Here is a 72,089-nt window from a genome sequence, read left to right as displayed (position 1 = left end):
GAATTTCAAACCAGTATGCTGTCGAAACTACTGATCAGTGAACAGCACGGCGCTAGTTTCTAGTTTCAATCCATTGCCGCTAGATCGCTCTTGCAGCGCTGTTTGTCTTGACGATCACACTACTTCAGTCATTTCATTTTCTTAATGAAACTCTTTCTAACCGTTGGATTGGTCGTCAAACAGCTAAAGACTTGGCACTCTTCAGCTGGCCTCCACGGTCACCGGATTTATTTCCCTGTGACATTTTCTTGTGGGGGTACTATAAGGAAACCGTTTATGTGCCACCACTACCAAATGACCTGGAAGAGCTGAAAAATCGGATCACTACTACTGTAGCGTCAGTGACGATGGAAATGCTTGCCCGAGTGTGGAATGAATTTGAGTACCGCTGTGATGTTGTTCGTTCGTGACGTTGGTGGAGGGCATATTGAACATCTTTAGTGTCAAAACTTTCAGAGTTGTACTACTACTACTTCTAATTTTTCTAAAATATACCTGTTTGAAATACGTATATTATTTTTGAATCACCCTGTATTTTCATTTTTTCCTTGCTACTTACTAAAAATTATCAGAATATTTACTTTGGTTATATTGTGGTTCTTGTAATCCCTTGAACATCAGTACCTGACATTGTTGATCTACGTTGAGTGTGTTGGTTGAGTTAATGTTTTAAGTCCACTTAATGCACAGCAAGGCTAATCGGGACTGGACCTACAGTTTAAAACGGGATCGGAACCACTATGTGCCGCCACCGGGAACACGGGACGCCTTGATTACAAGGCGACGACGCTACCACGTTGGGTTTGTATTTACTTATTTAACACCATAACCAATATTCATCTTCACGATTAACCAGAAATATATAGATGAAAGCACCAACATGGCACAACACCTATGCATTGTCTGTAAATCGAACCAAGAACGATTTATGGTCGTGAGTCTAGCCCCAAATGAACTCGTCCACTGAGATCGTCAGAGCCTGAATTGGTTATCGGCTGGTCTAGTGCAACGAACAACCAAGGAAGAGGTATACTTGTCACAAACAACGTCATGAGCCAGAGTAAATTGTGCACATCCCCATTTCAAAAAATTACTATTCAATAAACATAACGCCTTGCAGATAAGCGAATATTCCAGGATCTATCTAATGTCCCATCTTTATTGCTGGTGACTGTACATGTGCATGTATTACGTTCTTCGTACGATAAAAAAGGAAATATACTGATATCTTTAAATCATTACAATTAAGTAGCAAACTTATTCTGTACGAGGGCTGTTCGGAAAGTGTTAAGGACCGGATATAAATAAACACAATATCAGAGTGATTGAGATTTTATTTTTCAATATAATCTTCTCGAAGGTTAATGCACTTCTGCCAATGGCCTTCCAATGCCTTGACACCAGCAGAATATGTGGATTCGTCCAGGTCTGCAAAATAGCCTGTCACTGTGGAGATGACTTCTTCATTTGACTGAAATTTCTTCAGGTTTGGACTGCTCTTTTGTCTCAGGCGTGTAGTGATGAACCTAAGTTTCGTCCATAGTGACGTAACGCCACAGAAACTCATGAGGATTCCTCTGGAAAAGCGCCAAGCATTCAATGGAAGTCACTGCGCGAAAGCGTTTTTTGCTCCGGCGTAAGCAGGCGCAGCACCCATCCCGTCGAAAGTTTCCTCATGCCCAACTCTTCAGTGAGAATGTGTAATTTGTCCACTGAGATGCCCACTTCATGAGCTATCTCCAGCACTTTCAATCTTCGGTCAGCCAGCACCATATCATGGACTTTATCGATTGTTTCTGGTGCGATGGCGGTTGGCGGAAGTCCATTGCAGGGGTCATCTTCAACGCTGCCCCGTCCAAGCTTGAACAGCGTCGTCCACTTGCTAACAGTGGTAAATGATTGGGCAGAGTCTCCCAACACTGTGTCCAATTCGGCTTTGATGGCTGTCGCATTTAATCCCTTCTTCACCAGAAACTTGATGACCACACGAACTTCCTTTTCTTCCATGTTGTCACGTCACTTGCACTTTTGATCCTTCACGTGCCTATGGAAACCAGACTGTTGGAAGAGTGGCGATGACATTTTCCCTGCACGTTCAGAACAGATGTGGCCTTCTAATGCACATGCTATTGTTCCGATTGCAACGCCATCTCTGACCGATTCTTAGAACTTTCCGAAAAACCCTCGTACGGTAATATGTATGTATGTGTGGGCCTCTCCGATGGCGTAATGGTCATGTCATCACCTTGTAATCAAGTGGTCTGGGGTTCGATATTCGGTGGACGCACATAGAGGTTCGGATTGCACGTTAAACTGTAGGTCGAGTCCCGATTAGCCTTATGTGTATAAAGTAAACTTAAATCAAATGCATCTGTGCGTGTGTTTGTGTGTGTGTGTGTGTGTGTGTGTGTACGGAGTGAAAGAGCGAGAGTGGGGGCTATATGTTTACATAGATGTTATAAATGTACAATATGATTGTTTTACCTTCTGTAACTGGAAATGTATCTCTCTTGAAAGCACAAATGCAGGATTTTTCCTTAGGCGCTAAAATTGTAAATGCTGATATTACATAGCTGCGTTCCAGGATAGGAGAAGACGGGGGCAGGACCCAAATAAAATATTTCATAATTGCCTTTTGTAACTTTCGTTTTAAAAGTTGCTCAAAGAATATAAAATATGAAATCGGAATATGTAAAACGGATATGTATTTACCACTTTGTTGCACTTGAAAACTTGATATTCTCAAAACTTCTGAGGGGACTGTAGGCCCAACAACCTCCCCTCCTGCGTACGCCAGTGCTTGGTCAGAAAATATATAAGCATCCTAAGAAAGTTGCATGGGGAGTATGCAGTCTTGCTAATATACACAAAATTTAATCCCTCTCGAAAAAAAGAATGTAATTGCTCTTGTTACAACTTCTTGCATCGCATCTCACATTTATCCCAGGAGATTGGATGATGTTTCCAAACTTACACAGATTCCTGAATGTATCGTTCTCCACATGCCCTACTGAACCGTCAAGCTCAATTCAGACCAAAGACGTAAAAGATCTAGGAGGAAATAGACAAACAGCCATTACTAGAAGGGGAAACACGTGGCGTATCTCTTAGAGCACCCACCACCGGAAGTAAGGTGCTGCCACTGGCCAGCAAGCGGCTTTCGTGATTTGGAAAGGAAATGCGTAAGAGGTCCTGGAGCGGAGAAAATCTTTTTCTCATCCACCCTCGCCGGCTGCTCTGACGTAACGGATGACGTCACTGGCGGGCGATGTTCCGCGATTCTCTCTTTTTCTCTCTCTCTCATCTCAACGGTCTCCTTGGTGATGAGGGGAGCTTGGCAGTGTTGCCATATGAAGGTGCCTTTCAGTTTTGAATGGAAGTTCGGACCCAATTTTAAGCGAAAGGGGAAATTGGGTGTAAAAAATACCAAAATTTCAGAGAAATTTGAAAACATCAGAGTCAATAATAGCATATATAGAGATAAAATTAGGTTTCAGTTTCATATCCATATTTTTTGCTCTCAGTTCTTATTTCCATCTGTTTGAATATAAACATACATGCCTTTTTATAGTTCTGATTTGTTTATTTTTATCTCACTTTTCTACATCTTCAGCTTATAGCGCCGATGATGATGAAATGATGATTTATGAAATGGGTGATGGAATAAACACAATTTCATGCCTAACCAGGGTTTGAACCTGGGGCATATGGTCCTGTAGCGAGGAGACTGATTAGCATGTATGCGATAGATTTGTTTTACATTCTTCATATATACGAACGTGAATGCACGAAAATACTACTATCACCATCACTACTGCTATGGACGACAAAACTCGATAAGTAGAAAAAAATAACAATAACAATTATTATTACCATGGCTATAATTTTTAACAATAATAACTATTATAAATTAATCAACACTTTTATTACGAATTTTCATTATTATTATTATATCTTATGTAAAAAAGTTGAAATTTAATGTTACTATCATGTATTGTTCTACATCTTACATATTTTATCGCTGTAATTCTATAATTTTTCACTAGACTTGTGCTGTATTGGATTGTACTCAGAGCTTAAAATAAACTATTATTAGTATTATTATCTTGGGAGGAGACTTTTGAATTAATATCCAGCACAACTGTTTTTCCGGTATCTTTCTACATTTCATCCGGTTAGCGTACTGAAATCCATAGTAATTATATATTGATATTAACTTTATAACTTTTTCTTGAATTAGGAATGTAAAAGTCAGGGGGATATTTAATTAGTAAAGTTTATGTTATTTGTTCTCTCACACAAAACTCTAATTTTTGGGTTGAGTTGAGTTGGTGTTTTAAGTCCACTTTATGCACAGTAAGGCTAATCGGGACTGGACCTACAGCTTAAAGTGGGATCCGAACCACTTGTGCCTCCACCGAGTATCGAACCCGGGACCCCTTGATTACAAGGCGATGACGCTACCACTGCGCCATGGGGGAGGCCTCTAATTTTTGGAACAGTGGAACCATTTATTCTTCAGACTGAATGGTAAAATATCCTGAGTTCGATACCCACTGGAGTTTCGGTTTCGGATTCTACTTTAAACTGTAGGTCCAGTCCCGATTAGCCTATCAATGCATAAAGTGGACTTAGAACAAATATTTAAAGAAACAATAAACGACCAAACCTAGTTTCTGTACACTCCATATTTTTCAATGTAACGTATTTTTACTATTGTTACTTGAACATAATATCTGTTAGTAACTACAAATACAACAAACATCCTGCTTTTTTGGAACTTGAAATGAACTATGGCAATTTCCTGGGTGGCGGAGGGATCGCCTGACCTGTTCGAATACCCTTTAGGTTTTATAAGTCCTTACCAATACATTGATGGAAATGAAGTAGATGATTGTGGGCTGAAATTGCCAGGACGGAGATTCTAGATATATCCGTCAGGATGTATGGAATGTTTACGGACGAGGTACGAATTCCCCTAGAATATATGAGATAAGGGGTGCTGGTTAAAGATTCTCTCATCCGATTGGCTCCCCCTCTATCATACAGATCCTCACAGAACATGTCCGATATTTTCTGACACGGTGCGAACCGCATGGTAAAAGGGCTCGGTTTAAAACCTTAGGAATGATCTCTCCATGATTGATGTAGCTTTCTGTGGGATCTTTTCGGAGGGCATCAGCATGCATTTTGCTTTAGCTCCCCTCCACCACCCTATTTTTCCTCTTATTTATCTCTTGCGCGGTTGCATAGCCACGTCTCACTTCCATGCGACTACGGCCAGCCAGTGTTGCCACATCTGAGAGCACATTTTCCCTTTGCAAGAGGCAAAATTTTCCCTTCATCTAAATAAATCACACAATAATAATAATGTCTAGTCGTAGTAGTCAAGAGCGTCGGGAGGGGGTTCGAACAGGTCCGGCGTATATATCTAAAATCTCCGTCCTGGCAATTTCAGCCCACAATCATCTACTATATTTCCATCACTGTATTGGTAAGACACACTAAAGTACATTTTGACGTGAAGATTTCGTACTACTTTACTATAGGGGTGACACTTACAAATCATTTATTTCGCACTTTTTTTAAATTGCTAACGTACTATTCTGGAATGCGAACATTTCTTTAGGTGAAATAATGAATTTCTAACGAAAATAATATATATTTCTTACATTTACGAGTACTTACTGTTACTCGTTATTTCGATTCTGTAACACACATTATGGTGATAGCGTACTGGTTCATCGCGCGTTGTGAGTGTGTTTTGTCGATGTATGCAGTGTTGCAACCTTGTTCACCGGAAAATACCTACTTTCGTGCCCAGAATTGAAATTATGCTAATACCACGCAAACCATTAACGTTAGTCTCACAAGCCATTGACGTTAGCCCCACAAACCATTCACGTTAGCCCCACAAACCATTCACGTTAGCCTCACAAACCATTCACGTTAGCCCCACAAACCATTCACGTTAGCCCCACAAACAATTTTCCGTAAGGTTAGGTTAGGTTAGGTTAGGCAAGCATAGTTAAAAAAAATTAAAAATAAATTAAAAATACTCGACACGTCATGTTCTAGTGAAAACACGGCGAGTTAGAAACACTGACTAAGGGGTTTACGTCATCTAACACACGGAACATTGTGCTCTCGTGCAGAAAGCAAATGGCGGCAGCAGAAACAGCGTGTCGGACAGAGATTTTCGCAGAAAACAACATGCATTCGCATTAAAATTGATCAAAACTACATTCACGAACTTCCACAACGCTACAAAAATTATTTGCGAAAGTACTTTCTCCTGTAAAAAGTAAGAAATCCGTCACCCCTATATGAAGTGTTACCGAAGATTTTGACTATGTTTACTTAGGTTTCAATTTCACTGTGCGTCTTTTACACTTCACGATCCATATTTGAGGGCCCACTACCAGAGACAAATGACAGTTATACGTTTACTACTAAGCTTCGAGTGTATACCGCTCGTTTTGCCTGCTCGAGCGTTGTTCGCTCGAGCGGAGATAATCTAGATTCCGTACCCTATCTAGCGTCGCCCGTGCGAACTATTTGCAGCTCGAACGAAATCCTCTCCATGCAGCACTCTAGTAGACATACTTGTATGGCAGAGCTGGTCAATCAGCCGCATTAGTGACAGAGCGTTCTCGTATAATCATGTGGCGATCAGCGGTACTGTAGCGATGTAAGAGTAGCTGAAAGTAGGTGGTTCCATGAAAGTATACAGGCAGGAGGTTCGCACAGCACGAAGCCGCAAGTCCGCCTGTCGACTGGTCTTTCCAATCATTTTAAGTACGTACAACCAATATGCGCGTTGGTGTTGAAAAATTTCACTTGATTTACTTGACATTACGTTTTAATACAGTGAGAATAAATTTGGTTTTGTATGCTATAGAAGGTAATATCAGAATTGTACTCGATATATTAATTGATTGATTAACTTGGTTTATTTTACTTCGCATTTCTGCCACTTTTTGCTACAACCTGCCCCATTATCCAAAATCGGGGTGTCATTTACATCACCTGGATCTGGGAAATCCATCAAAAGTTCATCGTCATAAAATCTTGGAAACGTTGATCCAAGTTCCAGGAAACACAATTTGGTTCTTCGTATTGTACATTAGACAAAATACTTTCACAAACAGATTTACTCACATATGATCCAGTGTCAATTTCAAAATTTACCATGATATTATTCATACTTAAATTGAGTACATACTCAGATGAAGGTGCTAATTTGGTTACAAATCCATTACAATATGAAATGTTTGTCTCAGATAATAAATTGTTTAAATGCTTCCGTCCTTGATCATTAGATGTATTGGAAGAAGTATCATTTCCAAATTCTTTACTTGAAGTAACATCATCTACTGGATGTGTTTTCCTTGGAATTACTTCAATTATACCAACTGCCAAGTCGGTTAGGTCTTCATCCAACTGCACAACTGGATCTTCTGGCATTGTAACATTATTTGATTTGTATGTATAATAAGGTTTCTTCAAATTGACATCATTTCTATCTCTCTGATTCAACAATTTATAGCAAGCTTTTATTTCGTGTCCATATTTTTTTACAATATTTGCATTGTGTTCTAGGTTGATATTCTTTATGAAAAGTTGTAAATTGTTTTTCATAATTGCTAACATTACGTGAATGACCTTGTCCTGGTGTGTTCGAGCTCGTATTTTGAAACCTAGCAGAATTCTAACTTGTAAAGTGCCTTTTGTTGGTATCATGCATCCTAACAGCTGAAACGTTGATTTGCCCTTGCACTTAATTCGTTCTGTGGTCTGTCATCTTCCTTATTGTAAGAACTACTTGGCCTATGATGATAAATGTGATTTACATTAGCCTAATTGTAATATTCCTTCATGTCATGCTCTAATTTTCCCATCTGTTTAGCAATTTTGAAAGCCTTTTAAAATTCCATAATATTTTTAGAAATTATGTGCTTTCTAATTGCTTCTAATTTAATACCACTAATTAGAGAATCAAATAGCAACTGGCAAAAAGTTATCATAACCGCACTGCTCACCTATTTTCCTTAACCGTCTTACAAAATCTTCAATCTGTTCGTCATCTTCTTGTTTACAATTCCGTAGTTTCAGCCTTTGCACAATGTAATTACTAGCAGGACTACAGTTAAGAAATTAATCTTTGTGAAATATCTTCATATGTTTTAACTTCCGGCAGTGCTGGAGCAAACAATTCTCGAAGAACTTCATACGGTTGCGATCCAATTACAGCAATCAATGTAGGAACTTTATGCTCTGGTCCAACGTGCTGAATACGACAATAATTAGCAAATCTTTCCAAATATGCAGAAACAGATCCATTTAGAGGATCGTATTTATCGAAAGGTACTACATAAGCCATTTTACTAGACTTGTAACAAATTTGTAATTAATCAAATTTACCTTCTCGTCCCCACATTGTAAGCTGTCGTGTATGCACACAGGCTAATACGCACGTGTTTTATACATACTTAAACTTGAGATATAAACAGACTACTAATTAACATTTAACAATAGATTTACTGACAGACAGCTTAACAACAATGGACACCTCCATATTTCAACAAAACATAAACAGAAGTCTAACGATATTTCACACCTAACAAACATTTAGCCTAATAATTTCACCTACCCCATCAGTATCAGTTAGTGCAATTATTTGTCTAAGTTAACAAACAAACAGAAACCACCATGATGTGTAATCAAGTTCATATATAGATATATGGACTCGAAACTAGATTAGTACTAGGAAGAATGCAATATATCATTTTGACAGGCCTGTTAGTATGATTAACAATAGGGTTACTATTTCCAATTACGGACACTGTGGTTTAACCAATTCTTGGAAAGCGATTCTAATAAGTAACTCGATTATAGTTGCAGTTGTGTTTCTCTAAAAGTAACTCTGTTAGAGTTACTCTTTGTGAAATGCAAGATAGAACTCATGTAATGTGGTTCATGCAGGAAACGCAAGAGCGCTGTTCTTTTCTCTACTGATTCCTATTTAAAATTAATATTAATTTGGTGCTTGTCCCCACGATGAACGCGGAAATGAAGATAATTTTGCTTCTTGTCTCTGGGTGTGGTACTGTTCTTTGAATGATGTGGTCTGCGAATGCCTAGTGATAAATACATTAACACTACCTTCAAAAAGTACTGTATTGCGCTGAAATATAATTATATACAAGTTCCATCTCTGCATCGAAACGGTAAACGAACTATGCACTGCGCTTGAATTCACCAGCTCATATTTTCCTGTGGTACGCTAACTGGGTTGGAAGATTGGCTTTCTAACGGGTGGAAATGTTCAATACAGTAGGCTCCTGCCATCTATGGGTAAAAAATTTAATCTTGTTCACCGATCGTAATCGATTTTCATTCAATTATAATAAACCACATATATGTTTAAATTCGAAAACATAGAGGCGAGTAAATTCAAAATAAATCCGAAATTATTAGTCGTAACAAATGTCCTAGAAGAAAAAAAAAATATGTTTTTAGTTTAAGAGTAACTGTTATTTTTCATAGCACTCATTACCTGAAATAGTAACTTACTAACTAAAGTCTTACATGAAAAATGTTTATTTATAGTTACTTATTTGAAAACGTAACTAGTTACAGTTACTTATTTCAAAGAGTAAGCAGTTAAAGTTATTTACATGGAAAGTAACTAGTTATAATTACTTACTTGAAAACGTAACTAGGTACAGTTACTTATTTGAAAAAGTAACTAAGTTACAGTTACTTATTTTAAAGAGTAAGTAGTTAAAGTAACTTACATCAAAAAGTATCTAGTTACAGTTACTTATTTGAAAACGTAACTAGTTACAGTTACTTATTTGAAAAAGTAACTAAATTAGAGTTACTGATTTCAAAGAGTAAGCAGTTAAAGTTATTCATGTGAAAAGTATCTTGTTATAGTTGGTTACTTGAAAACGTAACTAGTTACAGTTTCTTCATTCAGAAAATAACTTGTTACAGTTACATCTTTGAAAAAGTAACATATTTAGTTAACTTATATTAAAATGAAACTAGTTACAGTTACTTCTTTGAAAAGTAATATATTTATGTTACTTATTTAAAAGAGTAACTAGTTATGGTTACTTATTTGAAAAGTAAAGAGTTAGCCACTTATTTTGAAAGCAAATATTTACAGTTACTTATTCTAATAATATCTAATAACTGTAATTGACGTTTATAGTTTCCTGTGTGAATATACAATTACTTTAATTCTCAGATTCCAGTTTCATTTTACCTTATCATCAGAGGGTTCTGGGTTCGATTTCTATCGGAGACTCATATATGATTCGGAATCAAATTTAACCCAGTTTAGACTATTAATGTATATCATGCGTTTAGAACAAAATGTTAAGACGTGCTAGTATTATTTGATATTAATTTGCATTTGGGGGAAGTTATTTCATTCAGTTTTTCTACTTCATCATGGGAATAATGACGATAATGAAGAATAATGAATAGGTAAAGTGGATGAGGGAAGACACAATTCTTGAAACATAATTGTAATATGAGTTGGCAACAATGTCTGTCTGCAACACCCGGACCTCAGCCTCTCAAGATCTCCGACGCGTGACCGTTTCTACAGAGAAAAGAAGAACCTCTGAAAGATGATACTTTCTCACCTCTCCCGTCACCTGTTGGAGAGTTAGGATAACATTTTCAGAAATAGATTTTTGTTGGATCTCAAGAGGGTGAAATTGCGCCAAGAAACTCTGAAAACTTGGGAGACAGCTCTTGGTAATGAAAGAATTAAGACTACAACTTTTCCCCTTCCAAGGATGCTGCATGCTAACTTAATAAGGGACCATCTCGCCAGATGCCACTTCATCATATGGCGCAGTCGAAATTTCAATCGCAGAGAGTAGCGTTGAGTTGATCCAGTGTCATAAACGCGTCTCTCTCTCTCTCTCTGTTTTCCCATTTTGAATTTTCAGTGCCTTTCTATATTTTTATCTCTCTTGCTCTTAGTCTTTAAGTTCTGTATGTCCCACTCTTCTCTGTCATCCTCTTTATATCTATGTTTTCCTCTATCGTTTTTCTCTTCTTATCTATCCATCCTTCTGTCTCACATTTTCTCTCCTTCCTCCTTATCAGTCCAGCTCCCTTCTCTGTCTCTTTTTCTCTCTCTCTCTCTTTAACTTCTAATGCTTATTAATCTTTGCTTTTTCCTTATTTTCAAATATATTTTCCTGTTTTCTTGAATTTTCAACTGTTTCTACTTCTCGCTCTCTCACTCTTTTTCACTCTCTTGCGCTTTCTCTTTAAGATTCTGTCTCACTCCTTTCTCTGTCACTCTCTTTAATTATTTCCTTTTTCAATCTCTTTCATTTTTCTGTGCCACACTTCCTATCCTTTCTTCATTATTTGTCTTGCTCTCTACTCTGTCTCTTCACTTTGAGTTGCTTCTCTCTCATGATCTTTTTTCATTGTATTTCCTTTCCTTCTCTTACCTTTCTCTCTTCCTATTCTCTTGAATTCTTAGTCTCTTTCTATCTCACGCTCTCTGTTTCTCTCTTTCACTTTCTTTTTCTAATAGTAGTATTTTGATATTTTAAACCAACCAGGCACACCTTCCAGTACGTTTCTATTTTTTATTCTTTTTTCTGTCATTCTCTTTGTATCTACAGTATGTCTTTCCCTTATCCCAAATCAGTTTTTCTCTCTATCTATCTTGCACTCTTACTATCTTACATTTCCTACACTTTTATCTTAATCTGTCTCGCTCTCTTTGTCTCTTTCATTTGCTTCTCTTTCTCTTTCCTTCTCCTTTCGTATTTTTCTATCTCTCTTCCTTTTTCTTGAATTTTCAGCCTCTTTCTCTTCTTCATTCTCTTACTCTTTCAGTTTCTTCCTTTCTCTGTCACTCTCTTATATCTATCTTGCTTAACTTTCAATCTGTTTTTTCACTATATCTTTTAATCTTACTGTCTCACGTTTTTTTATCATTTCCTCTTAATGTGTCTAGATCTCTTCTCTATCCATTTCATTTGCTTTTTAGTCTATAGTTTTCTATCACTTTGCCTTTTATCACTAATTTTAAGTTGTTTCTACTTCTCACTCGCATCTCTCTTTTTCACTCTCTTCGTCTTACACTTTGAGTTTCTACGGCTCATTCTCTTCTCTGTCACTTTTTTATATCTATTCATTCCCTTTATCTTTAATGTGCCATTCTCTCAATCTATATGTCACGATTACTGTCTCACATTTTATTCTTCTCTTATTCTGCCTTGCTCTCTTCTCTGCTCCTTCCCTTCCGTTTGTTCCTCCCTCTCACTGTATATTATAATCTCTTTCTCTCCGTGTGTGCCACAGGTAGGGTGCACGATCTGAATGCAAAGGATTTTCCGCGCTGCTCTTACTTGCGTCTCTTCGCTAGCGGGTAAGAGATAAGAGAACGTATGTAAATGTTATTGACCCATAAAAGAAGATGAGGCGGGTGTTATCTGATGCACTGCGACAACATACATACTGTTACCGCATCCAGGACTGGTAGATTCAGTCAGTACCTTCAAACAAATCCTAAACTTGGACAAACAATTACCAAGATATTCTCAAATCCTACTGGTTTTGTTTGCATACGTTACACTGTGTTGCTCCTAAAACCAATTCCTTGCGCCCTAAATTTCCTCTGAGAACAAAACTACATCTCCTTCACCACCTTTCTAGGGTTCAGATAAAGCTGAAAAAAGCCGCCCATTCTTTCGTGTAAACTACTTATATCTCTGCAACTTCCAGGGCTACAAAGATGAAATTTTGTGAGTCGATAGACCTATCAAGTCTAAAACTATAAGTTATATGAGTGGCTCTGTCTGTTTGACAGCATGTCTGCAGAGCTAACATTTTGTTAACTGCAAGACCTCGTAAATATGAGTTTGACAAGACATAATTATTTCTATTGGTCCTATGGGGAGAACAGGGATTTCTTCCACCTGCTCAAGCGACGCCGACCAAGCGCCGTACAAAGTGGTATCTGGAGGACACTCTGGAGGGTAAAGGCTCCCAGGGGCGTGTTGTTGATCACATCACCCCAACCTTCGGTCGTGATCAAGAAAGTGTGGCGCCCTAACTACGCACACCTCTACACACCTTCATGGAGTGGTGCAAAGCACAGGGGAACACTTTACCTTTTTAATTTCTCTTATCTGTTTAAGAGTATAAAATAACTCTTCAAGATACAAACATGAAATTTAGTGGATTGATCGTTATCAATCGATACGTCTTGATTACTCAGAAACTGCCATGGGCAGAAATGTGAAATTTGGTAAACCGATAGACCAGACTACCGCAGCAATCTCGACCATTTGTGGTGGTGATGTGATAAGCAGCATGCTCCGGCTGCCTTTATCCTCTCCACACAGAAAACTAAATGCATCGTATCGATTGATGCAACAAAGTGTGTTTTATGGCATCTGCGAAGAATCAGATCCACATTTGATGCATTTTTGTACATCGTAAAAAAGAAACATCAAAGTGCATCATATGATGCAAGTGAGGATTTCTTTCAGTGCACTTTAATGCATCAGTTGATGCGTTTTGATGAACATTCCTGCATATTTTTCGATGTTGCACTTAAATGCTTTGTCTGAGCTACAGACTTAAGCATTTGTTTGTTTCAAATGATGCATGTACTTTTCTGTGTACAGAGTGGAGACTGAGTGAGCCCCAGACTTAAGCAGGGGCATGCATGCATGGGGAGAATCCGCCTGAAATCACCGGACTTAATCCGGACAGGCAAAAGGGAAAAAAAAGCCGAATGCAAGGTTTTAAATGTGGCTGTACGCATATGTACGTATTGCTTTACATTTTTCTGTACTGTATAGTGTATTTAAACCTATTCCCCTTAAATACACCATAATATACGTGTTTTGTTGCTATAAACGGAGATTTAATGTATTTTCTACTGTTCTTTTAGGTTATTTCAGGACTTCCGTTAAACAGGTCAACTTATCCCCCCATTAGTTCGGATTAACGAGGTTTTACTGTATATATCAAATATATTTTACTGTCAGACCCAAAGATAAATCGCTATCTCAAGATGTATTCTGTTCCTTTATGTACAAAAGGACTTTTACGCCTGAATCTTTTTTGCCAAATAAAATAAGAAAAATTAAAGTGCTTCCCTGTGCTTTACACCACGCCATGACGGCGTATAGGAGATGTAGAGTTAGGGCACCACACTTTCTTGATCATGGCCGAAGATGATGATATGACGCCCCTCGCCGCCTTTAGCCCCCAGAGCTTTCAGGTACCCACTTTATACAACGCTGGGTGGGTGCCGGAGCCGCTTGAACAGGTGGGAAATAATCCCGGTTCTCCCAGGCCAGCGATCGAACCCGGGTCTCTCACATGGTAGTCAAAGGCCATATAATTATATTCATTTCTTTTCCGAAGCCATTATTTAGTGGAATAATATCACACAGACTTTTTATCCAAACTACACTCACTCTCAACTCTATGTATACTACATGCAAAACTATTTACATGTAAAGAGTGACTAAAAAAAAACACAGCAAGAAACTACAACGCATTTCTTTTGGGAGGGGGGGGGGCAGCTGCAAAATTATCTACAAAGATTTTGCAAACTTTCTTGCAATGGAGAGAATAGTTAGATCACTCAACCTCTCGTTACCAATTCTGTTACGAAGGTAACACTTGATTTGCCGCAAACAAGAAAAATGATCTTTCATATCCAGCTGTTGCAAGGGTATTCACATTGCAATGAGACAAAGCTTGTGAAGTTCGTGAAATGCAATTTTGAATGTTTCTCACGGTATTCAAAACAAAGAAAGGATAAACTGAAACAGGGTTGAAAGTTTAAAAAATTATATAAATAACTGAACATTTTCTGCATTCACCATGACCCCAGGGAATTTAACAATACACAACAGCAGTAAATATCCTGGCACAAAGAAAGTTAACATCCGGTCAATATCGACCAATGAACGGTGATTGTAAACAACCTGGAGGAGATATTTGGATGGTAAATAGTAAACCCCCCCAAAAAAGACCATGGCAACTGCATTCTCTAATTCAGAGATCGTGTTTATCGATTATCTGAAAATTTTGAATAATACTACCAATTGGATATTCCTAAAGGCGGCGGATTTACTGCATGACAAAGTTTCCAGTAGGGATGGACGATAACGGAAATTTGATATCGCGATATATCGTCAAGAAAATATCGTCACAGACGATACGATACGATATTATTTTCCGTATCGTGATATCGGCGATATATCGTCTCCACGATATATATCGCCAAATATCGTGACGATATATCACCAACAAGATATATATCGCCAAATATCGTGACGATATATCGCTGACACGATATATATCGCATCGCCAAATATCGTGACGATATATCGCTGACACGATGTATATCGCATCGCTAAATATCGTGACGATATATCGCCGACACGACATATATCGCCACAATATTGTGATGATATATCGTCTAGTTGATATCGCCTGGACAATATATCTCGCAAAACATTAATTTCCAGCTCATGCTGCAAAAATGACACGAGAGAAGAAACAAAGACCGAATATAGGACCAATGATAACATTAAACCTAATTGCAATACACGAATTTTGAATTTATCAACAAAGATATACCTTTATCCAGTGAAACACTGAGTTGATATCTATTCTCATATTACCTGTATATTACGGACCCAACCGAAACTTGGTCAGCGTTGTATTATATTTACATGTTAACCATGTTTGTTAATTCGTTTATATAGATTGCCGCAAAACACAACCACATTGAGATAAGTAATATAAATAAACATAGCACCATCTCTTGAGCATCTTATAACTATTTTTCATATTTGTAGGTACATGGGTTTGTTTGGGCTGTAAATGTATCATAATATAAAAGGGTTTTACACACCTCTTTTGACCCCTTTGGAGGATGAATTTCGGAAAATCTCTTCTTCGTCAATGCTTGCACCATAAAAAGAAGACGCCCGTAAACTTTCAGGTTTATAGGTCCAGAGGCTTGGTCTGTGCATTGAAGTGTCTCTTTCATTAAAATTAGATTGTCGTTTATCAAGTTCCTTAAGAAATGGAATCAGTTAAAATGCTGATTCCTACGTTACTGAAGGAATTCGTTGCAGTTCAAGTTCCTACTGTCAAAAGGAACTTGTTCCATTTTGAGTCCATCCTTTCCAACTAAGTACAAGGGCTGAACAAAAAAAAAATATGGCAACATTGCAGCCACGTGCCTGCGTGTGTCGGATGGTGTTGTGTGCGTTGTACAGTGTCTCTCAAAAGTTTTAGGACAACGACATTTTAAATTAGGCAACCCAATTTACACAAGGTGTTGGTGGGTTGCGTGTAGAGTTAGGCTCAATTTCAGGGTTGCCACATGCACAATAAATATTTATAAAACACGCGAAAGAAATAAAAACAAGTATTAGTGTATAAAAAGTATTAAAAATATCAATATTATATCGCAAGTGACAAAATTCTTTCTGAAAGAAAAATAATAGGTTTTCTAGCATTTCATCGCTGACGAGTCTACAGAAAGGAGAAGAGGTGAGAGAAAACGAGAGGTGACAAATGACAGGAGAAAGAGAAAGCGAGAGGAGAAGAGGAAAAGTAGAGGAGATAAGAAATAGAGGATAGACGAGGAGAGGAGATGTAGTGAGGAGAATGGAAAAATATTCTAGGAGAGATGAGGAAAATGGAGCAAAGGAGAGAAAAGAGAAGGAAAACGAGATGAGAGAAGAGTGGAGAGTGAGTAAAGGAGAGAAAAAGAGAAGAACAAAAAGAAGAGGAGAAAAGTGCGTGGAGTCGGAAATCTAAGACAGGAAAGGAGATACGAGGAGTGGAGATGAGTGGGATGGAGATAAGATGCGAGAAAAGTTGGGAAGGCGATATGAGATAAAAGCAGAGCAGAAGGAGGGGAGAGAAGAAGGAGAAGAGAAGAACAGAAGGGACTGAAGAGAAGAAGTAGTTGCAGAAAATATCGTCTCAGCGTCACGAATTGATGCATTGGTCAAATTATCGACATGAAACATTCAATAACATTTTGAAATGTATTGGAGAATGTATTAAATCGGTGTGAAATGCCTTTTGGCTTAGTTCAGAGCAAGGTAAAATCTTCCATGTAAGATCTTTGATTTTACCTGCGATTATACCACTAAAAACATGAATGTAATTTTAATATTTATAAGAATTATCCAATTTTTGTCCAATTCTCGGTTCGTTGAAATGGAGATTTTGTAATTTAATATTTCCCCTCCCCCCATCGTTAATTCCAAACTGAATCATTCCGTTTCACACGGGCTGAAAAATGAACACAATGGGATAGGTCTAAAACTTACGAAAATTTTCTGCCACCGGAAGGGTTTGAACCTACGACCATCAGATTGACAGTCCTGAACGTTAAACACTACACTACAAGCTCTAGCTCCTGAAAGTAAGTAGAAGGAGCTGACCAATGTGAAATGTAGATGCAACTCTCCTCCTACATGTAATGTGCAAACAATACTTGTTTGTAACAAAGAAAACGAAGATAGTACGACTCGGAGAAAACATTTAATGGAGAATTGCACATGATGAGAACTTTTCATTCGATATTTGCGGAGGTATCCTTGCATTGAACTCGAGTGGGAAAAGGGGTAAAATTAGTATGTCCTGAATTGCCACAAATATAAATAGTTATTTCATTAATATTTGTCAATGTATTTGAAGCAGTACACAATTATCGTTAAAGTATTATAATTCACGATCTTATACATGAAAATATCCCTTTGAACGTGTGTGAATTCATTTATTTGTTTATTTTTTTTATAAATTTCGTTTGCAGAACAATGTAGCTACTATACATTGCTATTACAATGAATGTTACCATGCTCTTGTTTGTAATAAAAGGAGAATTAAAAAAAGAACACCTCCTAAGGAGGTTCGAACCTGGGACCACAATCAATGCTTTCTAGAACTCTAACCAATACACTGCACCCTTTGCTTCCCTTGGAGAAACAGTTCTTAATTATTCTGTCGCGTCAATATTGTAAACGTTATCCTGCAAAAAGAAGTTCAATACTCTGATATAGCTCTGTACTTCTAGAATTACTCTATACACATGCATTTGAAAATTATCTCTGAATTTATTTCTTCGTTGTTAGTATATCTAAGCTTGTGAATATAGTTTATTTGTAATTTTATAACGGTTACATGAACATCTAGGAAATAGTTCCTTATAATAACCTCAGGTTGACCAAGTTGCCAATACAAACAAAAGAAATACAGATTGTGTTCGAGCTTACATTGTTAAAAAGGAGCGGGTACGCGTATTACTATCCCAATACTTATTCAATAAGGTTTCTTGGTTGTCAGAAATTATCACTTAAACTATTGCATGTTGAGCTAGTGCCCACCTAGCCGCCTCTGATGAAATCTATCATTCTTCAGATTCTCTTTAAAATTCGACTCTGGTCACTCGTAACTTGCTGGGTGCATCGACGGACAATGTTTTGCGATAAGAAGCGGCCTTGAATAGCGTGAGTGAGTCACTTTGAACGCGAGCAAGCTACGCTACCAAGGTTGTCTGCCTTTGAAAACCAAGTCATTTTTTTTTCACCGTTTCCGAACGCGATTGCTATTGTAGAAGTATACAGGGTGCTCGGAAATTCACCTTACTAGTGTTGCCCACGGGACGAGACGGGACAGGCTTTTAAAAATTCGAGACGAGACGAGATTGACCATGTGTCATAAGACAAACGAATATTTTCGAGACGAGACAGCATTTCCACGAGACGAGACTGGCCAAAGTCTCGTCTCGTGGGCAACACTACACCTTACAAACTTCTAGGGCTAGTAGAGGGGAATGAGTAGACAATATTTGGAATATAAACCCATGTCCGGAAACGTTCCGTTTCCGTGCTACAACCATGACAATGTGTTGGATGTGCCTGTGCTGGTATGCAACTTCGTAGGCAGTACATGATGACAGAAGATCACCTGATGGCACGTGACGTCTTCCCTGCCGCGGTATCAAACCAGACTAACGGGTGCCGCGTACTTGATCTTCCTACAGGAAGTATTGGCCCTGTTCTTGGATGCTGTGCCATTGAACGTCCGTCAGGAACTGTGGTTTCAGCACGATGGCGCAACGACTCACTTTACACGTGACGTTCGGAGACATCTTAACCGAAGATTCGGGCAAAGATGGATAGGCCGAGGTGATCCAACCGCGTGGCCCCCACGATCGCCGGATTTATCGCCATTGGACTATTTCTTGTGGGGTCGTATAGAGAGTATGGGGTACGAGACTCATGTAGAGACAGAGGAAGAACTGCTGGCAGGGAGTTCTGGTCGCTGCACAAGAAAATAACGGGACATCGGTGTATTGGAGCGAGTGTACCGGAAAATGATTCGTCGGTATAATGTGTGCAACGACGTTGGTGGTCGTCATATCGAGCCACTGTTGTAGTTGAGCAGTGCCGTATGCGAAAAACCAGTGCATAAGACAGAAACAAATTGTTGCGTTCCACTGTCGACACAAGTGTTATTGTGATCAATGAATAGTACGTTTATTTGTTGTTCCCTTGGCATTGTTACCAAATAAATTTGTTTGTATTATGTACTGTCATACATTATTCAATTCTGTTTACGTAACACCTCATTTAACATGTTGTAATAAATGATTAAACTTTAGGTCATCAGGTGATCTTCTGACGTCATGTACTGCCTACCCGGTTGCATACCAACACAGGCACATCCGACACATTGTCATGGTTGTAGCACGGAAACGGTACGTTTCCGGACATGGGTTCCTATTCCAAATATTGTCTACTCAGTCCCCTCTATTAGCCCTAGGAGTTTGTAAGGGGAATTTCCGAGCACCCTGTATATTCTCACAAAAGAGCAAGAAAGAAAATTAGACCAATGTTCTCCCGTCGTTTAAAACCAAATATTATCTATTAAACGAAAAGTTCACGATTGTCAATAAACCTATCTGAGCATAAGGTGGATGTAAATAATAAATTTAATACAAAGATTCTCCAAAATTTCTCTCCCACTGTCTACGTCACTAACGTCAGGCCAGTATCCAGGGGGGGGGATATTTCAGTATCCCTGAAATATTTAAATGTGAACCTATCAATAACTACGAAAATAACACCGTCGATTTTAGAAATGTGTAAACATTTCAATTTTGTTCTTACATAAATGAATCTGTTTCTTGCGCAAAAGTCTTCAGGCTGCATATTGGATGGTTTTAGATTTATAATGCAAGGCTAGCAGACGTCCGATTCACCGATTTAGTCAGGACAGTGCGCTACTTTCAATCCCTGACCCGACATTTTCGAACTGCAATCGTGATGCGAGAATGTCTCTTTGTTATTGTTGTTTTCTTAACTCACAATTAGACATGTTCTTTATTGTAATAATAATTCCTAGTACGCAACATTTAATTTATAAATATATTATTTTCTAAAACATAGAATTATCATGACTTTTGAATCGCGCTCGCACTATTTGAACTATTTTGTAATATCTGTCTCTCTCTCTCTCTCTCTCATATATATATATATACACACACACACACACAAACCCCCCCCCCACACACACACACACATATATATATATATATATATATATATATATATTAGGGTCTGGTCACTCCCTCAAAGAAATCCTGCGTACTGGCCTGGTCTACGTCAAAGATAGAAATGCAAGCAATACTTTTATTTATATTTAACCCAATGAAAGGAATGTAGAAGAATTTAAAAGAAATAAGAAACAGCGGAACTACTGTTGCTCTACTATAAAAATTGTTGTCCTTCGAGGAAGAAAAATAAGAAGGATTTACTCCAGCACCCTAACACAGTGTCCCACGAGTCTCTCTTGACTAATACTGTCAAGTGTGAAGAATAAAATTTTCCGCCTGTTTACGTCTAACGTTGCGCAGATTTGGTAGTTCGCAAACGGTGTAATTATTTCGTGTAACCTTACGCAACAGCAAATACATTTCATAAGACTGTTCTGAACACGAAACTTGCGTCAGTAAACAATCATTTCGTCTATTACAGTTTTACAGAAAAATAATATTGTCTTGCAATGTTAAAGCCTCTAGATATTTTCCATTAATAACGTCTAATCACAATTCGAAAATTATTTCTCGAAGATATCTGCTATACTACAAGAAAGCAATCCAAAATTAAAGTAAAAGTTCAATCACAAGTATACCCAACTTCATTTACAATATTGGAGAGACAGAATACTTAAAAATTGTTTTTCAATCGAAAGTAAGGGCGTGATGTAGTGGTTAGAGTTCTTGAAAGCATTGATTGTGGTCCCAGGTTCGAACCTCCTTAGGAGGTGTTCTTTTTTTAATTCTCCTTTTATTACAAACAAGAGCATGGTAACATTCATTGTAATAGCAATGTATAGTAGCTACATTGTTCTGCAAATGAAATTTATAAAAAAAATAAACAAATAAATGAATTCACACACGTTCAAAGGGATATTTTCATGTATAAGATCGTGAATTATAATACTTTAACGATAATTGTGTACTGCTTCAAATACATTGACAAATATTAATGAAATAACTATTTATATTTGTGGCAATTCAGGACATACTAATTTTACCCCTTTTCCCACTCGAGTTCAATGCAAGGATACCTCCGCAAATATCGAATGAAAAGTTCTCATCATGTGCAATTCTCCATTAAATGTTTTCTCCGAGTCGTACTACCTTCGTTTTCTTTGTTACAAACAAGTATTGTTTGCACATTACATGTAGGAGGAGAGTTGCATCTACATTTCACATTGGTCAGCTCCTTCTACTTACTTTCAGGAGCTAAAGCTTGTAGTGTAGTGTTTAACGTTCAGGACTGTCAATCTGATGGTCGTAGGTTCAAACCCTTCCGGTGGCAGAAAATTTTCGTAAGTTTTAGACCTATCCCATTGTGTTCATTGTTCAGCCCGTGTGAAACGGAATGATTCAGTTTGGAATTAACGATGGGGGGAGGGGAAATATTAAATTACAAAATCTCCATTTCAACGAACCGAGAATTGGACAAAAATTGGATAATTCTTATAAATATTAAAATTACATTCATGTTTTTAGTGGTATAATCGCAGGTAAAATCAAAGATCTTACATGGAAGATTTTACCTTGCTCTGAACTAAGCCAAAAGGCATTTCACACCGATTTAATACATTCTCCAATACATTTCAAAATGTTATTGAATGTTTCATGTCGATAATTTGACCAATGCATCAATTCGTGACGCTGAGACGATATTTTCTGCAACTACTTCTTCTCTTCAGTCCCTTCTGTTCTTCTCTTCTCCTTCTTCTCTCCCCTCCTTCTGCTCTGCTTTTATCTCATATCGCCTTCCCAACTTTTCTCGCATCTTATCTCCATCCCACTCATCTCCACTCCTCGTATCTCCTTTCCTGTCTTAGATTTCCGACTCCACGCACTTTTCTCCTCTTCTTTTTGTTCTTCTCTTTTTCTCTCCTTTACTCACTCTCCACTCTTCTCTCATCTCGTTTTCCTTCTCTTTTCTCTCCTTTGCTCCATTTTCCTCATCTCTCCTAGAATATTTTTCCATTCTCCTCACTACATCTCCTCTCCTCGTCTATCCTCTATTTCTTATCTCCTCTACTTTTCCTCTTCTCCTCTCGCTTTCTCTTTCTCCTGTCATTTGTCACCTCTCGTTTTCTCTCACCTCTTCTCCTTTCTGTAGACTCGTCAGCGATGAAATGCTAGAAAACCTATTATTTTTCTTTCAGAAAGAATTTTGTCACTTGCGATATAATATTGATATTTTTAATACTTTTTATACACTAATACTTGTTTTTATTTCTTTCGCGTGTTTTATAAATATTTATTGTGCATGTGGCAACCCTGAAATTGAGCCTAACTCTACACGCAACCCACCAACACCTTGTGTAAATTGGGTTGCCTAATTTAAAATGTCGTTGTCCTAAAACTTTTGAGAGACACTGTACATGGTAGTGGACTGTGGTGATGTCAGTTATGTCTGTTTATGTAGCAATGGGGCACATTCCCTTGCTCTAAAGCTGGTCAGAAGAAAAGTTGCCTTACTCAGAGCCTTCTGGAGCCCGTTCGAAGCAACGGATTGCGTTGAAACTTAGTATTGAGCCTATGGAGACCATGGGGAAGCGAATGCTGACGAAGAAAGTAGTTCAAACTTTCACCACCTGGTGGAAATGTGGCGCATAAATAACAACAACCAAAAGTCGGACATCAGACCTTTATTTTCAGTTTATGTCTGTACGGAAGTGTTCCATATGCCTGTCGTCAACGTGAACGACCCTTTGGAAGGGTAAATATTAACGCCCCCTGAGACGCGGCAACAGAACGCAACAGACGCGTTTACGGGGTCTCAGTGGGCGATAACCTTTACGATAACCTGTCGACTTCTGTCACGGAAATGTTCGCTTCCGTTCCACGCGTTTCCGATATGCATTGCACGTAATTACGAGATATGTACGAAAACCTGAAAATCCGATGTTTCACACACTCTTCCCAAAACCACCTCGTCCACCAAAGCAAGGGCGTTTCTTATTCTCTCCTTTGGTTGGTATTGCTGCTACAACAATTTTCGTCGTCTTCTTCTTCTAAGAGAACCAAACCCAACTTGCCTAACCTAACCACCACAGATTATTTACTACCAGCCAATGGGAATGCTTGAAACAGTTGTAGCAGCAAGCACAACGCTGTTAGCTGTTGAACATTCTGCGGCATAGGTGTGTGTGTTTATGTGTCATTATTGTGTTTTAGATAATTTTTTTTTTAATAATAAACCTTATAAGTCTTTACTCTATTGTGCACACGATAGATATCAAAAACACTAAATCCTTTTACCAAGGCAGTGTTATCTATGTTAAAAAATCACTATATTCACGTAACGTCCCGACCTACTATCAGCGCCTTCCTCGGGCTAAGAAACAAATTCAAATGAAATGGCTTGCTAACCTTGTTTTTACTTTGGAAATCTGAAAAGGGTTTTAGTCGAAGCGAAACAAGAAGAAACCAGAGGCCATGATGTTGATTGATTTCTTATCCTGCGTGACCTGAGAAGCTCCCACACCATTAGACAACTTTCACCGGAATTTGCAAAACACCAGCGCCACATTGGAGCACTTCAGCGAAGTGCTTTTCTTTCTCAGTCACTTCTCAATTCATCTTCCTAAATCTCGCACATTGAATAGTCTCCGTTAGTTCGAAGAAATGAAATTATTTTTCCTTGTCTTCCAATTCACATAGGAAAACAAATGCAACAAACCTTAATTTATGTAGCAGATACATCAATTGATACAATTCTGCATGTAGTTGTGTGTTTCTTTGTTATTCGTTGATGAAAACTTCTGACAAGATGTATTTCTAATGTACAGTAAAACCTTGTTAATCCGGACTAATGAGGGATAAGATGACCGGTTTAACGAAAGTCCGGATTAACTGAAATAACCTAAAAGAACAGCAGAAAGTGTATAAAACTCTGCTTATAGCAACAAAACACGTTTATTATGGTGTATTTAAAGCATAGGCTTAAATGAACTATACAGTACAGTACAAAGTCTGCGGGAAACAATTTGATCAGTGGTTGACTGCCTTTTCTTTGGGAAGTTCTCTTGTTGACTTCTAGCCACATTTAAAACCTTGCAATCTGCTTTTCTTTCTCTTTTTTGTGGCCTTTTGCCTGTCGGGATTATCGGGGACCGGATTAACAAGGTGAAAAGTAAGCGCATTACGACCTATCAAGAGACACACTGGAATGCTAGCTATCTTGTACTTGAAAGAGGGTGGATAATAATCATGATTTCTAGTAAACAATTCTGTAAAATATTTGAACAGTTTGATTAAAGCAAATAAAAAAAATATGTAAATATACATTTTTCCATTTCTGATTCTACATATATGAGCCTACTATGGAAATGTGTGTCCAGTATGTTAATGAAATTATAATACATAATTTCAGTAACTTTTCTTCCAATGAAAATAAAACATTCTGGATGTACTCTATAATTGTAAGTTGAAATATTTTTTTAAAGTCTTTGTAGCTGAATTTTGGCATTTTTTTTAAATTTTAGTTTGCAAAATATCAGCTACCATATTTATTTACAGTTTAATTATAATGACACTATTTACAGTTTAATATGATTAGTATTATGTGTAATTTTTTACACAAAATGTTTGCTATTTGATGCCTATAAAAATTGCTGAATATTAAATCAAGAGAAATTTAAGTGTGTTTACAGTTTGCATTTCCTTTCGTAAGCTTCATCCCATCAGCACATATATTCTATTTCCTTTCTTTGAGCTTAATAAACACCATTAAATGATTACGAGGTTAATGTACTTTCACCAAAAGTGATTCTGATATCTACAAAATTCTTATGCACATTATTTCAAGCATCTCGTTGAATCATTAATTGATACTACTGTTTTACTATTCATGCATTTTTCTTCTATTCTTCTTAATATCATTCTCGTTAATTTATTGTTAACGATCTGCAAACAAGCTCTCTCACAGAATATTGAAAGCTAATATTGAATAGGCTGTGCAATGCATAACACTATATTCTACATTTCGGCGAAGGAGACATTGTAACTAACAGGATGGACTAATTTTATTTTAAAAATTCATCAGTTTTGTTAGGAAGAAAATATCTAGAATACTTTATGGATTTTTGCAAGTCCACTAATATGATATTAACGATAGTTATGAAAACAGATGCAGTTTAGTGCATATTCAATATCTGATGCGTTTAGCCGATCATAATGACGCCAGGCATCCCAGGTTCGAATCCCGGCCTGGGCATGGGTGTTCTTTGTAAGTGTCTCTTCATCAATTTCAGCATCATCTTCACGATTAGCCAAAAGTAGCAGAAAAGCGAAGTAAAATAAGCCTAGCAAAAAAAACCAAAACAAGTAACATGTGTGAGAAGGCTCTTTCGGATTAACATTCAAGTGAGGTAGGGAGACGATTCAGTCTTTTGGAGAAGCAGCTTCACTCTCATCTTCAAAGAGAACTAACATGAAGTAGACATATCCAGCGTGGTTGATGTTTATTTTACGTGTGAGGAACACGGGACAGCACTACCAGGCGGCGGGGAATGGGGGGGGGGTGGTGATAGCTATATGCCTGTGTCAACAGAGGGAACCACAGACTGAGCCACAACAATGAGTATTATATTACTCCAAACTCTCCAGAATGTTTATCAATTATGACTCATAAAGTATACAATAATAAAATATTAATATTGATATCTGAATAAGGTTTAATTAGTTCACAATGTGTACAATGGTTTTATTAGTCTGATTATTTAAGCAAAAGGTTTTATTAACTGTACATAATATTATACACAATCCGTGCCTTCAATATCCACTCATATTACAGCCATAATACAAATCAACAACAGAACCTAACCTGACAGTGTAATATACACTTACCAATAACAAACCCCTCTAATTCTTTGTTTCGTCTTAAAAGACACAAAGTATATTAAGAAACGTCAAAATTTAAGTATGTGTTAATTTTAAACTTTCCATTTTTTAAAAGTTAGGAATAGTATTTAATTAAACTTATCTTTCTCATACATTCTTTTCTAAACATTTGGCAACCACAAATAATCTCTCCTATGGAAGTAAATAAAGTTGAAACTAAACTGGAGCATACCGTTTGAAATTTGTGATTTAGGTGTCGCAACATTTTTTACTGTACCCGTTCTGAATGTGCAGTCTGTTTCAGAATTTCGCTGTCCCAAATTCAAGCTTTGAATACACTTAGGTTCACATGAATATCGTAAAAAGTCTAGTCATTCTAACAATGAAACCAACAATTTTTGTATTATTCTGTAAAAATGGCTATAGGTGTGTTTCACCTACGTCACAAACTGTTGCATTGTGGTAAAATTGGCCGCAAACATGACGGCTGTGCGTATTCTGACGTCACACAAAACCTATAATGATTATTGAAAGTTCATTTAGATAGGAAATGTATTCCTACATCTCTTGCCGTTTCTGAAGTTTTAATAAATTTGATTTTAGGAACAACAGTAGGAGAACGGCCCTAGAGGCCGAAACACGCCCGCTCTAATAAACACGATTTTATTATTATTATTATATTTCAGCACATAAAATAAATTTTGGTAATTTAGTATATTGGGAACAAAAAATAAAGCACATTTTGTATTTGAATTGTGCATAAGTCTAATGATAGGTGAGCTGCTTGCTTAATTAAACTTACCATTTTTAACAATTGTAAGTCCATATTTAATTCCATATTTTCATTATACACACACACACACACACACACACACACACACACACATACATACATAAATACATACATACAGTCACCAGCAATAAAAATGGGATACATAGATCCTGAAGTACTCGCTTCCCTGCAAGGTGTCTTGTGTGTTGACTGCAGTGGTAGAAATTGCTATTGAAAATTTGCTACTTAAACCAACTTCTCGGACAACACATACAACACACACACACAAAGAAATATCGATTTTACGCTTTTCAGAGACCAAAGTGAAAAAAAACTTAAAATGTAAATTGCAGGAGAATATTATAAAAGTTTGCTGCGCGAGGAACTTAAAGATTGAATGGATAATAGGAGAAAATGTCAAGTCCGAAAACGTAAAATTGGGGTTCTACTGTACATATCTAACTTTTTCGGTACCCAGTACGAATATACCACACGTGACTGTGCCTCCCCCTGGGCATAGTGTCAAAGCCAATCAAGGGGCCCTGAGTTCGTTATCCTGCGGAGACAAATAGAGTTCGGATTCCATTTTAAACTGTAGGCCTAGTCCCGATTAACCTTTTTGTGCATAAAGTTGATTTAAAAACAAACCCTAGCCAAATGTGACTGCCTCCCCCAGAAAACATCTTCCCCATTCCTTTTTGTGGCGCCCCCACGAAGCTCCAGCTGATCATAACTGTGGTTATGAGCCCCATTGTCATATCCAACTGAGCTAAAGATATGAAGAATGCGTCTCACAGAGGCATCATGGTCATTTAACGTTCCGTCGAGATATTTCAGGTCGGTCTTCGCGGCGTCGGTAGTTTCCAGAACTCGTAGTGACGTCACCGCCGTAATGTCGGATCAGTGGCGGTTTCTAGGGTAACCACGCAACTACCGAATGTGAGGCTTAGGGTCTTGGCATCTGGGGACAACAGGAGTGTGCATTCCGCCAGTGTTCATTTGTACAATCATCGTCTCAGATAAGTAGAAATGAAGTAGGACTTGAGATGTTATCAGAGCAGGAAGGAGAATTGTTAACCGAACTAATGAACCGGATATTCATCTTGAAGACTTAAGTTTTTGGTTTTGATTTCTGTTACATAGCGTTAATATCTAGGAAACTACAAGTTAAAATATACAATACAGTAATTTTGTCTGTAGTATCATATGGATGGCACCATACTTTAAAAGAGGAACATAAATTAAGAGTATATGAAAATAAAATCCTTAGGAAAATATTTGTACCTAAAAGGAATGAGGACACAGGTGAGTGGAGACGGTTACATAATGTAGAACTGCGCAATTTCAGATTGGCCACTCTAGGACCATGATAAAAGGCAAGTAAAATTCTCGGTTTTCAAGGCGAACTTTACAAAAATTTCAACCTTACGTATTATCGCCTCTCACCACCCCACCCACACATACACACACAAATATATTAACAATATCAATGATCTGTGTGATTGCAATGTAACCAAAAATTCTCATTCAATTCAATTGAACGGTACATATGTATGTTTAAAATATTTAATTCAAGGTGCGGAGTTTAAATTTGAAATTTCAAATATTCACACTCGAAATACATCTACAAACACAAGTCACACATGTTGATATACTAATCTACGAAAAATTGTTAATTGTATAAGAATTTAAAACTCAAATTTACCTAACAAACTTCAAGATATCTTGCAATAATCTTCAGACTGTCAGATAGATTTTTCTGCAAAGAACACTAACAAAGTAAACGGACTGAGAGAATTCTGTTTCATTTTCCAAGCAGCTATCTTTTCCTTCCTCGATAAAAACACAAGCTAAACTACGAAAAACTTGTCTCGGGGCATTTATACATAGGTATAAATTCAGAGGGATTTGAATTTATAAAAGTTGCAATTTTTCACGTCTACGGAGAGAAATTCACGCAGAATTCCTGGAATTCAAGGAATTACCGATGAGTAGCCACCCTGAATTTGTATTCCTGTCCAGATATTATTACAATAATTAAATCAAAGCTAAAGAAGACTTAGGCGGGCAGGCGATGTGGCATGAATGGGAGAGGAAGTAAGAGTTTACGGGATTCTTGTTGGGAAACCTGATGGTAAGAGACCAGTAGGAAGGTAGAGGGATAACGTTGAGTTGGACCTAAAGGAAATAGGATGGAAAAGATTGGATTGATCTTGCCCGGAACCTTCGGGTTTAGGAAGGCCAGAGAGTTAGTTAATTAGCCACCTCTTGGCTAATCGCTAATCACACACCCACACCCACCTACACACACCTACACACACCTACACCTATATATATATTTACTTCCGGTCCACTTCTGCTTTATTTTCGGTTTAAAATTTAGAGTATTAATATGTTAACCCAAATATTTTAATTACACACCAGATCCAACTTATATATCTAATACTAAGACAATGTAATATGTAGAAGTCTTCTAGAATTGCTCTGTGACTCTCTTTTGCCTCGCATACACACATACGCATACAAGTTTACTTCTGGCATCATGTTGTGCAACAAATTATTATTCAATATTGTGCAGCAAATTATTAGACATGTGATTGGTTGGTTATGACGTAATGGGATGTCTTCTGATTGGCTGATGCGATCCACGCTTGGGCTACTTAAGGTTTTCGCGTTACAGATCGATCAATATTGTGAGAATAGTTGAAGAGTATAGAGGTGTTGTTCTAGTGCTCCTCATATTACAGGGTTTGATATATAGAATTTCTTATTATTTATATTAATCATATTTCTGGTATACTGAACAAAGGCTTATATATATATTTTGTATAAAAGAGTTTGATATTTGATACATCCAGGTTGTATTTGTTGTAATCTATTCATATTTAGAGTCTGGCTTGCATTTGCTCCAGTCTGTCCCAGTTTGCTATACAAAAATCAATACACATTAGGTCATTGTTTTTCTACGCACGTCACGATATGGTGGAGTAGGTCAGTGATTCTCTAGGTCAGTGCTTCTGTAGATCAATACTTATTCTACCTTCGTGCATGCTTTACAATCCGTCATAGTTTTATTAAGTATATTAAGTATAGAATTTTGATTTGAATCCCAAGAAATCTGTTATAATAAACCAGCATCAAAAACCAAAAATATTAACACATTAAATATATACAATAAATATATAAAGTACATTGCTAAACCTAATTAATATTTTATATTAAGTATAGAGTTTTAATTTAAACTCCAAGAAATCTGATATAATAAACCAATAATAAAAAAATATTAACATATTAAGTATACAAGGCATATTATTAAACCCAATTAATATTTTATATTAAGTATAGAGTTTTGATTAAACCCCAAGAAATCTGATAACTAATAACAAAAAATGCCAAATCAAAAATAATGTAATCAATGCAATAAGAATATAGCTAGCCCTAAAGGAATTGTAATCCAGAAAAATGTAGAACACTATAGCCTGTGTAAGATTTGTGTTTCTCTCTCTCAATGAAAGAAGGTATGGTTAAGGTAAAAGCCAATAGATGGCACTAGTCACAGGTTACTTTATTTATTTTTGCCGGTTGGATGTAGTACGATTTTTTACTTGATATGAACGTGTTTACAACTACACAACAATGCAACCAAGGGAAACTTTGATCTGAGTTCTACACGTATAGTATACCGAGGTAAATGGTTTCGAGGATGGAGCTACGGTTACGGCGCCAGAGCCGAGCCAAAAGAGGCTCTTCCGTAAGCTTATCTCTGGAATAGGTAGGGTAGAAAAGTAAAAAATGGCGGCGATCGAAAGTGTATCAATCCCAAAGTTGACCTGGGTGGTACAGTCATGTTCAAAAAATCTGTTGCATGGATTTTTTCTAAGTCCAACGTCTTACGAAATTATGTTGGTAGCTCTAAAACAAGGAAGTGTTGTGAAATATACGATCCTCCAATCAGAGGGAAGTTCGATTCGGAGAAGCAGGAGGCGTGACTCACGGTTTTGTCCACAGGAAGTTCAACCAATGCAGCATTTCCAAATATGAGATAACGTTTCCATTAGTTAAATATTGTTTCAATAATGCGAATCGGCAGAAAGATTGCGCAAAAGTTTACTTTGTCGTTTTAATGCCTTTAATCGTTTCAAATTGTCCCAATTATAGTTCATGAGCTAAATATAATGTATTCATGTATGTGTTTGACAATCATATATCACTCATTAGAACAATTTTCACATTGTTTTTACTACGTGAGATGACATTTTATTTACATTTACGATAAAATAGTGGTTTGGGTGTAATAACAGTTTTTATTAATTAATTTAGAGATGCATTTTTATTTGTTGAGTTATTGATTAGGTTAATTTGTTATTTCTCGCGAAAAAGAGGGAACCACAGCTGAAAGAAAATACACAACTTGTATTATTGAGGTCAAAAGTTCGTTTTAACATCACTTTTTGCACACATAGGCTAATCACGACTCGGGATACGTTTAAATTGGAATCTGAAATATTATGCGACCTGACTGGAACTCGGAATAGGACACACTGATTACAAGACGTCGATACATTACCACTTGGTCTGACGAACGCCAATAATAATGAGGGGTTGTGGGAGTGGGAGAGGGGTGACGGAAAGTAGAAAATAAATAGTATTTTTGGGGGTATTTAATGTTATCTTTATATACATACAAACCTAAGAAAATATTTATTTTGATACATGTGTGTGGGGGGTAGGTAAGGGGGAAAAGAGATTGACAGAAATATAATGGGAGAGATGTGACGAAGAGGTGATTGTGGAAAATGATTTATTTGACGTTCAGTAATAAAAACAATCAAATCAATGATGATTATCTTATAAATACCATATTTAATGTAAATTTGTTTTAAAAATGGGGCGAGGAGTTGTTTGTTTTACGTTCAGTGCAGGATAACAAGTGGAGACACATACTGGTTCGTATCTCACTTTAAACTGTAGGTCCAGGCCCCATTAGCCTATCTGTGTATAACGTGGATTTAGAATTCAGTAGAAAATAACGTCGATCTAGCATTTTGGATTTTAGATGCGTTGAGACCACTACAATTACCAATTCTTATAATAAGAAACCTTTCCCCATATTACCATTTTGAAAGAGAGAATTAATTGTATAATATTTCGTTGTTAGTTTCAAAGAAGACTAATTCAAATAGTAACAACAGGAACGAATAAAGCTTACGAAAAGTTTTTGCCACCGTGGGGATTTGAACCTAGGACCATTAGAGTGACAACCCAGTGCAATAACCACTAGCCCACGAGTTCGTTCCTTCTTACGGCATGATTATGAGTTAAGACCAATTTGTTCAATATGCATTAGAAATATAATCCCCACCCGCCTCTTTATAAACAACACACCCAAACGCTCCTTTGTAGCAAATGAAATAAAGGTGGTATGAATGTCACAAAACATTTAAGCAAAATCTACTATATTTACGTCGCAATCGTTTTACATGGAGAGGCTACAGCTTCGAGAATTGAGGTTGTGGTGTGACTGTAATTGTAGGATACCCCATAGGTATTAATAAGCCAAGGCCAAACTCTTGAGCTCAATAATACAAGTTGTGTATTTTCTTTCATCTGTGGTTCCCTCTTTTTGCGAGAAATAACAAATTAACCTAATCATTAACTCAACAAATAAAATGCATCTCTAAATTAATTAATAAATACTTTTATTACACCCAAACCACTATTTTATCGTAAATGTAAATAAAATGTCATCTCACGTAGTGAAAACAATGTGAAAATTATTCTAATGAATAATATATGATTGTCAAACACATACATGAATACATTATATTAAGCTCATGAACTATAATTGGGACAATTTGAAACGATTAAAGGCATTAAAACGACAAAGTAAACTTTTGCGCAATCTTTCTGCCGATTCGCATTATTGAAACAATATTTAACTAATGGAAACGTTATCTCATATTTGGAAATGCTGCATTGGTTGAACTTCCTGTGGACAAAACCGTGAGTCACGCCTCCTGCTTCTCCGAATCGAACTTCCCTCTGATTGGAGGATCGTATATTTCACAACACTTCCTTGTTTTAGAGCTACCAACATAATTTCGTAAGACGTTGGACTTAGAAAAAATCCATGCAACAGATTTTTTGAACATGACTGTACCACCCAGGTCAACTTTGGGATTGATACACTTTCGATCGCCGCCATTTTTTACTTTTCTACCCTACCTATTCCAGAGATAAGCTTACGGAAGAGCCTCTTTTGGCTCGGCTCTGGCGCCGTAACCGTAGCTCCATCCTCGAAACCATTTACCTCGGTATACTATACGTGTAGAACTCAGATCAAAGTTTCCCTTGGTTGCATTGTTGTGTAGTTGTAAACACGTTCATATCAAGTAAAAAATCGTACTACATCCAACCGGCAAAAATAAATAAAGTAACCTGTGACTAGTGCCATCTATTGGCTTTTACCTTAACCATACCTTCTTTCATTGAGAGAGAGAAACACAAATCTTACACAGGCTATAGTGTTCTACATTTTTCTGGATTACAATTCCTTTAGGGCTAGCTATATTCTTATTGCATTGATTACATTATTTTTGATTTGGCATTTTTTGTTATTAGTTATCAGATTTCTTGGGGTTTAATCAAAACTCTATACTTAATATAAAATATTAATTGGGTTTAATAATATGCCTTGTATACTTAATATGTTAATATTTTTTTATTATTGGTTTATTATATCAGATTTCTTGGAGTTTAAATTAAAACTCTATACTTAATATAAAATATTAATTAGGTTTAGCAATGTACTTTATATATTTATTGTATATATTTAATGTGTTAATATTTTTGGTTTTTGATGCTGGTTTATTATAACAGATTTCTTGGGATTCAAATCAAAATTCTATACTTAATATACTTAATAAAACTATGACGGATTGTAAAGCATGCACGAAGGTAGAATAAGTATTGATCTACAGAAGCACTGACCTAGAGAATCACTGACCTACTCCACCATATCGTGACGTGCGTAGAAAAACAATGACCTAATGTGTATTGATTTTTGTATAGCAAACTGGGACAGACTGGAGCAAATGCAAGCCAGACTCTAAATATGAATAGATTACAACAAATACAACCTGGATGTATCAAATATCAAACTCTTTTATACAAAATATATATATAAGCCTTTGTTCAGTATACCAGAAATATGATTAATATAAATAATAAGAAATTCTATATATCAAACCCTGTAATATGAGGAGCACTAGAACAACACCTCTATACTCTTCAACTATTCTCACAATATTGATCGATCTGTAACGCGAAAACCTTAAGTAGCCCAAGCGTGGATCGCATCAGCCAATCAGAAGACATCCCATTACGTCATAACCAACCAATCACATGTCTAATAATTTGCTGCACAATATTGAATAATAATTTGTTGCACAACATGATGCCAGAAGTAAACTTGTATGCGTATGTGTGTATGCGAGGCAAAAGAGAGTCACAGAGCAATTCTAGAAGACTTCTACATATTACATTGTCTTAGTATTAGATATATAAGTTGGATCTGGTGTGTAATTAAAATATTTGGGTTAACATATTAATACTCTAAATTTTAAACCGAAAATAAAGCAGAAGTGGACCGGAAGTAAATATATATATAGGTGTAGGTGTGTGTAGGTGGGTGTAGGTGTGTGTAGGTGGGTGTGGGTGTGTGTAGGTGGGTGTGGGTGTGTGTAGGTGGGTGTGGGTGGGTGTGGGTGTGTGTAGGTGGGTGGCTTAGGCCAAAAACAGTGTCGAGAAAAACATATTTTTAACAAACTTATGAATAACAATCTGACGGATACAGCTGTAGCCAAATCAATCTAAGAGGGGGGTCGTACTTTCTCAAAAACTTTTCTTGTACAAAAATCTTAAATTTGATAGAGGAGGACACTTAAGCAATAAGCTTTTATAGGCATCTTAGCCTAATTTTAGCACAGGCAAGACCTCGTACTTTCTCGAGCCAGTAATAGTACAAATACCACTACTAACCATATAATTTTCATATTTCACCAACAAAAATTAACATCTGTAGACTACGTATATGCTTAAGAGGCAAGTTAAGTCAAATGTTGTTACATTTTTTCGCCATCATACTAACGTTTTATTTATTTGTTAGCAGACATCACAAAGTACTTCACAATTCTATGAATTCCCTTCATTCTGTATATTTTAATCCAATTTCGTGTCCAGAACCTTGCATTTTGTGTGTGAATTGTCACACACGTAACGCTGTAATGTTCCTATTGCAGCCTTTATCACCATCGTGTGGATTTTCCAAGAAGTAATACAACCAAAAGGGTTTCCATGAAGTAATCGCTCCTAATTAGTTTAACTGGTGTATGTTTAACGCATCATCCAGAGCAGCTGCTGGTTAAAGCACTCTTTGATGCATTTCTCTGTGTAATTTGATGCACCATAAATACATCATTAGCACCTTTTGCACTTTAGTGTCAACTGACACAGTTTGGGCTGTTTGTAGAGGCATATTATTTGAACAGAAAGATTAATATACGCATTACTAAAAATTGTTACTTGTTTAATGTTGCAACTAATCGACACGAAAAAAATAATTTCAAATTGTTTTACAAGAGACAGAGTTGCTTTCGTTCTTTGTTCTCTTCTGCGGAGAAACAATCCACTTGATCTGTGACGTGTTTAGGTTGAGTGGTGTAAATTTGGCAAATTGTATATTTGTGTTTTAGTGTGTTTGTAGTGACAGCAATTTCCTTCGGTTTATCTGTACCGACTGTAGTACTTTCAAAGGCCACAATCGTCTGCAGAAATAACAAGAGACAAACGAGGGATTCTGTTCTTCAGACAAGTTCGTTTCTATAAATCATTGAGACAATCCCATATGGTTGATATCATACATGTTGCGTACCATGTGACCACTTTTAGAAATAAGGATTACTACAAAAATAACCACTCTATATCGCAGAGGATCTATACGTAATCAGAAGTTCTTGTTGTTTCAATTAATATGTATGTTTTAAATTAATAGAATTTATTACACTTATCGTCGTCAAATAATTAACGTTGATCATTTGATCTGTTACAACATAAAGCATAGGCAATAGGGTAGTGCATAGGACCACTTTCGCCTCCTTGTACTTGTTTGAGTTTCCCACTTGAGGGTATGCATTCGAATATCATTTTAATCTGACAATAATCGTAGATACATTTATGTAAAACATCCACCTTGGTAGTTTCAGCCCACAATCATCAATTTCATTTGCATATATCACTGTATTGGTAAGATAGACTAAACTTCATTTTGGCATGTAGATGACTATATTCACATAAGCTTCAATTTTACTGCGTCTTTCACTTCACGATTGATACTTGAAGACCCACTACCACAGACAAATTACGGTTATACGTGTACTACTGAGCTTCGAGCGTATACCGCTTGAACAAAGAATCTCTCAATTCCGTACCCTATCTAGCGTTATCCGTGTAAACTATTTGGCACTCGAGCGAAACCCTCTCTCCCTGCAGCAATCTAATAGGCGGTAATCTTCAACGAATAATCAATATGTAACTACAATGTATTATAATGTAATGTTGGTTCAATTACTCACTACCCAAGACACAGAGCCTTCCCACCACGAGCAGAGGATGTCACGTGAACAATTGAATACAAAGTTGTACCAGTCGATTCTACATTGCCCTGTAACGAACTTCGCACAGCAAGTTGTTATTATTTCTACCATTCAAGTTTCATAAATGGCCGGTGGAACCGTTCACCTTACAAACATTTCTGGTGACGCCAATATGCTTGGGCAAGCCGTCACAACTAAGCGAACAGCTTAAGAGAATGAGGCAAGGGAGCTTGTCTTCCTCCCACCCCCGAGGCAATGCAGGTAAACAACCAAATTGAAGTTACTTAAACCTTAGATAAAATACCTAGTATGGCTGTACTGGTTGTAAGCCAGTGATGTGTCGTACACTACAAGTTTACGTTTACATGCGTTGCATACACGTAATCTACGCGTAGATTACATTTGGTTGTAGTTTACATAGACTACAAAGGCAATGTAAAGTACATTAGAAATAATTTTGAAGGCTTTCATGAAAGGGAAGTGACATTTCCAACTATATTTGTTCCTAACGAACTGACAAGAATCTTGTTTACAGCAAAATTTCTCTCTTCTCTTCTACCAACTTCGAAAGAAAATCATATGCAAAAAAAACAACAGATGGAAGTCGTGAGGAAAAAGTAATCCTTTCCCCACAAAACACTAAAATATTTCCTACGTTAGGCTTTTTTCCTAGATGAGAAATTGTTCAAAATTGAAAGGAAGAGTATGAAAGGTTTTTCTCACACATCAACAACTGATACGCAGTATAATTTTGTTTTACTTCTACAGCGCCCTTAGATAAGTTTTCACCTTAGAATTTACTTCAGTATTTTCCCCCTTTATGTAATCATAATTCATAGCTTGATTTAGTTATCTCATAGCGAAGATATGAAACGTACTTAGCTTGATGTTTGGTAACGAAGCTCATCTGCACTTACCTAGAAAGAAAAAGAAAATTGTGTTACATTATGAAAGATGAACTATCCAATACAGTAATACAAAAAAAAATAGACAAAATCATCAACTTTTCATGTAGGATTTCATCAAGATAGGAATCTTTCAATGCCAGGCACGTTCAAAGCAATGCATAGTGGGGAAGGGCCCTTTCGAAATCCAGCTATGATTCCCATATTGGAGAAAAGTATGCAACATGAATTAAAATATGTACGGACAAACAGTTGTCCTCTGTTTGTCCGTCCGTGTAGTGACTGTTCTTTTACAGCCTAACTTAAAGATGTTAGCTTCGGAGAGAGTTTCGTGTTAGTTCTTCTTAAGTATTGAATTAATGTGTTCGTTTTTTTTTATTTATGATTTGCACTTCTACAGAAGATTGAACCTACAATTACAGAAGGCGTAGACTGCGTTTAGTTAATACAATACAAATTACATGGGAATATACCGTAACATATTGTCATTCAGTGGCCATTTCCATTCTGAGTCCTGAATGACAATATGTTACGATACAAACACATATTCATTCACGCACAACACGTAACACATGACAACATACATACACTTATCTACATACATTTAGGCAAGAAGTAATTCATAAGTATTGCACACTGTAAATGGTGACATTTATATTTAACAATCTATATTCAATCAGAGTCTTGTTTTCTATAGCACTAAATTTATTATTTTTTTGATATCTGTCAAGTGGAAGTGAAAATCTACACATTAGTTAAAGACTAAAATTGGTAAACGCTGTAAGTACCAAAATAATTCAAACACCATTTTCCACGTTAAACTGTGAAATGTGCCATGCTTTATAATGTGGTAAACGTGAAAAGTGGCTGGTAGCCCTCTAAGTAGTTCAAAGGGCGTGTAAAGAGGTCACTAGTGTGAACGTTCTTACGGGCTGATGTGCGGAACGATGCGATTTCCCAACACTTTCGCTTTTGGCACCACTTTTAGTCCTCAGTTGTTTGTAACAAGGATATTGCAACTATGACACATCTTATTTATTGGTGAGTTTTTATATTTCTGGGTCTTTGAAATTTTACAAGTCAAAATATTTCTATTGCGCACATTATTTTTTCTTACTTTGCATTGTATTTGACCGAGAAAGGAGCTGTTGCCTAAGATACCATTAATTGTTCTATACAAGTACACCTGTTCTAGTATTTTTCTCCTACAGTAAAACTTCTCAATAACGGACAGGCCTGGGGGAAAAATAAATGTCCGTTATTAAGAAGTGTATGCTATTCAGAAAAAAGTGTAGGATGTTACACAATAGGATAAGCATATTATAGTACGTATCGTACTTTAAGAACATGATGTTTCTTTCCTACATTGAAGGAGCAAAATATTGTACTACATACGGTGAATTTAAATTTACTACATTACAAATTTTAAAGAAAGAAAATACAGTACCCGTAGTGTAGTCCTTTTCCAACAGCAAACCGCACGGCCATGTCTCGAACACTAAGTTTCTCTTTCTCGTAGACTTTGATGACTTCAACTTTTTCCTTTAAAGTCAGTCCTTTGCGTTTCTGCGACATCGTAGCAGAAGTGACACACACTTCTCAAGATAACCACAAAGAATACTGCCTACTGTCTGCACTTTAAAAAGAAATACGTTCGATGTAACATGAAACAATGCGCGCTAGTTCGAAATACTGGCCATTGTTGTATCGAATTCCTCCGGTAATTGCGACCGTTTTATTTCAGTCTGTCCGTTATTAAGAAGTTTTATGCGTTGGGGAGGTAGTTTTCAGTGTCCCGGTCCGTTATTGAGAAGTAATATTGCCATTAAACCACATGTATTTCTGCCGGGGAATTTTAAAATGTCCACAATTTAGAGGTGTCCGTTAGGAGAAGTTTTAGTGTATTACTAAGACCCTTGAACCCAAATATGTCAATGAGATTATTATAATTGACGTTATTTCGTCGTGGGGACATATCATATTTTTAGTAAAAAAGATACCTTAGAAACCTTAAAGATTGAGTGAGGAAGCTTTCAATAGGCATCTTTTATGTTTTTTGAGGAGCCTGTTTTCAATTTTGTTTTAGCTGATGGGCCCCTATTCTGGGCAAAAACAACCTATGTGCTGATGCGCCCATAACATGAAAACCAATCAATCAACTACGTGTAGGTATGTGGGTAGGTATGTGAATAAATGCTTGTTCATCCTTATACTACCACCGTGACCCAGGGGGTGGATATCAGACGAGCCAGGTCTTTTGGCAACCTCCACCCCCCACCCTTTTCCTAAATGTGGAACAACAGGGTTAGGGTGAGAAGCGCGAAAGGGCGAAATGTCCATTGACGTCAGGCGGCCGCATTAGAATGTGTCTATATGCGTTTGCGGATGCTCCAGTTCACCACGAGAGCCGTTATCTCCGGGGAAAGAGCAAACATCCACCGCGGCTTAGGAATCTTTTCGAATCCATCCGACTGAAGAGAGGAACATTCCTGTTCACGGATTTTCCTCGCCATTAAACAAATATTCCTTTCTGAAGCTATTCTGTGCCTAAATGCTTTACCCCTAATCAAGCTACTAATTCGCCAAGTGATGGCAAATAAATACGGAGTATACTCTATCCCGGGAGGGAGTCTCTGGAGCAAGACTGCGTATAATGATACAAAAGGGGAGAAAGTGGGTGGACGGATCGAAGCAGTACAAGCTGCTGCTAAGGCTGGTAGCTCTGCAGTCGGTTTCCCCCTCCATGCAATCCCATTCCCTCTCACGTGCTCAATGGTCGAACCCTCTCGAGTTACTACTTGCACAGGGGCTTGCTTTCGTTCGCCTGCTCCAGAGATTCCCGGGGCAGAGTATAGTTGGAAAAGAAGAGGGGGGATCGAGTGGACTGAGCGAAGCAGTACACGCTGCTGCGAAGATTGGTAACTGCAGTAGCATTCCCCCTCCACGCAATCCCGTTCCCTCTCAAATGTTCATTGGTTGAGCCGTCTACTTGCGCAGAGACTTTTTTTCGCTCGCTTGTTCCAGAAATATTTGGGACAGAGTATAATAGCTGCAGCCTGTTTACCCTTCCATGGACTCATTTCCCCTCTCACGTGCCCATGGGTAGAATCAATCCGCGTGGAGGGGAGGGGTGCTTCCTTATCGTTTAACGGATGGAGGGGAAGATGCGCGAAGGCACTTGCTCCAGAGATTCCCTGGACAGAGTGTATATAATACTCTTCTTGCCAGGCTTATACAACCTTACACCATCCCTCTTCCTATCGAAACCACAGAGCTTGCCACAGTTAGCCATCGAAACGTTCCCTCTCTCCCTCCTTGACTACCACTCTCTGGGTATTGTCAGTTCAAAGCCTAGCAGCATGTCCATGGGGGAGGACTAAGACACAAAGAGTGCAAGAGTGAACATGAACAACATTGAGCGTTCACCAACTCTCCTCATACTAATGTTCTGTTTAATAAAATTTGAGTTTTAAGTCCACTGTATGCACAGTGAGGCCAATCGGGACTGGACCTACAGTCTCAACTGTGATCCGAACCACTTTGTGCTTTCACCCTTTGATTACAAGGCAGTGACGCTATCACTATGCTAGTAGAGGGTGACAAGAGACTTGATAACTCAGTAGCGGCCTTACATTGTTAATATATACTACACTCCTAGAGTATTATCATTGTATTGCACTGTACTAAATTATTAAATAAAAAGAAAAAGAAAACTGGGAACCGTAAAATTCCATGGTTAGGACGCCATGTTTTATTTTAAAGGCACTAGGGAACTAAGCACATACCTCGGAATGTACGCGGGCGGATATTGGGCTATTTCGGTGGTTCCTCCCTTTCAACGCCAAGAGATATGACTAAGTTAACGTCACATTAACATGGCTGATAACCTGAGAACACATGTGTGAATCACGTCACCAGGAAAGCTACAATTACTATTTCTGTCCTTATGATGTCCTGTCATCAATTTCATGGAATCACAATCCATCCTCATCGTCGCGAATAGTCAAAAGTGGTAGAAAAGAGAAGTAAAAGTAAGGTAAAGTTCCCTGTTCATATAGCACCGTGCCATGAAAGCATATTTAGGGAATGTGGGGCTAGGACCTCACACATTCTCGATCTCGGCTATTTTGGAGGTGATGTGATCAGCACGACGCTCCGGTCTCCTTTGCCCAAAGGGTTGCCTCCAGGTACCTGTTGATTTGAGGCTGGGTGAGAACCGGAAAAGCGTAAATGAAACAAATGAATCTATTGAAAACGGAACTCAAAGCTGGTTAAACAAGCCAGTACTTAAATGTTACAATATATATAACATTTAGACTCTATAGTTCAACTTAAATTTTACTTACGTACATATAATTCTTTAATTCCTTAATTCTTACATAAGTTTACTTACGTAACAGAATTCTCTGCTATCGCATCTTAGCATCGGTTACCACACACTACACTCTATTTACCTACAACAATTGTAGTGCGTTAATAGGCCGGTATATAAAAATGGACGTATGTATATGTGTATGTTTGTACCGGCATAACTCTCGAATGCCTGGAGCGATTTCAACCAAACTTGGATCACGTATCACTTGCATTCTGGAAAGAAACACTGTGGGGGTAAGACACCCCTGGCACCCTTAGGGGTGGGAGGGGGTAACATGTAAAAATAATCGAACACGACCGATATGAGTGTGGAATAAATAGTTTTCGGGGTCGCTAAGATGAATAGTGACACTCCCAATGCCGTTCAACTCCACGTTCATCACCTATCGGGATGGAGGTGAGAGGGGGTGAAAATTATGATGTCAAGAATGACCAAGAATAGAGTCGAATCCACAGCTTTTGGAGTCGCTAAGCTAAATGGTGATATTCACGATGACCAAACTCGGTACACATATGACTCACAATCTGGAAAGAAATACTGGTGGTAAGACACACCTGGTACCCCCAGGGGGTGGGGGTGGGAAGGGGTGACATGTAAAAATAATATAAAACGAACGATATTAGTGTGGAATCCATAGTTTTCGGGGTCGATAAGATGAATAGTGACTCTCCCAATATCGTTCAACTCCAAGACACCCCTGGCACCTCTAGGGGTGGGGTGGGAAGGAGGTGACATGTAAAACTAATCGAAATCGATCGATATTAGTGTGGAATCCATAGTTTTCGGGGTAGATAAGATGAATTGAGACACTCCCAATGTCGTTCAACTCCAAGACACCCCTGGCACCTCTATGGGTGGGGTGGGAAGGAGGTGACATGTAAAACTAATCGAAATCGATCGATATTAGTGTGGAATCCACAGTTTTCGGGGTCGATAAGATGAATAGTGACTCTCCCAATGTCGTTCAACTCCAAGACACTCCTGGCACCTCTAGGGGTGGGGTGGGAAGGAGGTGACATGTAAAACTAATCGAAATCGATCGATATTAGTGTGGAATCCATAGTTTTCGGGGTAGATAAGTTGAATTGAGACACTCCCAATGTCGTTCAACTCCAAGACACCTCTGGCACCCCTAGGGTTCGGGAGGGAAGGGGGTGACATGTAAAACAACCGACATTAGTGTGGAATCCATAGTTTTCGGGGTCGCTAAGATGAATACGGACACTTCCAATGCCGTTCAACTCCAACACACCTCTGGCACCCCTAGGGGTGGGGAGAGAAGGGGGTGACATGTAAAACAACCGATATTAGTGTAGATTCCATAGTTTTCTGTGTCGCTAAGATGAATAGTGACGCTGCCAATGCCGTTCAGCTCCAAGACACCTCTGGAACCTCTAGGGGTGGGGGTTGGAAGGGGGTGACATGTAAAAATAATCGAAAACGATCGACATTAGTGTGGAATCCATAGTTTTCGGGGTCGCTAAGATGAATAGCGAGACTCCCAATGCCGTTCAATTTATGTATTCTTGCTATTGAAGGTGGAACTAAAAATATTGTTCATAAATTGTTGTTAAATTTATATTATAGTGAATATGTAAAAGATATTACTTTATAATTGTATATTGTACTTATACTTTTAAATACCTGTAAATAAAATTAGTTACATTTTACGCTATAGTAAGAATTCATGAAACACCAGGGCAACGGCGGGTAATCAGCTAGTGTACTTATAAGTAGGGATTGCATTTTTGTTACCTAAAAATCACTAAAATATGCAAAATTAGAATTGCTCTTATGACCTAAAATTTAAAAAAAATATGCATTATAATTTGAAAATATGCCCTTACAACTGAACTGTTTGAAACATCAATATTTAACACACACTGAGAAATTTTCACGTACTATTTTAGTTCACTTCATGAGCCCTAAGATTTTCAAATAGAAATTATTGCCTATTGTCAGCCAGCAAAGCTTTGTTCTGAGAAAAGCTTCATTCTACTTTGGTTGACACAAGAGGAGCATATTAATAAGTAAACAATGTAATTCGGCTCAAGTTCTGTAGTATCGAGAGAATACTTGTATTTATTGCAATATGGGAGGAAGGTAGTTCTCATAATTTTGCAGAAAATGAACAGTGCATATACACTTCGAAGAAATTCAACAATGAGCTGAATTGCTCAGAGCTACTCTGGGCCAAAGTCCATTGTCTGATTTCATTCCATGAAAAACGAGAGACTGGTAAAATCGTAAAATAGAAAGGTTTTAAGAGAAGCAGGGTGGGGAAGAGAGAGGAAGGGGTGAAAGATAAAACAGCAATGGTTAGGGATGGAGAAAGAGAAGGAACGAGAATGAGGAGAGAAAGATAATGAGAAGGAGAGAAAAGAGAGAGAAAGAGAGAGAGAGAGAGAATGTGAAAGAAATTGAGAAAGAAAGACAGCGAGAGAGAGAGAGAGAGAGTGAGAAGGCAAAGTAAGAAAGAAAGAAAGATTGTTAGAGAGAGTGTGAGAGAGGTGGTGAAGGAGAGAAAGAGATAGAAAATAAACTGGGCAACAACCTGAGTGAACATGGGAGTATGACCAAGTCCACTTCGAAAATGGCTGTATATTCCTTGCAAAAGCGAAGATATGCTGAATATGACCAAAATTCTATAGCAAAATGTGCTCTATATAAAAATATGCTCTATATCACGAAGAAATAGCCAAATATGCCCTTAAAGAGCACCTTTAGTTTCTTCATTTAATATAAATTTCTATATATTTAGGGAACACATCACCCTTACCCCAAAAAATATGCTAAGTCGTGAAATCCTAGCCGTACTAATAAGCAATGAATACAATAGTGGCATGGGTCAGAACCTTCAATTACTCTAATCGTGAAGTGAAAAAATGGCTAAATATGCAGGTAGCAGAGTTTAAATCATGCACTTTGCGTTCATTGGAAAGCTTGAATCCTGCGGAGTGAACAACCTTCCCAATTAAGCAGTGTAAACATTCCTCTCCCTTCTCGCCTTTTATTTCCCACAAGAAGTAAGTGTTCCGTCGCCACAACCATTTCATTACACACGTGGAATTTCCCGCTCCCATTTTAATCAACCCTCCGAGCGCTTGTTCTAACCTCTTCCACCGTTTACCCCGGCCTCTGGGGAATTTAAGGCTCCGGGTGCTTCCGATACGCCGTCAACCACGCTCTGCTCTTAAGATATTCCTTTCCTGCCTTTTATCTCACGAGAGAGCGCATCTTCTGCAGGAACAACCACGTACCACTTTTTTCACAAAAATATACAAGCATAGAGTCCATTACACTCTTCAAATATCATGCTGTGCTTATTTGTACTCAATCCTTGCTTAAGGTCAATTCCACTGCGACGGTGTGACATTCAGCCACATTCACGTTAATTTTTTAATGATTTTCTTAGCACCTTCAAAATGTGTAGCTCTATCAATTCATGTTATTTCATTTTTCTTGATGAAACTTATTTAATTTCAGAATATTTCTCCCCCATCCCAATTTTCAGCTACAGAAATTACAGTGTTTGTACTTGTAACTGGTTTAACACTTCTGAGACTTGTCTCTAAAACCTTTCTCAGTCTTTCAGAAAACTCTGTGAAATATAGGCTATGGGTCTTCTGAAAAAAAAATGACAGAGCAAACTTTATCCACATTTAGGTGCTTATTGTTTCTAAAAATATTACTATACTCTGTCCCAGTTAACTGTAGAGCAGGGCCGCGCATAGAGAGGAGCGGGAGGCAAATCGAGTGCTGAAAGCACAGCGTTGCCATCCGTACGGTCCTCACCGTACATGTACTGAAATTTCATGGCATGCATGGACGTACGGTCGAAACCTTAGTCCGTACGTTAAATGCAAGGCTTGTCAAAATTTGCTATTGCAGTTTTATCCCTAATATTTCCCTAAGAAATTCTTAAACCAATCGTACGGACCTGGAGACAAAAATACGGTCCGTTTGCCATGTGCGTTCGGTATTATCCTTTTCAAAAGGTTTGCAACGCTTACATAGCGAAGGAGGAAATCGGGTAACTCCCGTCGCCCATTACACAATCCCGTTTCTCTCACTGTTCTTTGGTGGAGCCGTCTCGCGTCACTCCTTGCGCAGAGCCTTACTTGTTCTCGTTCGCCTGGTGCAGGGTTTACATACTTTTTTAATAAACCTCTTTACCTGTGACGGGTGTGACAACATGCACATTATTTACTTTGTAGCATTATGGAACAATGTAAAGGCTATGAAATTTATCATAAATAGATTCTTCTAGCTGAGATTTGTTTCAGAAATGAAGCAGGATACTTCAGAGCTTAATATACTCTATGTGATCAAAAGTATCCGGACACCCACCTGAAAATAAAGTACAAGTTTGGGTAACCCTCCATCGGCAACACTGGCAGTCAATACAGTGTTGGCCCACCCTTAGCCTTGATAACAGCGTTCACTTTCACAGGCCTACTTTCAATCAGGTGCCGGAAGGTTTCATGAGGAATGGCAGCCCATTCCTCGCAGAGCGCCAAAATGAGAAGAGGTACTGATGTGGACCGGTGTGGTCTAGCACGAAGTCGGTATTCCAAAACATCCGAGAGATGTTTTATGGGATTCAAATCAGGACTCTGCGCAAGCCAGTCCATTAGTGGGACGTTGTTGTCGTCAAACCACTCCCCCACAAGCCCTGGCGTATGGACGGGTGCTCGGTCGTGTTGAAAGACACAATGGTCATCCCCGAACTGGTGTTCGATGGTAGGCAGCATGAAAGCTGTTAAAATGCCAACGTAAGCTTGTGCTCTGGCATTGCCATGTAAAGCAACAAGGGGGCCAAGCCCCCTCCAGCAGAAACATGACCACACTCTAACCCCGCCACCTCCGAATTTCACTGTCGGCACTATACAGGCTGGTAGATGTCGTTCACCAGGCTTTCTCCACACACACACCCTACCATCGGATAGCCACATTGTGTACTGTGATTCCTCACTCCACACAACGATTTTCCACTGTTATATGGTCCAGTTTCGACGCTCCTTGCACCACACGAAGCGCCGTTTGGCATTTGTCTGTGTGATGTTTGACTTATGGGCAGCTGCTCGGCCATGGAAACCAAGTTGCCGCACCTTGCGCCAAACAGAAATGGTGCTTGGAGTAGATCCTGATGCAGTTCGGAATTCTTGTGTGATGGTGGCGGTGGATGATTGACGATATTGCTGAACGACCCTCTTCAACACTCGATGGTCTCTGGAGGTCAACATGGGAGGTTGGCCTGCATGCTTTTGGGTTGTACACATCCCTTCACTATAATATTGGAAACAGTGTACAGAGGGATGTTTTGGAGGGTGGAAATCTCACATACAGACTTCCTACACAAGTAGCACCCAACTAACTGATCACGTTGAAAGTCTGTGAGTTACTGAGACCATCCCATACTGCTGTCTCACACTATCTGCAGACTACAGAGTTCGCTGACTATGTGTTCTACGCCGTAGATGGCAGTACGGTGTCGCCCTCTATGATAAACAAACGTTTCGCGGTGTGTCCGGATACTTTTGATCACATAGAGTATAAGAACAATAAATGAGACAATTACATAGAAATTAGAATTAATTTAGTTTTCTTAAGGTATAACACTTTATCATGATAAACTAATTTAAGTGAAAACACCACTTCTACTATAAAAAGCAATATGTTTGAAACAATATGTTATTTAAAAACCATGAAACTAATGTTTGTATTAATAATTCCTAATTCTGCATAGTTTTCCCTTAATTCCATATGTAAATGATATTTTGGATAAAAATAGAATTAATTTTTCTTGTTCACTTTCACATGGAATGGCTCTTAATTAGCTAATTTTGTGTGCATTTCCTTTATTTAACTTATTTTATTGTTTTCTGCTACAACTGACGTCAAGTTCTATGGGCCTATCGTATTTTAGAAGTGAAGTCTTACCGGTCAAGAAAACACGAAGTTTCATCATTATAAACCTAAAGAATTCTCACAACTAAATTACTGACTGTTATCAAAATATTCATGAAAATTTGTAACTTCTCCAATATGATATTTTCCAGTAACCTACATTATTTACACCAGTGTTTCTTTTCCAACTTGTACGCATATGTACAGGGTGTCCGAAAAGTTCCTCACATTAGGCAAAATCACAGTACTTGTTCAATATGTTTTCCACACGGTCTCTAGGCGGTATTGCAGGTTGCTGAAAACGTGAATATACGTAATTTGTTTGTTTCCGTACCGACCGGGACGAATTCACAAAATGGCACTTTCTCTTTGGGTCGTGTTGTCGGAGCCAGGCCCTTACTTCGTGCTGCACAACATCATCCGAGGGAAACAGACGTCATTGCAGCACCTACGGACAGCGATTCGGAAGAAGATGACCAGACTTCTCACCGTAGGAGTAGTTCTGCACCATGACAACACGAATCCACACATGGCTCACAACACACGTGACGTCGTGGCGGGTTTTGGTTGGCATGTGCTCTAACATGCACCATACAACCCGAACCTTGCTCAGTGTGATTAGCATATCTTTGCTGCTTTGAAGAAGCATTTCGGAGGACTCCTGTTTCACTCGGTTGATGATGTGTAGTAAGAAGTAAGGCCATGGCTCCGACAACAGGACCGTGAGTTCTATGAGACAGACATCGTGTATGAAGTATTCTTTCATGTAAGTTCGTTTGTATTCGTCTAATAAATACCTACTGAAATTTATAGGCTTTGTATTATTTTTCTTCGATCATCCCTCGTAATAATGGTTTTTCATAGGAGATGTCGTGGATTGTACTCGCTCGCGACATCTCGACGTAACTTTCAGGTCCACTCAAGAGTTAAGATTTCCACAAGTCCCTCTTGCAACATATGCACTGCTACAAATGAGAACGACACCAATCTTATCATTTGGTATATGGTGCGCGAGTTTACGGACACCCTGTACAAAATTAGGTGGACGAAACCAACTGGGTTTTGTGGCGGAGTGGTTAATGTATCGCGTTCCGAAGGCAAAGGTCCTTGATTCAATATTTCCCTCCTATCATATATTTCATTATTCATTCTCATCGTCGCGATTAACTTCAACTGATACAAAAGCGCTCCCTTTCCCAGAATTACTGAAACATTGCATCAAAGTAAAGGAAATGCTACAAGGAAGAAGAAATACAGGGTGTCCAAAATGTCACGCAACCGAGATTTTAAACGTACGTAACTTGTACATAAAAAGCGATAGAGACATGAATCTTACACTGAATATTAATTTTGTCTATGGATATTTTTGAAACATTAAACAAGAAAATCATCCTCTACATGAACGTTCACTGTGCGGAAAAGTTACTAATTTGCAAAAAGGTTTATGTACGAAGTACGAATTTGGGAACACCTGATACTGCCCTCTGACACGACCAATGTTGCCAGTACACTTGTAATTTTTTAAGAAACATACGTTTTTATGAATATGCTATAATTAACCCCATAAATCGTCTGTAATACATAAAATTACTAACTTTTTATCGCTTTTTTTTCAATTCAATAAATACCACAAAGACCATTAATACATAGAAAATTATTGCAAGCGACTCCACAAATGTTTTTATATTTCATGTTTCTTTTCACTTCGTACAGAACCTTTTTTTTCACCATAGTAACTTATTCCGTATAGTGAACGTTCATGTAGAGCATGACTTTCTTGTTTAATGTTTCAAAAATATCCATAGACATAATTAATACGTAAGATTCACGTCTCTATCGCATTTTATGCACGTACGTTTAAAATCTCGGTTGCTTGACTTTCTGGACACCCTGTATCTTGAGAGGGAAAACAACAAGAATTCGAGGAAACTAACAGAAAAGAACAAGATATAGTCCAACTGTAATAAGCAGGAAAGTCACACTCCTTTTGATCCAAAGAAAAACCGGTGCTGCCGCCAAGCGGAAGCGGCCAAAGGGTAAACTAAGCCAGATAAACATCTCAAGTGGAAAAATTAACTTTAATTAAGATCCTTGTCAGCTGCTCGTTTTCCGCCTTGCGGTGAATGATGCACAAAAGGCAAAAACTAATTTTGTTTTGAAGCCCGGTGAACAGTTCCTGAAGCTTATTCGTGTTCTTGACTGTTCAACGATATTTGCCAAGGTTTACCGCGCAAGTGAGGATAGATCAATAACAAGATAATGAAGCACAATAAAACAAAAACATTACTGGTAATGGAGATTGCATTTTTTACGACAAAATTAGCGCCAGTCAAGTTCAATATTCAGCTCTATTTTAAAATTAGCGTGTTAAAAATTGACAACCTGCGTGGTGTAGTGGCACTTGCATTAAATTTGCTAAGGGGGTTCCAGTTATGTAAAAAATATTGTTTTGAAGTGGGAAACAGATACCTATAGTGAAAGCTTTGAGCTCTTGCTTATGGATGATCGTAAAATAGAAAGGTTTTAAGAGAAGCAGAGAGGGGAAGAGAGAGGATGGTGTGAAAGATAAAACAAAGATGATTATAGAGAAAGATAGGGAAAGAGATGGAGAGAAAAAGAATGAGAAAATAAGAGGGAGAAAGAGATTGAGAAAAAGAGAGAGAAAGAGAATGAGAGAAAAAGAAAAAGAGAATGAGAGAAAGAGAATGAGAAAAAAGAGATAGAAAGAGAATGAGAGAAAAAGAAAAAGAGAATGAGAGAAAGAGAGAGAGAGAAAAGAGAGACAGAGGGAAAAGCGAGCAAAAGAGAGAGATAAACAAAAAGAAGGATATATATAAAGAGAGAGAGAGAGAGAGAGAATGTGAAAGAAATTGAGAAAGAAAGACAGCGAGAGAGGGAGAGGAGAGAAAGAGAAAGATATCTACAAAGAGAGGAAGAGGGAAGAAGAGGAGAGAGAGAGGTAGAGAGTAAGAGAGATGGAGAATGAAAGAACGCATTATATTTTTAACCTGTGGTGGGGGCTGCAATGCCCTCCTATTAGCTTGTCGATGGCTTGAAATAATATTGTGCGGCTGAAGTTCAAGGAAAAAAAATACTCCAAATTATTAAATAAGCAGATTTTAAAAGAATGAAAGGAAAATGCTTTCTAAAGAAACTGCGTGACCGCATATTTTTCGTTTTTATTAATGTTTGAGATTATTTCAAAATCCACTATTTCAAAATTCACATTTCATCAAAAAAAGCTAGCCGCGGTGGCCCAATCGATAAAACATCTGCCATGCACGAAACTCGTGCTCGATTCCAGGATTGGGAAATTTCAGGTTGGAATTTGTTTCAGTAATGTCCCTGCACGGATCAGCCTTGGGACTCATCCAGCCTCTAATAAATGGGTACCGTAGCGTCTGCTGATCACATCATCTCCACACATGACCGTGGTTATGTGGTGCGTTACCTCTACATTCTCACACACAATTCCATGGCATGTTGTAATGGTATAAAATGTTTTTCGAGGGTTAGTAGCGTCTGAACGAGGCGTCAAGCCTGAAAACTTGAAATATATTGTTTATAGTTTTATATTTCGAGACAGTTAGGCTGTATCATCGCTGGCTATTTATCTTGGTATGGAACGTATGTGACATTTTCCAGTGAATTTCAAACAACTTGAGCTCAAATAAATTTGTTCTTTGTGCCAGATGTTTTCGTTCGAAGAAAGATTGTCCCACTTTCTTGAAGTCCCAGCGATCTCACATCTCTCAAGATATCTGACAACTTTTCCATTTGGACAGGCAACAGCTGCAACTGAAATCGCAGACAAAACCAGTTCTCGGAAGAATGGTGATTCCGAACCGGTGCGTTCCTTGTCGGACACCTTCACGTAAGTATACTGAATCCGTAAGAGCTGTAAAAGTGTTGCCTCCTCAAACACTAAAAACACGCTGCTTGCCTCAACTGAGAAAATCGAGGGAAGTGTTACAACCTGTTGCTTCAGATAAGTGTAGGCAGGCTCTTCACGAGTGATTCGGCTGCTACACTCTATCCTAGGTATTTGTGGAGCAACGCCTCGCATAACGGTATAGAAGGGGAGAAAGCGAGTGGCCAGAGCAAAGCAGTGTACGCTGCTGCAAACAGCTGGTAGCTGCAAACCCCCCTGAGGCACTCATTTCCCCCTCTGGAGTTGATTTGTTGAGCCTTTTTGAGCCACTACTTCTGTTCGCTTGCCCCAGGACAGTGTGTAGGTGGAATAATGGTTTTATTAGTCGCTTATACTTTTTGGCTAATTGCGATGATGACTATGAATGGTGATAACGTGAAATTGATGAAAGGACAATCACGAACACACATGGACAGGACACTATACAAGTCCCACGGAGGTTTATACTGCCTGCAGGTCCAGACACCAGCTCCTAGTTAGTCAGCAACAATGTAATCCTGGGTATACTACATGGACGCAAGCTTAACTGTGGTCACCCTGCATTCGGTTTTGACCGAACTGTTACACTGGAGAGCTAACGTCACTCTCGTCTTGAAGTTTGCTTTCGAGAGCTAGCATCACTCTCGTCTTCAGGGACTGAAGTCAGCTTTCGGGAGCTAAAGTCAGTCTTATCTTGAGGGATTGATTTTCAGGGACTGAAGTCAGCTTCTGAGCTTTCGAACGATAGCGCCACTCTCATCTTCAGCAACTGAAGTCTATTTTTTTTTAGAAATAACGTTAATCTCGTCTTCATGGATTGAACTCTGTTTTCGAGCTTTCGAGAGCTAACGTCACTCTCGTCATCAAGGATTCATCTTCATGGATTGAAGTCTGCTTCAAGCTATCGCGAGCTAACCTCACTTTCATCTTCAGGGATTGAAGACTTCTTCCGAACTTTCGAGAGCTAATGCGTCTTCAGGAATTGAAGTCTACTTTTGAGAGCTAACGTCATGGATTAAGCTTCAATCAGTGAAGATGAGACGTAAGCTGTCGAAAGAGTAACCGGAACTGGCCTGACATATAATCCGAGAGTATTTCTGCATTCGAACTTCTCTCTTTCTCTCTCCTGAAACGGTGAGTGCCGAAACGAGGATGGGGAAGGGCTGATACTGCACAGAAAAGCATCTCTGCTCAGTGTATCTTCTCCTCATGCCCCTCCATCAACGCACATCTCACAAAGAACTATACTTTTTTTTGTTTTCATTTCAACTCAACCGGCTCCATTCCTTGACGTCTCCCTCCACTCACTCTTCGCTACGACGACTGACGTTTGGAATGGACTGCTGAGGCCCATAAGGCCGGTCTTCCTCATTTCTCTCAGCGTCCATCTCTCATAAAAAGCAGCAAACTTCGCTTGGCTGTCTCCTTATCTCCATTCGCCTTTCCCTCCATCCGAACATCTCGGCTTAATGCTTCGACAAAACTAACAAGCTTTTTCATGGATTTCTTTTACAGGCGTCCAAAGAAAGTGAAAAAATCCTCCTGGAGGCAAGACTACGTCATTTGTAAATGGGTAAAATGTGTTCGCTTTTGTTAAGATTTAGATCTGTGTCTTCAAGTGGCCACCAATGGACACTTCCTTAGTAAGTACGTTAAGGGATGAGCATAAGTATGATAAATATTAACACGACCACTTGATATGGGTCTGAAGTGATTGCTAACTTAGGAAAAAATTAACGGTGAAGTCTATGAGTCATTTTATACTCAAATTTAAATTCATGAGCTCTGATCATCTTAATCCATAAAGAGACGAACATGTTCCTAATTTTCAGACAGTTCTAAAATATCTCACTCAATATAGCATTATAACATAATGGTAAATGTAACATACTTTGAAGTAATGTGTAGTGTACGGGATGTAGTAACTGAAGACCCTCCCAGATGGCGTAGTGGTAACGTCGTCGCCTTTTAATAAATGGGTCCTGGGTTCGATATCCGGTGGAGGTACATATCAAACTGTAGGATCAATCCCGATTAGCCTTTCTGTGCGTGAAGTAGACTTAGAAACAATAAAACAATTGAACATAATGATAAATGTTACATCCGTTCAAGTAGTGTGCAGCGTACCGAGTGTGCAATTTAACCTTTAAACAGTCAATGGGTCATATATGACCCATAGAAAGTATAGGCGAAAACAGCCAATGGGTCATATATGACCCATGGTGCCGATTACAACATTCACGTGCTTTTAGGACCTTCATACTTGTATGTGAGGTTGTAAACGCTGACATATGTTGAAATGTCATGTGGAAGAACCCCCCTTCCCCCTTTCTCTAATATGCAAATTAGCTATTTTTAGTCAAAATGCAGGACTGTACATATTGCGTCATATTTCAAAACTAGGGACTTGAAACAAGTTTCACTTTGTTGCGAAAGGTCTACGCTTTGAAAACAATGCAAACGTTTGCGCCCTTTTTCCAAAATAATGGGAGAAGAGGGGGCGAACGCCAGATTCTGTTTTCATTGAAATTTGGGGACTTGACCCCTCCCAACCCAGTTTTTCTCACTTCGGCTCTCTGAATTGTACACGATCGCATGCTCCGAAGTTTTTCCTTTCAAACAAAAGTTATCCGAAGTAGCTTGCTCAAATAGTCTCAAGAGATATAAAGTTTTTCTGAAATAAGTGTAAAAATTTAAAAATCGCGCGCAAAGGCCGCGGCGAGAGAGGGGTTACTTTCGAAAACCGGCTCGGCTGTTTAAAGGTTAAAGAGGGGGGGGGTGTTGTACGATCCTCCTGCTAATAGAAAAACAGTTGCAACTCGCTAACTATAGTTTCTCCACAAGAAGCGTTATGGGCAAAACAGCAAAGACTTGCAAAAGTCCAACACGATTCAGATGACAGGCGGTTCTCTACGGGGGTTGGCAGCCACCGAAGATGTTTTATAGCTCACTCGCAGGAGGTGTACAGAGTCCCCCCTCAATGGAGTGTCTCCAGAGAGCGTGGCGAATGATTTATGCCGACTGAAAATTTCATTTTTATTGCCCCGGATGACCAGAAATGGAAGGAACAAGATTTACGTCACGTCCTATCAACAGCGTGGCGCTTTCCAGGCCATTTCTCCCTGCTTTCTCCTCGTACTTTCTCTTTAAAGCGAAAGCCAGGGGAACTGCCGGGAGAAGTGAGCGATACGACACGATCGAATAAATCTTTCATGTACCAATGCATTTAAATTAGTACCACATCGTAGATGCAGAACTATGTTTTTGCCTGCAACAGGAAGCAGCTGAACATGAGTTCAAGAAGGGAACTTTGAAAAAGGTTTGCCTCTTGTCTTTGAAGGACGATAAACTGTTGGACAACAGTTCTACCACCGTGCAAAGCCATAGTTCGAGATACCTTGATATGAATTGTACCATTTAAGTCTAGTTCTCGATCAATCAGAGGCGAAATCAGTTCAGAAATCTGGTATCGAGCAAAATACTGGGATACAAAATCGATTTGTACATTTAGATGGAGATATATTCAGATATTGCGTAACTGAAGACGAGGTAATAACATATAGTTCAGTGCAAATAACACATAAAATGGGTTCAATTTGACTCGCATCCAGCTGTAAAAGGAAAAAAAATGAAAGATATATTTTTTTTTTACTTTGCGAGTATCATCATTATGCATATAGAAGATATAAAACACACACACACTCTATCTGCATCTTCGTGACAGAGGTTATTATGGATTCCAGAGAGGAAGAGAAAAGCGAAGATAGAGAGAGGGAGAAAGAGAGATATAAATAAAGAAAGATGGAGATTGAGAGAAATGCAGAGATAGAAAATGCTACAAGAATGGAGAGAGAAAGATACATATATTGAGAAAGACGAAGGGGATAGATAGAGAGAGACAGAAATAAAACATATAAGGAGAGGTTGAGAAAGAGGGAAAAGAGAGGGAGACAGAAGGAAAGAGGAGAAAAATATATAAAGAGAAAGAAATTAAGAAATAGAAATAGAGAGAGAGAGAGATAATGATAGCGTCAGAAATGAAAAGAGATAGAGAGACAAAGATATATAAATTACGAAATAGAGATAGAAAGAGGCAGATATGGAGAGAGTGAGAAAGAAAGAGCTATAATAGAGATAGAGAGAGACGGAAGGAAAAAGAAAGAAATATAATGTGTGCAAGAGAGAGAGAGAGAGAAAAGAAATGTAAAGTGCGAAATAGAGAGAGAAAGAAAGAGCTTTAAAGTGTGAAAGAGAGAGAGAAAAAATAAGTATAAAGTGTGAAATAGAGAAATAGATAGAAGTGGAGAGAGAAAGAATGAAATATAAAGTGTGAAAGAGAGAGAAGAAAAGAAATATTAAGTGCTAACTAGAGAGAGAAAGAGAAAGAGAGATACAGACAAACAGAAATGGAGAGGGGAAAGAAAAATATAATGTGCGAAATAGTGATAGAGAAATAGAGATATAAAGAGACATAAATTAAGCGAGAGAGAAATACCTGTAATGTGCGAAAGAGAGAGATAATTATACGATACAACATTTTTTTATATTTCCCAAAAACACTGAGTTTTGTAAAAGTCTTATCGCCAAATCTAAAATGAGAGTAAAGGGTACATCAACACCTCATCCAAACAACAAAATCCAAACCTCCAAATTCAATACGACTCTGTTATATAACCTGTCTTTTCCCAAACAGCTGACATCCTAAGGAACATTTTGCAGCAGAATAACATATACCTTTAAGTGACTTCACTGAAAATCACGAGAACCCAGCATTACTCTAAGACCATATATATTCGTCCGTTGCGTGCGCAGGGAGCATAATATCCCCAATTTCCCACGGCGTGTTGCCACTAATGGCCCTGCATAAACCATCCGGTGGAAAACACCGCAGCTGGTGTTCTCAGAGCCAAACGAATCCTGGGAGATATCCTGGAGCGACTTTTTTTAGTGCATTTTGTAAAGCAAAATACACTATTGCGGAGAATCGATCAGGATGCGTGGAGCATGAGCATGTAAGCAACTCGGAACTTTCCAAGGGTGGTGTCCAGCCTAATGGTGTATTTTGAAAGGCATAAATAGTTGGATTGAAAACGGGAGTAGACCGAAATATGTCATTTATATATTACAAACTTATATCTTGAAAATTGCATGTGAATTGCGATCTTCTTAGATAGAAAGAGAAAGATTGATTGATTGAATTGGTGTTTTAAGTCCACTTTATGCACAGTAAGGCTAATCGGAACTGGACCTACAGTTTAAAGTGGGATCCGAACCACTATGTGCTCCCAAGAAAGAGAAAGGGGGAGATAGAGAGATAAAGAGAGAAAAGTGGGAGAAATGAAAAGAAAGGGTGTGTTAGAGAAGAAAAGATGAAGAAAGTCATTGAGAGACAAATGAGAAAAGAGACAGAAAGAGGGATATATATATATATATATATATATATATATATATATAGAGAGAGAGAGAGAGAGAGAGAGAGAGAGAGAGAGAGAGAGAGAGAGAAGAAAAATAGAAAGAAATATATAGAGGAAGAGGTTTTGAGTTGCTGTTTTAAGTCCACTATATGCTCAGTAAGGCTAATCGGGACTGAAGCTACAGTTTCAAGTCGGATCCGAACCACTATGTGCCTCCAACGGGTATCGAACTCGGGACACCTTGATACAAAGCGACGACGGTACCACTATGTCATTGAAGAGGTAATGGAAAGAGAATTAAAAAAGAAAGGAAGGAAGAGGGAGATAAAAAGATGTAGAGAGAGGAGGATAACCAGAGAGAAAGAGAGAGATGCATAAAGAGATGGAGAGGAAAAGAAAGAAAGAAGGATGAAAAAGAGACAGAAAAAATAGAGAGAAAAATATAGAAAGAAAGAGGGAGGTAAAAGAGATACAAAGAGATAAATATATACATAGAGGAAAGAGAAAGATAAATAGGGATAGGAAAGGAGATAGGGAGAGAGAAAGGGGAAAAGGGGAGCGAGAGAGACGCTTGGCTAATCGCGGCGATATGGATGAATTGTGATTAGATAAATGAAGGGACAATCACAAACACATGTGGACAACATAACACAATCACCACAGAGGATTATAGTGGCTGTGTGTCAAGACGCAGAGGCTAGTCAGCCTGCAAAAGCAGCTCAGGGTGTACTGTCTGGAAGAGAGGTTGAAAATGAGTACCTTCTTTGAAGTCATCCTTACCTAGAATAAGAACCTAAACATTTACACACCACATTCGATAGATCTATTGATTGATCACACATCATAATTCTTCAGTCAATTCAATAATAATATTTAATTATGACCTCATATACACGCTTCCTCCACTGACTTTCACAATATGCAGTCCTTGGCTTTACAAAATAGACGCTCGATTAATTTGGAAATATTTGATAATATTTTACACTATAACTAAGGCCTCTTTTGAATATAGTGGCACTTCTTGGAAAATCATATTTAATTGGGGTTTATTGAATTTGATCGAGTTAGGTTATTTTACATTGCATTTCTGCAACTTAGATCTAATCACGACGATGGGGATAAGTGGTGATACGATAAGGTGGATCACGGGACAGTCACAATTCCTACAAAGGACTATCCTGTCTGCAAGTCCAGACGCCAGAGCCTCGTCAGTCTGAAAAAGGCAGTCTAGGGTTGGACCCGGCACATATTTGGATGTGAAAGTAAGGATTCTTACCCGTCTCAGTGATAGACATGAATCTCCTCGGAACTGCGGAGATAATCCCCCATTCCTGCTTCACCAACGACTCCCGAATGAATCCCCCCCCTTTCACTCTTTTCCTCCAAACTCTTTATTCTCCTCTCCTTCCACATAACAATCCCCAGTTATTCAGGTGTCATCCTTCCCATATGCACATTTCCTGCTTATGCTCCTCAGTAAACCCAACTCGGCAATAACTGACATAAGCATTCCATTAATATTTCCTGACTGGACAGGTTGCTAACCGTCTGGGAGTAATGACATATTTTATATTACTAAATTTCCTGTTCCTGATTTTCAATGATTATCCTTCCTTTCTTTTTATACAGAATTATCATCTCCTTACGATATTTGCGTGGCTTCCGAAAGGCTCAACCCTCGCGTCCCATATTTAATTGTGGAATGAATGAATGATTAACTGACTCTTCTGAACCACAGGTTTAAAATGGTTGCATGGAGTTACAACGAAATCGATTAGAGAGAAACGTGTTTAAATAATTTTCCGTGTGGCTTGTCAAAGCACTATTCACATTAATCAAATCAGAGAGTTTCTCGCTGTATAAATCAAACATGTTTCAGCCCGTAAGAGTTATGTGTAAACACCATGATACATCTGTGTGTAGTTCAAGGAACAAAACATACACATTTTTCCCCAATAAATCAGGCGTGGTTTCAATTGTACACCAGAGGGACATTTTCGCAAGCCGTCGCAAAGACTGAGCAACGAAATTTAATATATCTCCAGACGACAGATGGCGTAAATATATATTTCAATTCAAGTACATTATTAAAATCTACAGTAGCTCGACCTCGCATGGAACACTTTCGAGCTTTAACAGTTTGTATTTACTGTCATTTCTTTTCATTCTTAATTTATTTACAAATCTTTTAATTACGTTAAAAATTACGCAATAAACATAAAGTAACGAAAGAAAGGGAAATTTTCCGAATTTTTCAGATGAAAGTAGTGGCTTCCAGTATTGAAATGCGTTCTGGCACGTGTTTTATAGAATATCTTGCAACTCCTGTAGCAAATTTCTTAATCTCCTCCATCACCTGTTAAACGGGCCCTTCACAGGGTCGATACCATCCTCGGAAACAGAAATAAGTCTGCAGGTGCCAAATCAGGATCATAGGAGGGCTGTTGTGGAACAATTGGGTTATGCTTCCCCACAGACGTAAGCACAGAACTCTACATCACTTGAACGTTTGCAGTCTAGAAATGAAACAATGTAGAGTGATGCGACAAACAGAATATTACTTCTTTGCGGCGCCAGTAGTGGAATAGCGAGTTTCGATAGATTGCTGCTCTATTTGGAAAATTATGTTATTGATTTGCATTATTGTACTTCGCTTGCTGCCACTTTTGTCTAATCGCGAAGATGAGGATGAAGGGTGATAATATTAGATGGTTGAAGTGACAATCACGAACATATCAGGACAACACAACACGAGTTCCGATTATACTGGCTGTGAGTCCAGCCGCCAGAGCCTCACTAGTCTGCAAACTGCACTTCAGAGTACTTTGGTGTATTTGTAAGGCACACCCTTTACTTTTTGAACAGACCTCGTATTTATCAATAATATTTCCCACTTTCAACCTCATTTTGTAAGACGTCACGACGAACATATACAGCGGATGTGTGTGGTATACAAAAGAAACACACGTCCCTACACACTTGCGAATTTCCTCTGTCAGTCTGCCAAAGACGACACACTTGATTCCGCAACGTCGAGGAACAAGTGTCAGTTAACACGCAACCAGCGAAAAGAAATCGAATTTTGGCCTTGCTTTGTTCTTTTCCAGTTGGCGGTGGTTGTTTTTCCCCAAAAATAAGCCTGGAAGAGGTTTGTGGCGCTGATGCATAATGCATGACCGAGACAAAAGTTTCTGAACTCGGTGGGATACATCTGGAGGCCTTCCAAGAGAGAGGCAAAGATTTTCAGCGACCTCATAGACTTCGCAAATATCCAAGATCGTTAAGGCATTTTGCTAGGTCGGTATGCATAAATGCATCAGCTGGGGCATTGTTATGCACAAGACATGTGAGATAGCGTGGCTATGTATAAACGAGCAGACTTCATGATGCAAATTGTCTAGCTCATGTATGTGTTCGTGTGTGTTTGAAAAAGCGAGTTGACGAGGTGTTTTGTTTTCACTGTCATGAAAATAACATCTTAGTTTTATCGATACCATAGTGATTAAGTAATATTATCCATTCCTTAGATATACTCAACTAGCAACCTGCACGCAGCTTCACCAGCTGAGATGTAATACACAGCGCCATCTGTCGTTCATAATCTAAGTATTCTCTTCTGTTCATATATATCTCCGCAAAACACAATCTTGGAGTCACATTGTGGTTCGGATCTCACTTTAAACTGAAGGTTCAAAGTCCCGAAGTGGACTTAAAACAAAAATTGAAACATACAAACTCAGACATGCAACAAAAAAACAAAAACTCAAACGTACAAACTCAGACAAGCAACAGATGTATAATACAACATCCACCATCTGTTGCATACTTTTGTTTAAAGTATTTTCATGTTTCGGGGTTTGAGCTGCAAACATATCAAAATACAAAAAGTTTAAGACCCCCGCCAACACGCCAATCCTTGTTGGTCAAATTTCGGATAATCCCTTGTTAGTGGGTGTTTACGTCATAAGAGAATGAATGTCACACCTAAAGTGTCAGGTTACTGGGTCCCATAAGTTTGGTCTGTGCATTGATGATTCTGTGATTAATGATAAAGTCTTTTATGTATTAATATTTCAACAATACTGGCGATTAATATTAACGTAAAACATAATGATTGATCACAATTAAGAACATTCCTGTCAGTGTCATATTATCACTGGTTCTAAATAACAAGAAAATATGGTAAGTTCATGTCAACAGCAAAGGTTTATATTGATTTTCTAATAAAGTGTAAAAAAAAAAAAGTAAAGTGCTCCCCTGTGCATAGCACCACGCCATGAAGGCGTATAGGGGGTGTAGGGATAACGCCCCACACTTTCTTGATCCGGTCGTGAGTGGAGGTGATGTGATCAGCATCACGCCCCTGACCGCCTTTACCCCCCAGGGTTTCCCCCCGTTACCCATGTTATTCGACACTGGGTGGGCGCCGGGGCCGCTTCCAACGTTAGAAAAGTTCCCGGATTTGAACCGGTGTACTCTCTCTTTAATTCGAACTTTGATAATTCGAATTACTATAAGATAAATTTAGGTAAGAATCGTTAACACTGCCATCTTTGGACAGTTATTGAAGAATCATTTGAAGACGCAACGAACCAAATCGCCGATATGAAAAACCTACCTGAAGGGAAATGTACGACCCGATACTAAGCACTGTGCAATAGATCCAAAAGTGTTACGTCACAATGGAGAATAACTTCTACTTTTAGCTCGGCTTTGACAAATCACAGCATCGGTGCGGTCCTCTGTTTGCATTATTCATGGTGGCCCGTTATGCACTGACAGATTTTCCCCAGTTCCCCCGTGACATTTGTCCATAAATTACTCCCGCGTTCAGCTCCACCTGAATGTACCCGCCGGGGCTTCGAGGGGCGACTCCAGCAGAGATAAAAGGCTATTATAGTTCAGAGTTTGCAATGGCTTTGTGTTAGTTATGTGAGCACACTTTTCATCCTACCACTACGTTGAATCGAGCATTTAGCCGAGGTGTAAGTAAATTGCTGGCGCTGAGAATCGTAATTACAAAAGATCGATGTTATGAATGACACGCACCTTCTGCCTTTAGTGCTTTTAGGTTAGTCTGTATACAACCCTTTATCGGACTTCTCAAGGGCGTCAGAGGGTTAGTAGGACCAAGCCCCTGCGTGGTCTGTGGTGTAGGATTTGTTTATATTTCACCTATACTGATTTGGAATAAGAGAGCATTAGTATCTCTTTACTTAGAGATTTATTTGAACTTTTGACGATATACAAAAACTTTTAAACAGACAATTCACCCGATTTAACTTCTGGGCCGAAACCTATTAGTTATACCGCAGTTTATAACCATGGTCTTTTGGTGATGCAGGGAACGCCTTTTCAGAGTTGGGTATAGAAATATCCACCTTGGAATACAAGTACCCCAAAGCTGCCCGGAAGAGCGCGGAAAGATATTTCCCCAAAGTCTCCTGAATCATCAGCCTTTCAGCAGCCAGGAGAATGTCCTACGGGCTTACAAAGCTATCGCTCTTTTATACAGAGAATCTAACATCTTTTAAGGAAAACTGAGTTCAACACAGATTAATATAACACAGATGTAACTGTTAGAGCTTGAAATAGCTGCAGTCGACTGGGGCGACACACGAAGGCATGCGTATAAATTCCTAACCTGGCATCTTTTCCGCCTATCAAATGTATATTTGGTATTAACAATGCAAGAAAGGTTTGTTTGTAAAAAGCCGCACGACTAGACACAGCACAGACCGCCATGGGTCAAAATGATTTTAAGGAAATCACATGGGAAGTACCTACCAGGCGCGTCAGCTCAACGAATGTGTGCCTAGCCAAACCTTGTCGCTCGTACTGATCACCTCCCATTTGATTTCTGTACAATCATTTTGGCCTGTGCAGTGTCGAGCTGTGCCGTGCCGAGAAGTGCGGTGTCGAGCTGTGCCGTGCTGAACAGTGTTGTGTCGAACTGTGCTGTGCCTACCCGTGCTTACAGTTCGTGAGCGCTCGGCACGGCTCGGCACATCATCGGATCACCCAATACATACAACAAAGACTTCAGAAGGGCAGTTTATGATAGTCGTTGCAGCCTGTGTGGAGAAGGAGGAGTAGGAACAAGATAAACAGAATCAAACCAAACGGGAACTCTGATGTTGGGTACACTTATGAAGAGAAGAGAATAATGTGAACTTGGATCGGAGGTGTCAGACACAAATGAGTACGCTATCATCTATAACAATCTCCAATACATTTTTCTGCTAATTTTGTCGCATAACAACGCAAAAGTGTCTGTCGTAAATAATAAAAATTGCATTAGCAGTTCTGGTTGTTTAGGACTAATTCCCAGGCCAGGTTTTAATTCTCGGGGAGGCATTCCTCCTGTTCCACTCATATGTCCAACTAATGAGAAGTGTATCGAAGAGAACCTGGCGCTCGAAACGGGTTACTTTCCATTTGATTTCGTTAAATCATTTTGGGAGATGGTGCGTGTTTAGGAGAGGGAGGAGGGCGTAAAAGTGTAGCTACCTCATGCACATTGCAACATGCCGTCAAACACATGAGGTATTCATGGATGTACGACCCCACACATACAAAGTCTTGTATATTTGTGGAGATGGGATCAACACAATGCTCGGCCGCTCTTATTATTTTTTCAAGGTTATATCCCTGAGTCGCTCCATACGGAGATGTTACTTGGAAAATTCCCACCTAAAAGCAACCAGCCCGGTTCGAGAAACGAACCCGAGTCACTCACATGGCAGCCAGACGCCATATCGACTGGACCACTCCGGCTATACAGACACACACACACACACACACACCTATATATAATATTCTGCATACTTAAGTTAGAATGTAGATGTTTTACAATTTCTCCTTTAACTGTTACATTCTCCTTTCAACTCCACTAGAATATTCAAACGTCAGTTGCCTTCTCTTTTTGTCTTAAACAATTTATTTTTCATAATTTGAGAATTCAAAGAAATTAAAATAAATTTCTTATTAAGTAAAGAGGCAGTTCTTAACTCTCCCACCCGTGACACACAATTGTTCAGTTGTAGCTAAAAATCTGTGAAAGTATTCTAAGGGGTTGAATCAACAGTGTTTAGTTTCATAAATCATTGCACAGAAACTGTAAGGAAATAATTTATTTTATTAAAAACATAAACTAAACGTAACGTTTCAACCTTCTAGCAAGGTCTTCTTCAGACTCTGTATCAAGTACAAAAGTAACAAGATACAAAAACAGGGCATTATATATACACAAACATTACTCCCTCCAGACTATTTAGAAAGTTGTTTGGAACTTTCTAGCAGGTGACTTTCACTTTCCAACTTTACTTTCACCTAAAAGGCTAAACACAATTTCTTCCATATAGAATGTGGTTGGACTTTTAATCTCACGCTCTTTTCCCTTCATTTTTCTTCCTTCTCCTCTCCTCTTTCTCTCTTGTCCTTTCTACTCTTTCTAACATCTTCTTCCATTCTTTGTTTAACTTCAATCCCCCATTCCAGTTCATTGTGTCTTCTTCACCTTTCTTCTCTATTTCCTTGGCTTCCTTCCATTTTCTCACTAGCATTCTCTTCTCCCTTCCTATCTGCTTAGCCTCATCCCACTCTATGTCATGTCCTGTTTCTCTCGTGTGTTTAAATATTGCATTTCTTTCTCTCTTAAGTCGTACATCATCCCTATGTTGTTTCAACCTGTCTTTCAGCCTCTTTTTCGTTTCTCCTATGTACACACTCTGACATTCTTTACATTTCACTTCGTAGATAATCCCTTCCTCTTCCTCTTCTCTGTTTTCCTTTTCCTTCTTTGCATTCCTCGCTATTCCTAAGATGCTTCTCCCTCCCTTCCTGTAAGTTTTAATTCCCGCTTTCTTAAGCACTTTGCATATCTTTTCTGTGGTCTTCCCCATACTCCTTATTCCAAACCTTCTCTCTTTTTCTTTCTCTTCCTCTTTGTCTTTCTCTTCCAATTCTTCCCTGCCCGTTTTCTTCCTTCTTCTGTTTATGTCCAGTCTATCCTGCTTCTCATAGCCATAGGTTTGGAATAAGGAGTATGGGGAAGACCACAGAAAAGATATGCAAAGTGCTTAAGAAAGCGGGAATTAAAACTTACAGGAAGGGAGGGAGAAGCATCTTAGGAATAGCGAGGAATGCAAAGAAGGAAAAGGAAAACAGAGAAGAGGAAGAGGAAGGGATTATCTACGAAGTGAAATGTAAAGAATGTCAGAGTGTGTACATAGGAGAAACGAAAAAGAGGCTGAAAGACAGGTTGAAACAACATAGGGATGATGTACGACTTAAGAGAGAAAGAAATGCAATATTTAAACACACGAGAGAAACAGGACATGACATAGAGTGGGATGAGGCTAAGCAGATAGGAAGGGAGAAGAGAATGCTAGTGAGAAAATGGAAGGAAGCCAAGGAAATAGAGAAGAAAGGTGAAGAAGACACAATGAACTGGAATGGGGGATTGAAGTTAAACAAAGAATGGAAGAAGATGTTAGAAAGAGTAGAAAGGACAAGAGAGAAAGAGGAGAGGAGAAGGAAGAAAAATGAAGGGAAAAGAGCGTGAGATTAAAAGTCCAACCACATTCTATATGGAAGAAATTGTGTTTAGCCTTTTAGGTGAAAGTAAAGTTGGAAAGTGAAAGTCACCTGCTAGAAAGTTCCAAACAACTTTCTAAATAGTCTGGAGGGAGTAATGTTTGTGTATATATAATGCCCTGTTTTTGTATCTTGTTACTTTTGTACTTGATACAGAGTCTGAAGAAGACCTTGCTAGAAGGTTGAAACGTTACGTTTAGTTTATGTTTTTAATAAAATAAATTACTGCCTTGGTCAGCATATTTAGTTTTTCATAATCATGGAAACAAGGCTTAATGGTGTTATAAATGTAAGGAAATGTTGCTTAATACTCTGTACAATAGTTATTTTGTAGTCTGTGCGTCCCACCCGTGACAATGGAATGCCCCATACATATATTTTTATGTATATATCCGATCAAAATGGAGATTCAATGAGGGAACGTTTCAATTAGAACAGAAAAACTTGTATTCTGATTGAAAAGTTTGAATTTTCAAAATGTCTGTCTCATTCTCAATCTCTTTTGTTGCAGTTTGCCAATCTATTAATAGACAGGCTATCAGGCAGAGAATAACGTGTGTCCCTACCGAAAAGCTACTCCTCCACCTCCCACGAGGGCATGAGGTTCCAAGCGAGCGCGAACCGACACGAGGAAGGCGTTACCGCGTTCCATAAATCACTCCGCTCCAAGAGACAATGAATTTCCAGGGAATTTGGCAAAAGCCACCGTTTTGGCCATCCAGGTTCCAGCTTCTGCACACACACACATCGATTCTGCCAATGAAGAAGATGGTAGCGGACGGCCAGGACTGATGGCTCTCATAAAGTAGTCCCCTCCGGAAGCCGTCAACGAGTGCATAAGCGGTGCAAAATCGATCCTTCCGCCGCTGCACTGTGGCGTTTTCATCTTTTCGACTCACTCTCTCGTGTACCCGCTTCCGCCTGTAAATGATCCCGTCATTGTATGCATCCGCTGATCTTTCAATTAGTCCGTGGAAATCGTCCGCTGGCAGCGTTTCAAGTAACGGTCAAAATACCTGGCCACGTATGATCGCGGGTTCTTTTTAGTAAAGTCGAACTCCGTGGCGGAGTGGTCAGCGGAGAGCACTACGACGTCGGAGGTCTCGGGATTGAATCCTTGAATCCTTATTATTAACGAGGTGTACCCGAGATTCCCCTTAAAAAATCTTATCCCGGCAATAGAAACTTATTCTTATCCCCAGTGATGTTTTAATCCCCCTCAAAGAAAGTACAATGGAAAGGATATAGTATGAGAATAACATACACATTTGAAAAGAGGACCTCCCAGATGGCGCAGCGGTAGCGTCATAGCCTAGTAACCAAGGGGTCCCACTATGTGCCGGTGGAGGGACAGACATAATGGTTCGGATCCCACTTTAAACTGTAGGTCCTGTCCCGATTAGCCTTACTGTGCATAAAGTGGACTTAAAACACCAATTCAACCAATCAATCAACATTTGTAAAAAAGAACTCGTATCCATTAATGGTCCATTCATCAAAGATTTCCCCGCCGAAAAGTATGCAGTCTTGCGGATTAAAAAAGGGCACCATTCTGCAACTGAACAACAGGCACAGCAGGCTGTTTTCCACAAGTTTTCATGATAGTGCCAATATTTTACATGTACTAAGGTTTTCACAAGAAACTTGTTGATATGTTAAATGGACGTTAAGTTTGAACTTGGCAATAGAAATTTGGTCAAGTTTTGGGGGTTAGTAGCTCGATACTGCTTTTTGTGAATGAGTTTGGGATTTTTTTCAGAATGTAAATATACTAAGCCTTTCTAAATTTCGTGTAAATGTTATCATAAGATTTAATGACCAACGTTAAAATCAATGTTATAAAGTACTTAGAATCTCAAGACAATAGTTTAGTTAACTGGCAGGTAACGTACACAAATTTAAATCACTAATACGCCACTGAGTTCCTCCTCCCCCCTCCCCGAAGTGCACTTAATTCGGACAGTGCATATATGTTTGTGTGTTGTTCATTACGAAAAGTGGAGAGTATAATAAAAAATAATAAAAAAATGTCAAGAAATATATTGAAATAAACAAATAGTTGGTAAGGTGTATGACTACAATGCGAGAGACTTCGGTTCGATCCTCGGGGTTGGAGATTATGTGAGAAATCATTTGACGATATCCCTGCATAAAGCGGATCTAAGATATCATCCAGCATTATTTTAAAAAATGGGTACCTTGGGGCATGCTCAAAAAGTGATACTAAATTACAAAAAATTAAACTGTACGTGTCAACTTATTCTTGAGATCTAAAGTCAAATTCTATTGTTAAATTGGTTCAGGAACTCAATTTTAAATCCTAGATTGTGGAGTGGACTTGTCAAATCATCATTCATCCTCATCTTGCAGATTGAACTTAAGAGGCAAGAAAGCGTTCTGTAATCAAATTGAAGAAATGAACTGTGAATCGAACCCGAGACACACCGATTACAAAGCGACAACGTTAATAACAATAGGCGTACGCAGACCCTCTGATTAGGAGAAGAAAAAAGCCTTGAAAGTACAGTCGGGAGAGAAAAATCTCATTTTATCTCACTGTTGTAGTTTTATAACATTGATGGGTAAATGAATGGTATAGTGTAAATGAACTTGGAGTTGAACAGCATTGGGAGTGTCACTATTCATCTCAGCGGACCTGAAAACAATGGATTCCACACTAATATCGGTCGTTTTACATGTCACCCTCTTCCCACCCCTAGGGGTGCCAGGGGTGTCTTGTATTTGAACGGCATTGGGAGTGTCACTGTTCATCTTAGCGACCCCGACAACTATGGATTCCACACTAATATCGGTCTTTTTCGTTTTTTTTTACATGTCACCCTCTTCCCACCCATACACCTAGGTGTGCCAGGGGTGTCTTACCTTCACAGTATTTCATTCCAGATCATGTCATAGGTGCACCAAGTTTGGTCATCATGAATGTCACCAATTAGCTTCGAGACTCCGAAAACTATTGATTCGACACTAATCTAGGTCATTTTTGACATTTTAATTTTCACCCCCTGTGACCCCCCATGCCGATAGGTGATGAACGTGGAGTTGAAGAGTTGAACGGCATTAAGAGTGTCACTATTCATCTTAGCGACCCCAAAAACTATGGATTCCACACTAGTATCGGTCGTTTTCGGTGATTTTTACGTCACCCCTTACCCACCCCCCACCCCACCACTAGGGGTGCCAGGGGTGTCTTACCTCCACAATATTTGTTTTCAGATTGCAAGTGATACGCGTACCAAGTTTGGTTGAAATCGCTTCAGGCGTTCGAGAGTTATGCCGGAACAAACATACACACACACACATACATCCATTTTTACATTACATAATCAATTCATCCGCTCCATAACAAACCAACAGCAAAAATAATATAATTGTCTCTGAAATGTGCGCTCTCCTTTTCCTCCAAACCAAACTGTTATAGCAACAACTGTCTGAAGTACTTAGTTGTTCTTACTTCTCTCTGGTAAATTACAATGCATTACAGAAAAGAAATAGCGAGCGAAGCGAGCAAGGAAATGTTTTGATCCAAATTTTTGCAAATATATAACAGTTTTGATTGAATAGGACGCAAAAATTCATGGGATGCCATGTCATTCTCTTTTACGATCTTTCTTATTGAGATTATTCGGCGCCCAGGGACAACTCCCGCCACTCCCTATCTGCAGCTATGAACTTGACAAGACTAAGAAAGCAGGCATTGCGAACGAAGCGAGGAAGAAAATTTTACGAAATGTATTTTTATTTGTATTAAACTTAAAGTCGAGGGGGCAATTGCCCCTATGTGTTCCCCTTCAGGTGTTCTGGCTTTCTGGAAGAAATAATGCAAGAAAGACGTGAAAACTAATTCCATCTTGAGTATCCTTTTGTCCTGCTACTCTTGGAAAAATACGTTGCTTGTCCCTTCATGGAAAAAATCTGCAAACATCCGTGATTAGAGGGGGGGGGGAGTAATTGCCCCCTCTTTCCCCCCGTGCGCACGCCTATGTTAATAACTACGCTACTGAAGCAACTGCCATCTATTAGACTGTCACACACACGCAGCTCTGGCAACAGCGTAATGCACTGATATGTTTGCAAGTTACGACCAGAATACAATTTGATCTTGGCCCTCACCCTTGGCGCAGGCCTATATATTTCCATCTTTTGCTATTTTTTTGTTATTGCCAAAAAATATTAAGTACAATACCTTTTAGAAATAATGAATCATGTTCATAGGATGTTAGGGCAGGTTTGAGAGAGTTGGGTTCGGATATCACCTTTAACTGTAGATCCAGTACCGATTAACCCATCTGAGCATAAAGTGGGCTCAAAACCAAGTGATAAACTTTGATGGTAAACTTATTTATCACAACCCTCACTGATGTTCATTTAGAGATTTTGTGCTGGAACTTTTATAGGAGCTAGATATTGTGGAGTAGAAGTTTAGAATTGCATTTGAGATAAATGGGTCAAAGTTATTACAAGATAGTGAAGGAAGAATATATTGATGCGTTCACTGGTTTCAATTCCTTAAACTACGGGGATCGTTACTGTGAACGCTTTACGGGTCAGATGGTAGAGGTAGGTTACGTTTATGGGCCCCATACAATCTCGCTGACAGGCTTCTGGCAGGGAGTGGAATGATGTCAAGGGACGTAGACGACGTACATCCTACCTCTCGGCCAAGCGGTTGAGTGTGGACGTCAGGCGACAGGCACGGAGTCCTGAGTTCGACGGCCCACGGTCTTCTTGCCCGTGTCTTGGCGACAAAACACACGCTGGTCTTTGAAGATAGTAAACTCGCGAATGTACTGCGGTTGCCTTAGGCGAAATCTTCGTCTCGGTTTCCCGAGTCGGGCCGAGACCTGAAAAGTGTCGAGGTCTTTGCCTGGTAGCTGGTATTCTTCTGGAGGTCCTTTGAATTCTGAGACTTGATTGAGCCTCGAATTCTGGTGCTTAGCTCCTTTAAGCTGCTGGCAAATACTTCATAGCTGCTTGGACAGCACTTCCGTATTTGCCAGCCGATGACGGACTTGAACCCGGTAGTATCGAAGAATGACGTGTCTCCTGACGTCATGTGTTTCCGCTATTTGTGGAATGTTACCTTGTGTTTGTAAATTGTCGCTTGACCGAGCACTGATGTCTGGCGAGAGATTTTACCTTTTTTACAGTCTCCCTTGAAGCGTTCCACAATATAGCTATATTTTACATATTTATCTGATCGCTTCAAATGTTGTTGAAAGACACTGAACTGAAATATTTATCAGTAGTTATCCAGATTTGCATTTAAGGAAAATCGATCGATATGTTATCTTTAAACTATTGGCTATTGGGTATGTTGGTTAAACTCAAATCACCAATGATGATCACTTCTGACAGGGCACTGGATCTGCTGAACTATATTGATGTTTTCGCAAGAATATTTTATATTTATGAATTAAATAAGCAAGTGGTAAGATAAACATCAATATTCCTATTATCAGCTGTTAAAACAGATAATGCACATTACACATGCATGGTGTGAAGAAATTGAAACATGAATAACGACCAATAGTCTTGATACCAAACTATGAATAACAGGGTCTGGCACAGCCAGTTTGCAACAAGAGCCAAAACTAAATGTTAAGAGGTCCAAACTTGGCCCTCCTAACCAAACAATTCCGGTCTAATAATGCAATATGTGGTTAGGTTTGTAGGGCCACGTTTAGAGCTCTAAGCATTTAGTTTTGGTGTTTGTTGCAAGCTGTGGGTGTGACCAAAGCAAAACACGCTTCTTGTGGTCTGAGGGCGAGGAACTTCTTTTTCTGTCAGTAATAGATGCAGACCTTGAAATGAACAAATGATAAGCAGGTTTTTGTCGGGACTAATATATAGCTCTGGACATTAAGCAAAAGCTCGAACTTTATTCTTCTCTTGACTGAAACTGCAAGTCGAACAAGACCTTTGTAATGGCGCTAGATATATTATTTAGTTTACATAACAATTCAGAAATTACAATTAAGCTGTTATTACTCTTTCTTTGAAAATCATCAACTTAGCGGTGTGAAAGCAATTCTAGTTTACCCCCATCTATGTG

General features: G+C 38.7%; 1 protein-coding gene across 1 annotated transcript; it reads right to left on the bottom strand.

Moving 5' to 3' along the window:
* Positions 1 to 1,596: 1,596 nt before the first annotated feature.
* LOC145983350 (protein GVQW3-like) lies at positions 1,597 to 2,007 on the bottom strand. Its single transcript, XM_083116489.1, has one exon. The coding sequence runs from the start codon at positions 2,005 to 2,007 to the stop codon at positions 1,597 to 1,599; it is 411 nt and encodes a 136-aa protein (XP_082972615.1).
* Positions 2,008 to 72,089: the final 70,082 nt, after the last annotated feature.

The sequence above is a fragment of the Lepisma saccharinum genome, unplaced genomic scaffold, assembly GCF_977018435.1.
Source record: "Lepisma saccharinum unplaced genomic scaffold, izLepSacc3.1 HAP1_SCAFFOLD_850, whole genome shotgun sequence".
Classification (NCBI taxonomy): domain Eukaryota; kingdom Metazoa; phylum Arthropoda; class Insecta; order Zygentoma; family Lepismatidae; genus Lepisma; species Lepisma saccharinum.
The sequence above is the reverse complement of the archived record's forward strand: the minus strand, read 5'-3'. Positions and strand labels throughout refer to the sequence as shown.

Excerpts from the sequence above, each read along its gene's own strand:
- LOC145983350 (XM_083116489.1), bottom strand. The coding sequence starts at position 2,007 with ATGGAAGAAAAGGAAGTTCGTGTGGTCATCAAGTTTCTGGTGAAGAAG.